Below are 72,089 nucleotides of genomic sequence, written 5' to 3'. Positions count from 1 at the left end.
AACTTTGTATTTGTTATCCACCGACTGGGCAAACGCTTTTGACGGTACTATGTAAGCCACATTGAGCCTGCAAATAGGTGGGAAAATGTGGGGTACAAATGCAATAAATAAATAAATAAACAAACCATAAAGTGATATAGAAAAATAAGATTTTATTTTTTGCTTTTCATTAAAAAAAAAAAATCTAACATTGGGATCAAAGAAAAGGTGAATCAGCTCTTTCTCGAATGACGCAGAGGAAACATCTTTTCAACTACTCTTTGCTGTTCAGCTCTCAGCAAATAGGAAACGCAGAAATGGAGAAAGGAAGGAGAATTTTCACTGCTTCGGTCTTCAGCACTTCTCTATAAACAGCCAACACAGGCAACCTGAGCACAGATCTCACATAGATCTGGGTAGCTGACAGCCATAACTGAGCAAGAGAGGGGAGAAGGAGTGGGTGAAGATACTCAGGTCACTTGGAAATGTTTGTAATAACGCTGTTAACTGCACATAAATGGAGGGAAAACGATACTGTCACTGCTGTGAGGTCTCACCCCATATGCTGCAATGGAGTCTCACTCATTCCTCCCATCGCTGACCCCACACACTGCAATGGAGTCCCACGTATTCCTTCCATCACTGATCTCACACCCCACGATGGCGTCCCACTCATTCTTTCCATCACTGACCACACACAGAGCAATACATTCTCACTCATTCCTCCCATCAATGACCCCACATATTGCGATCAAAGTTGCCAGGGCTGCGGGTTTCTCGCCCAATTGGGCTCCTTTCCGCGACCTGCTGTGGCTTTTTCACGCCACGTGTGGGTTGCAGGATTTTGGGCGGCTTTTTTTTGCCCCGCTGCGATTTTTTCACCGGCTGTGGTTTTTTCGCACGGTCGCGGGTTGGCTGGTTTTCCTGCGGCCAATAGAAGCCCCACGGAGGCGGGCTTAATGACATCATTTGTATGCAAATGACCTCATTAATATTTATTAATGATGTCTTTCATATGCAAATTGGCATCATTAATATTTATTAATGATGTCATTCATATGCAAATGACTTTGTGCGGTTTTTGGGCTGCTTCATGGGCAAATTTGAAGGTGTAACTGGACAAACAATCCACCTAGGCAGTTGCCTAAAGTGCTTATAGGGATGCACTTATTGGATTATCCAGCCCCTGACATAAAACAAAGTTTTTTTAAGTTTACATCAGGGGCGCTGTTCCCCCTAAGCTGAGTGGGAATCCTCCACTTACAGTCCTGTCCGTCGGTCGTGGCTGTTCCACTATCACGTTCTCAATAGGGAGGGACAGGCAAGCTCTGCAGGACTCCAGGGAACCTGTCTGTCCCTAGTTGACTGAAAACACAATATTGAAGCACTGCCCCCTGCTGGTAGCAGTGCAGTTGGAGGTCTCCTGCTCAGCTCAGAGGGAACAGTGGTCAGAACCCTACACGGGCATCCCTTCGCTGGTCAGTAAGAGATTTCCCAGAACAAAATAAAGAACTGACCAGCACGACCTCACCTGCACATACACAGCCTGGGAAACAAGTGCCGAAAGCAGAAACACCAGGCACACTGCCAGAAGCATGGATTTCATGGTGCCGCCTCAAGCACAGCTCAGTCTCGTACTAAGTGGGGTGTATTTGTTTTCCTTCTCTTCAGACTCTCACTTTAACTTCTTCCGCTCTCCTGTATCCCTGCACTGCCCTTTCAACAAAGCCAAGGAAAGCTTATAAAGACTTGTCAGCCCTTATCTGGTCACCTATTTCTCACACCATTGGCTGTACAAACTTATTGCCATCCAATAAATCTGAATTGGATGAATGTTTAACTAAATGAGGGATGGGCAGTGGGGGAGAGAGAGAGAGGACCCCCATCCTCAAAGCTTGAAGCTGTGGGAACAGATCCCAGCAGTCTTTATGAATTCTGGCACAGGGCACGAGGAACCTGGAGGTAGAAACTAAGCAAACACGCCATAAAAGTTGGTAAACTCCAAGCACTGCTCTTTCCTTCCTTTGAAAGGCATCTTTGTGTAGGCGTTGCTGCAGGGCTTCTTTCGCCATTTGCTCTCTGTGCCGACTTGCACAACTCATGGCACAGTGCAGGGGCGTAGCCAGAGTTCTCCACGTTGGATATTCCCACTGTCTTTCATCCAGACTTGGCTCCAGGTTTCTAAATTTACCAGCCTAGTGTCAAAATGTCCAACTTTATCTTCCATATTAATTACTTTCTTTTCCAGAGCTGTTTTTGCAGTTGACATAATGGAACACTAGGAAGAAATTGTCTGAATCTGAGCACTCAATGAAGATTGGACAGTCGAAATGGCCTCCCAAATAGACTGCAAAGTGATGACACTCAGTCTCAACAGATGATGGGGGGGGGGGGGGGGTACCTCTAACTTAGATCCAGCAGACAAAATTTGAGTGTCAGCGAGTCATACCGCCAAAACCTGGTTCAGGGACGCCTCTTCGTGCCGACATTCTCCTCCTCTTGCCATTGACTTCAACTGATCTTCTAGCCCTGCTTGAGCCTCGGGTTCTTCTCTGTAGCAAGGCGACCTCATCATCATGGGGAAATTCATCCCAACATCCCAACGGGAAGCGGTTACACCGGCGGGCTCCTCGCATCTGAGAGCCTCAAAGGAAGGGGAAACAGGCACCTCTTCTGTACCTGCTCCTCTTCCAGCTGAGGATTCCACACCTGGTTTCGCACTTGGCCTCCTCTCCACAAACACATCCTTCGGGCCAGGTAATTGAGCCAGTCTGGGTTCCACAAGGAAAACCCGAGATTTTGATTTCCATTTCACCATAAAATTGACTTAGACATAACGGTGTCTAGCAGAGAGCCTCATCGAGTCGCCATCTTAGGTAGGCTCCTCCCCTACCCATAAAGCCGAGCCCTATAGGTTTTCTTGTTGTAGACTCCTGAAGCAGACAAACATTGCTAATAGTTCCTTCCTTTCACCAGATATGATTTGAAATAACTCATTTTTCTATCTTCAGTAATATAAGTCCATCATTTTGGAACACGTTACCATTACAGCTGCGTCCTATCTGAAATTTAAATCAGGCCTTAATACAGATTTAAAAAAAAAAAATCTGTATTGAGACTCTAGTTTATCACTAGTTACTACAGGAGAGGTGAGTAAGAGAGTGGACTTAGGATCTGGTTACATAACTGATGCCAAACCTAAATTTTTCTCTCTCTCTCTCTCTCTCTCTCTCTCTCTCTCTTTCGTAATCGTAACTTTATTTCTAAACATTCTTACTTTATAATTTTAGTATGCATTGTAAACCGCTTAGATACAACTTTTGATGGACTGTATATCAAATAAAGACCTTGAACTTTAACGAACCTTTTCCAACTTGCTTTTATTTATTTTCCTCACATAAAGGTCAGTAGCTCTTTTATAGCCCCACTGTTTTTTCACTTCTCTTGTTTCCTCCAACCTTGCCAGCTCCTCCTTAGGGTTCTTCTCCGTATTCCAAAGTCAGGGGTCCTTTTACAAAGGCATGCTAACAATTTAGCGTGCACTATTACTAAATCTGTTAGCACGCCTTGGTAAAAGGACTTTGAGTTTGGTGTGACTGGACTCCACTTCAGCTCTTATATCAAACCATACATACAGTGATCACTACCACCTTGGAATTAGATACACACACTCCATTTGGGAGTATTAAATCCCTTCCCTTGTGGGTTCCCTCACCATTTGTCCAAGCAAGATCTGCACGATTGTACACAAAATCATTCACGCAGACGCCCCAATCTACATGCTAAACCTCGTGGACCTACCTCCAAGAAACGCCACAAGATCATCTCGCAAATTTCTCAACCTACACTTCCCCAGCTGTAAAGGACTAAAATACAAGCTGATGCATGCCACTACCTTCTCTTACATAAGCACGCAATTATGGAATGCATTACCTACAGACCTGAAAACAATCGACGAAACAACTATCTTTCACAAATCTCTGAAGACATATCTCTTCAACAAGGCCTACAATGAGAACCTATAGCCACACTAATCCACCTCACCAACCCACTCAGTTAAGAAAGCCCACCTTCTATAATTACCCTAATCACTCCCTTCCTTCCTTCCTTCCTTCTTCTTTCTTCCCTTACTTGATCTCTGCACAATACTAAATGTATCTGTTATCCTGTAACGACAATGTTAACAAAACTATGTAAGCCACACTGAGCCTGCAAATAGGTGGGAAAATGTGGGATACAAATGCAATAAATAAAGGGCTTCTACTATCTTTCTATTTCCTTCAAGATTTGCAGATGGGATACTTCAATTCACATCTGGTAGATTAAAGTCAACCAAAATCATCGCCTCCCCTTCCATTCCCACCTTTGCAATATCATTGTCCAAGTCTCTGTTGAGTTCTTCAGTTTCGAGTCGAAGGTCTATGGACAACACCAGCGTGGATGTGCATGCCATCTCCTCTTTCCAACACGATCCACAGAGTTTTCTCTTTCGTCCACATTCCTCTGCATTTTAGTCACTTTAATAATGATGTTGACATAAGAGAGCTGCTCCTTGCCATCTCTATCCTTCCTGAATAGACCACAGCCAGATATGGTGCTATCCCGTTCATGAGACTCATTGAATCATGTCCACCAATGGCCACAGTGTCCAAAACCATTGCCACCGTTAGGATGTCCAGCTCAGGAATTCTATTGCCAAGACCGTGAGGTCGAACGTACTTCCAAGGTACTGGGTTTTATCTTGGATTCTACACTTTCTTTTGAACCACAGGTCGATTCTTTGTTCAAACAGTGCTTTTTAAACTTCGTCAATTACGTAATGTTCGTCATTATCGCAATAATCTAGATGTGATAAACCAAAATAGAAAACTGTTTTCCTTCAAAATAGTCTTTTCTCTTACAGTTAGGTTACGTGCTAAACTTCAGATTCGTTAGAACAGTGCTGCTAAACTTATATTTCATCTAAAGAGGTTTGATACATAGGAGTCAACGTTTCAGAATTATCGGGGGTGCTAAGCCCAGTGGAAATAACCCCTCCCTGGACACATACAAGGAATTTTCTCAATAATTGGGGGTGCTCAAGCACCCACAGAGTCGGCTTCTACGGATAGAGCTATGCCTGCACTGATTTCTGTTCAACTGGCTCCCTGTTCACGCTTTTATTCTTTTTAAATTAGTCTGTATAGTATTTAAGGTGTTTGATGGCGCCAGCAGCCTGGGAGCAGGAGAGGGTGAGAGACTCCGACACCAGGCCCTCCTCGGTGGCCCAGGCCCGGGGAATTTTTACCCCCCCCCCCCTCCCCTCTCGGCAGCCCTGAATGGAAGGACGTAGTTTTAGGCACTGGGATAACAACTAAGTGAATCATAAAGGAATCCTGTTCAGAAGGAAGGGATCCTCAGAAGCTTAGCGGAGATTGGGTGGCAGAGCCGGTGGTGGGAGGCGGGGCTGGTGGTTGGGAGGCGGGGCTAGTGCTGGGCAGACTTCTACGGTCTGTGCCGTGAAAATGGCAGATACTAATCAAGGTCAGGTATACACATAAAGTAGCACATATGAGTTTATCTTGTTGGGCAGACTGGATGGACCGTTACAGGTCTTTCTCTACCGTCATCTACTATGTTACTATCCTGCTTATTTTTGAAGCACCACTAATCGTAACACCTTGTGCAAATTTAATATATTATTATTTTTATTTATTATTACTATTCATATAATACTGCTTGAATAATTAACCATTAATATTTAGCCCTCTTATCTTAAGCCCTATTTCTTTTACTCATCACACTCATTCACTATACTACTCCATAAAATATCACTATTAAAGTGCATACTAACAGCTGCAAGTGCATACAGTATATCAAAATATTGTGCAATCACGCATTTGCTGTAAACATTTAAATCAGGTAAACATCAGCATTTTGCTACTACGTATAAAGCATTAAAGTGTCCAAGTGCATCGCTGGAAAACAATTGTCCAAATCAAAGCAATAATAATACTCCTTTATCTTTTCTCCGTCTGTTGACTCAATGTTCAAACTGCCATGAATTAATGTTCATAATGCTTTCCAGATTGTCCAGCTGGTGCTGTATAATTGCTGCAAAAAACGTTCTGTATTCTCCTCACAACGCTGCAGTGCACCTTATATGTTGTACAACTCTCTGTCAGGGTACATCTTCATTTTTGCCACTTTCAGTAACATCATTCTTTCACAGCGGATAGAAAGCCCCGCTCTAAGTGTTGTAAACCCGACGCTATTGAAGCGTTTCACCGCTAGGCATCATCAGGGGTTTAAACTGAAAGGACAAAAACAGGGGCGTAGCCAGACAACAGATTTTGGGTGGGCCTAAGCAAGAAGTGGGTGGGCACCAAGTGTTCTCCCCCTTCCCCCCTCCCACACCACCACCAAAAAAAAAAAAAAAATCTGGCAGGAAAACGCTTCTTTCCACCTTGGCAGTCTGCAGCAGGCATGCGCTGAAGACTGAGCATGCGCAGGTGCCAGTATCAAAGAGAGTAGCATTTTCATTACCATCAGGGGGAGGTCTTGAGCTGGCGGAGCTGGGGATCCCCACCAGCTACCACTAAACGTGTGCTACTGTTGGGTGGGCCTGAACCCTAAGGCCCACCTGTGGCTATGCCACTGGACAAAAAGATAAGCCCATGGGCATTTCCTAAATACACTGCCTCTCTAAATTATCACTCACATCTTTAAAAAAATTTTTAGCTTCTTAACTTATAAATATTTCTCCGGCTGCTACCACAAGTATGATTCCACTCCAGGATCACAGGAAAATGGCGCTACCGCTAGAAAACGCTAGCGCATGCGCTCTACTTATTGCCCCTACTCTTGCATATTCAATCCAACTCCGCCTTCCAGTACCCATCAATCTACTCTATATGGCCGGCCATCTTCCGACACAAATCGGGAGACGGCCAGCCATCTCCTAAACCCGGCCAAATCGGTATAATCGAAAGCCGATTTTGGCCGGCTCCAACTGCTTTCCGTCGCAGGGCCGGCCAAAGTTAAAGGGGGCGTTTCAGAAGGGTACGGAAGGCGGGACAGGGGTGTGGTTATGAGATGGCCGGCTTCGGCCGATAATGGAAAAAAGAAGGCCGGCTCTAACGAGCACTTGGCCGGCTTCACTTGGTCCAATTATTTTTAGGACCAAGCCTCAAAAGAGTGCCCCAATTGACTAGATGACCACCGGAGGGAATCGGGGATGACCTCCCCTTACTCCCCCAGTGGGCACCAAATCCCTCCCACCCAAAAAAAAAAAATTTTAACATTTTTTGCCAGCCTCTATTCCAGCCTCAAATGTCATACCCAGCTACCTGACAGCAGTATGCAGGTCCCTGGAGCAGTTTTGTGTGGGTGCAGTGCACTTCAGGCAGGTGGACCCAGGCCCATCCCCCCCTTATCTGTTACACTTGTGGTGGTAAATGGGAGCCCTCCAAACCCCCCCAAAAACCCACTGTACCCACATATAGGTGCCCCCCTTCACCCCTTAGGGCTATGGTAGTGGTGTAGAGTTGTGGAGAGTGAGTTTTGGGGGGTGGGGATTTGGGAGGCTCAGCACTCAAGGTAAGGGAGCTATGCACCTGGGAGCAATTTTTGAAGTCCATTGCAGTGCCCCCTAGGGTGCCCGGTTGGTGTCCTGGCATGCGAGAGGGACCAGTGCACTATAAATGCTGGCTCCTCCCATGACCAAATGCCTTGGATTTGGCCGGGTTTGAGATGGCCGGCATTAGTTTCCATTATCGCCGGAAACCAATGCCGGCCATCTCTAAAGCCGGCCCAAATGCTGAGATTTGGCCGGCTCCGACCGTATTATCGAAACGAAAGATAGCCGGCTATCTTATTTCGATAATACGGTTGGGGCGCCGCTTTACGGGGCTGGCCATATAGATGGCCGGCGCCGTTCGATTATGCCCCTGTATGTTACTATATACTGTGCATAAATCTAGGTGCTGCCAATACGTTTAGGCAGAAATGTTTTCCGTGCAAATTTTTTAGGTGTCTTATATAGAATCTGACCCTTAGCACAAAGTAAACTTTAGTAAAAGGGTTCCTATATATCTATATTCATTGTGGGTATCCTGAAAATCTGACTGGCTGAGGTGCCTCCGGGACCAGGTTTGCAGCCACATCTTAAAGCTGGTTGTATGATGCAGTCTCTCTTCTCCCTTACCATGAGCAGCTAGAACTTCTGAAAACACTATGGAATTGACTACGGGTTTAATTTATTTATTTGATTTGATTTTATAGCCCGTCCTATCGACTGTGCCCAGAATAGGTTACATGGTTTACATCCATAATAAAAGCAGAATACATAGAACTTATGATCAATTACACACATTAAACACAAACATAAAATCAATTAAACCAATCTGCCAGCTTAACAATTAAACATCAGAACTCATTAAAACAAGTGAGTTTTTACAGCCTTATGGAAACTTAAAAGATCATTCGTGGATCTCACCGTAGGAGGCAGCTTATTCCATGACCAAACCAATGTGACCAAACGAATGAATAAGAAAAAGTTGGTGAACGAGCATATTCCAGCTGGAAAAATCTTGCAGAAGGTAAAAGAAAACATCTTTCTTATCGAGAGCATAACAATCGGTTTGGTGTATATATTGGTAGCATTTTAGACACATAAATTGGAACCATATCATGAAAAACCTTAAAAGCTCATGTGGACACCCTAGTGGTGTGAAATGGTATTACAACATTTGAGTGGCTTTTTGTCACGGCCTTTGTGTTTCCCTTTAAATCAACACCACGTAGGGAATTCACAAGAAAAGACAACAATGCAGATGTTTCGTGTTTTATTGCATATGCACTTTTTTTTAGAACAACTAAAAATATAAATATAATTTCAAATATCACTTTAAAATCTAGGTTAAAAACTCACAGTTGCATTAAAACCGGAAAAAGTGCAAGTGGAGTTTGAAATGCACAACTGGGTGTAAAGCAGGGGCGTAGCTACGGGGGGCCACGGGGGCCTTGGCCCTCACAAATTTTGTCCGGGCCCCCGGTTTGGCTGGTGGGGGTCCCCAACCCCCGTCAGCCGAAGCCTTGTTCAGCGCCTGTCTCCGGCGCAGCCGCGTTCCTGCCCTGCTCTTCTTGCTCCTCCTGTGCTGTGCACACTGACGCTCCTTTACCTGAAACTGAGAAGGAGCGTCAGCGTGCACGGGACAGAAGGAGCAAGAAGAAAGAAGAGCAGGGCAGGAACGCGGCTGCGCTGGAGACCAGCGCTGAAGAAGGCTTAGGCTGGTGGGGGTTGGGGATCCCCGCCAGCAAAGGTATTTGTTTGCGAGGCAAGGGGGTGCGAGGAGGCGAGGGAGGTGCGCGGAGGCGCAAGGCAGTGGCAAGGGGGAGGTGAGGCAAAATGAAGCATGGCAGTGGGGAGGCAGCGGGGCACTCAAAATGTGCCCTAAACCTCGGGCTCTGCCCCCCCCCCCCCCACCGTAAGGTCTGGCTACGCCCCTGGTGTAAAGTAAAGTGCGTAAATTAGGACGAGTTACACAGCAGGCTCAATGTGGCTTACATAATACCGTCAAGGCAATCGCCAAGTCCAGTAGATATTAAACAAATACAGTTTAAAATAAGGGTCAGGTAAGGTTAGGGTATACAAGTACAACAAGGGTCAAGGAACTAAGGAATATACAATGTCCATTACGATGTGAGGTTTTGATGCATTACGGAGTTAAGCTAATGGGTGGGAAAATGTGGGATACAAATTTTGCAAATAAATAAATAAATAAAACATTGTTAACTCAAAATAGTTTTTCTTTCCAACTAAACTCATCAGTGGTTATTTGAAGTGTGTATATCCTGTTAAACTCTCACAACTTCAACATAGGCAGACATAACCAAGAACATTTATCAGATAAGTATTCCCTTTTTGAATTAACCCTTTAGCTTTCATCTTTTATTACCCAAATTTTCTTTAAAGAAAAACTCAGGCAGCAACAGACACTCAAACTTACAGACTAGTCTTTTAATTCTTTTTACTTCCACCCTTTTGTCACTCTCCAGAACTCACAAACCGCAGAGCTTCAAGCATGTGCTTCCACTCACGCTGGAGTCCAGGGCGCCTCCTGCGCAGCGCGGCAAACATTTAAAAGATGCCTGGAGCCCGCCTCCGTGGGGCTTCTATTGGTCCAATTGGAGCAATAGAAGTCACCGCAGAAAACCGCCCAACCCACGACCGCGGTGGCAAAAACTGCCCAGTCTCCCGCAACCTGCAACATTCGAAAAAACCATGGTGGGTCATGGGAAACCCACCCAATTCCGCGGGAAAACCGTGGAATTGGCAACTTTGTTGGGAACAACTTCAACTGCCGTTACCCAGGCGACGGGACCTTGGCTGGGGTCACCTGACCCTCTGGAGTCAATCAGGCGCAAGTGAGTGGAATGTTTACTATTTTTTCAGTCATAGAATCTTAACAAAATCCCCATCTTTAACCCCATTTTTTTCCCGTTGATTTTAACGGGAAAAATGCATTCCTTTGTAAAACACAGAACAAGTAAAATAAGATAAAAACAGAGGAAGTGTTTTATAAAAACACTTCCTTTTGTTTTTATCCTATTTTACTTTTTCTGCTTCTTTTCCCGCTTGCATCTGACCAGATCTAGTTGTGCCTCTTGTTTTTGTGTCTTAAAACACAGTCAACATCACACAAAATTTCAATAAAAATCACGTCAAGCCGAGTACTATCCAGCCCAAGTTTTCAAATTCAAAAGCCACTTTCTTTTACCATATTACACAATTTCTCTTAAATTACATTTTTCCAGACTTTCAACAAGGGTTAAATTAATTTTACGCTGTTTGAACTTTATAAGTACATAAGTAATGCCACACTAGGAAAAGACCAAGGGTCCATCGAGCCCAGCATCCTGTCCACGACAGTGGCCAATCCAGGCCAAGGGCACCTGGCGAGCTTCCCAAACGTACAAACATTCTATACATGTTATTCCCGGAATTGTGGATTTTTCCCAAGTCCATTTAGTAGTGGTTTATGGACTTGTCCTTTAGGAAACCGTCTAACCCCTTTTTAAACTCTGCCAAGCTAACCGCCTTCACCACGTTCTCCGGCAACGAATTCCAGAGTTTAATTATGCGTTGGGAATAAGCCTGCCTTATATACAAACACTTGCGTGCACAACCGTCAGATTTCAAAAATCCACACCAGAAGTGCCATTAAGGTGTTCTGTGCCCATAGTAATCCACTGCTTATAGCTGGGATACGCAGCATAAAATCTCTTGTCCTTTTTTGGGAACTTACCAGGTACTTGTGACCTGGATTGGCCACTGTTGGAAAGACTAACTCCTCTGCATCCCTACACTGACTTTCTCAAGCCACCCATCGTTTCATTTCACATTGTTCCTTAGTCCTATTCACCCTCTCATTCCTGCTCTGATCCCCTCTCAAGCTTCCCTCCTCTCTGATTTACTCTCACCCCTGAAGTCATCCCCTTGCATACTCTCCCATTTTTCACCCAATATACTGTATGATGCTCTATTAAACTCCCACCTCTATCACCCTTTTCTCTATCTCTTTTTCACTCTCTCTCAAGCGTGTCCTCCTTCCAGCTACTACCTCAGGTTCTATTTCACCCCACCATACATCAGAACATGTCTGATGGAATGGAAAACAAAAATGAGGACGTTATAATGCCTTTGTATCGCTCCATGGTGCAACCGCACCTCGAATATTGTGTTCAATTCTGGTCGCCACATCTCAAAAAAGATATAGTGGAATTAGAAAAGGTGCAGAGAAGGGCGACGAAAATGATAAAGGGGATGGGACGACTTCCCTATGAGGAAAGGCTAAAGCGGCTAGGGCGCTTCAGCTTGGAGAAAAGGCGGCTGAGGGGAGATATGATAGAGGTCTATAAAATAATGAGTGGAGTTGAATGGGTAGAAGTGAAGCGTCTCTTTACACTTTCCAAAAATACTAGGACTAAGGGGCATGCGATGAAGCTACAAAGTAGTAAATTTAAAACAAATCAGAGAAATTTTTCTTCACTCAACGTGTAATTAAACTCTGGAATTCGTTGCCAGAGAATGTGGTAAAGGCGGTTAGCTTAGCAGAGTTTTAAAAAGGTTTGGACTGCTTCCTAAAGGAAAAGTCCATAGACCATTATTACATTGGACTTGGGGAAAATCCACTATTTCTGGGATAAGCAGCATAAAATGTTGTGTACTTTTTGGGGGGATCTTGCCGGGTATTTGTGACCTGGATTGGCCACTGTTGGAAACAGGATGCTGGGCTTGGCGGACCTTTGGTCTGTCCAGGACGTCTTTGAGCCCCCAGTCTGAATATCTACACAGATAAGTGTTTAAATCATATACAAAAATAATATATATAGCCAATGAAGATTTGGGTGCTAAAGTAATTGCCACAGAAATTATGACTGGGCAATGAGTACCACTGAGGCAAATGGAAAATAACTGAAAAGAGCGTGAAGAGTATTGTGAATACTTCATGAAGCAGGTGGACGGATATAATATAAGGTCCTTAGTAAGATTAATAAAGAACTGCCTCATTTATTGGTATACTAGTTTAGTGGCGTGGCTGGCCCTACCCTCAGACTTACACAGAAAGTCAGTGACTGAAACACATGGAGGTAAAGCGACTCCTCAAGGGTCGCACAGAGAGAGAAATTGATTTCCTCCCCCACCCCCCCCAGAACAGGCAGAGAATCAGTGAGTCAGGCAGAGGGAGAAAATAGGGAGAGAGAAAGTGACTCCCCCAGGGTCACACAGTGACTCCCCCAGGGCCACACAGGGCACAGGGAGAGAAATTGATCCAGGCAGAGATTCAGTGAGTGAGGCACAGGGAGAAAATATGACAGCACCAGGGTCACACAGAGAGTCCATCACTGCTTCAGGCATTTTAAGCCCTTTGGCGTCTTACATAGTAACATAGTAGATGACGGCAGAAAAAGACCTGCATGGTCCATCCAGTCTGCCCAACAAGATAAACTCATATGTGTATACCTTACCTTGATTTGTACCTGCCTTTTTCAGGGCACAGACCCTACAAGTCTGCCCAGCAGTATTTCCCGCCTCCCAACCACCAGTCCCGCCTCCCATCACCAGCTCTGGCACAGACCGTATAAGTCTGCCCTCCCCTATCCTCGCCTCCCGACCACCAACCTCTCTTCCCCCACCTGCTCCGCCACCCAATTTTGGCTAAGCTTCTGAGGATCCATTCCTACTGCACAGGATTCCTGTATGTACATCCCACGCATGTTTGAATTCCGTTACCGTTTTCATCTCCACCACCTCCCGCGGGAGGGCATTCCAAGCATACACCACCCTCTCCGTGAAAAAATACTTCCTGACATCTTTTTTGAGTCTGCCCCCCCCCCCCCTTCAATCTCATTTCATGTCCTCTTGTTCCACCGTTGGGGCTTTAGTTCTATTTCACCTAAAGCCAGATCAGAGCTTCTTCCTTTAAGAAAACCAAGGCTGGGTTGGCTAGTCAAAGATGTCCTAACACACATCACAATCAGAGGCATTAAAAACAGACCTGGCTTTACTGGTTATTAAACAAACACTGGAAAATTACAGACTGGCCACTTAGCATGGGTGTGTTCATGGTGTGAATGCCACATTCAGAGAGCATTTACCAGACACAGACAGATAACCAGACAGCCAGATATGCAACTTTCTTTAAATCAGTCACCTTACTTTCTAACTCTTCTTACTCTCTTACCTATCTATATGCTCCATCTTTGCTTTACCCTTCACTATCAATTAAAATGTTCTATTATGTATTGTGTTGACAATGTACCAGTGGTATACCATGCCATATTTTGTATTGTTATTTAAATACTTTACTGCTGTAATTGTCTGATGCTCATGTTTGATTTTTCCTACTGTACACCGCCTTGAGTGAATTCCTTCATAAAAGGAGGTAAATAAATCCTAATAAATAAATAAATATGGTGACAGTAATAAATGCTTCATTATGAAACCAAATTTGTTACACTAATGCTATCCTGTGGCCTTTGCGGAGTAGAGGAGTAGCCTAGTGGTTAGTGCAGTGGACTTTGATCCTGGGGAACTGAGTTCAATTCCCACTGCTGCTCCTTGTGACTCTGGGCAAGTCACTTAACCCTCCATTGCCCCTGGTACAAAATAAGTACCTGAATATATGTAAACCCCTTTGAATGTAGTTGCAAAATACCACAGAAAGGCGGTATATCAAGTCCCATTTCCCTTTATAGAGGAAGGATAAAATCTCTCTGTTTTGTTGAACGTCACTGATTACCCATAGAGGCAAGGATTTTGCTTATAGTTTTTTTGTTTGCTGTATAAGATTTTAAATGGTAAAATATAAAAGATGTATCGTGCTTTCTTGTATTGAACATAAGATGTTAGATGACAACTTTTGATATGTACTTTCTTTGACAAGCATTTGTTATCTGTCAATTTATTAATAAAAACGATTTAAACATTAAATGGTGAATGTCCAATGTATATATTATATCATTTAGCAGAATTCGAAAAGGTTCCAAGAAGAGTGACCAAAACGATAAAGGGGGTGGAACTCCTTTATCCTTTCATTTTAGGCAGTCTTGGATGTACCTTTACTGGCCAGGGGAAGCCTTGCTTTGCCCCTTGTTAGGTATGTACCCTCTATAGTTTAAAATTTCACTCTGGCACTCATAGATTCACACCTTTTCTCTTCTGGTATGATTTCACTTTTAACTGCATTTATCTTTTATTTCACTATAGTCCATATGATTGATATGTTATTCCATTATGCTCTATGTTCCATTTTCATTGTATTGTGGACACTTTTTATTCATATGTCATATCATTTAAGATTTGTTGGTTTAAGTTCTGTTGTTGTATTGATAACTTATATGAAGTTTACCCTTTTATGATTTTCTGTTTTTTACGTATGTTTTATTTTGCATGTTACATAGTAACATAGTAACATAGTAGATGACGGCAGAAAAAGATCTGCACGGTCCATCCAGTCTGCCCAACAAGATAACTCATTTGTGCTACTTTTTGTGTATACCTGACCTTGATTTGTACCTGTGCTCTTCAGGGCACAGACTGTATAAGTCTGCCCAGCACTACCCCCGCCTCCCAACCACCGGCTCTGGCACAGACCATATAAATCTGCCCAGCACTATCCCTGCCTTCCACCACCGGCTCTGGCACAGACCGTATAAGTCTGCCCAGCACTATCCCCGCCTCCCAACCACCAGTCCCGTCTCCCACCACTGGCTCTGGCACAGACCGTATAAGTCTGCCCAGCACTATCCCCGCCTCCCAACCACCAGTCCCGTCTCCCACCACTGGCTCTGGCACAGACCGTATAAGTCTGCCCAGCACTATCCCCGCCTCCCAACCACCAGTCCCGTCTCCCACCACTGGCTCTGGCACAGACCGTATAAGTCTGCCCAGCACTATCCCCGCCTCCCAACCACCAGCCCCGCCTCCCACCACCGGCTCTGGCACAGACCGTATAAGTCTGCCCAGCACTATCCCCGCCTCCAAACCACCAGTCCCGTCTCCCACCACTGGCTCTGGCACAGACCGTATAAGTCTGCCCAGCACTATCCCCGCTTCCCAACCACCAGTCCCGTCTCCCACCACCGGCTCTGGCACAAACCGTATAAGTCTGCCCAGCACTATCCCCGCTTCCCAACCACCAGTCCCGTCTCCCACCACCGGCTCTGGCACAGACCGTATAAGTCTGCCCAGCACTATCCCCGCTTCCCAACCACCAGCCCCGCCTCCCACCACCGGCTCTGGCACAGACCGTATAAGTCTGCCCAGCACTATCCCTGCCTCCCAACCACCAGTCCTGCCTTGCACCATCGGCTCTGCCACCCGATCTCGACTAAGCTCCTGAGGATCCATTCCTTCTGCACCTGACCATTTAAAGCATGTTTCTCTTTGGAGTGGATGAGTAGCCTAATGGTTAGACTTTGATCCTGGTGACCTGGATTTGATTCCCACTGTAGCTCCTTATGACCTTGGGTAAATCACTTATTTTGCATGTTGATATATTTGCTCATTTTATATGTAACCTCTATTTTGTGTGTGTTTAATTCTCATTTATATATATGTGTGTGTGTGCGCGTGTGTGTGTGTGTGTGTATTTTAAATAGTGGTTTGTTAACCCCTGATGCAGCCTATTTGGCGAAACATGGCCACATCGGGTCTATTTCAATAAAGAATTTTTCGGACTCCAGGTCTACTTTGTTTTCTCTGCTTGTTGGTTGCAATGGACTTGAGAAGAGACTCTTCTCGGTTTGTGTATTTGGGTCTGATGACTGTTATGTAGACCTGGAAGTCTATGAGAGTAGCCTTACAGGCTGAAATTCCATTTTAGACAGAATGTAGAAATAGGAATTGGTGGCTTACAATAAACGCACACGATACTTATACAAACATCTTAAATTATCACACGCTTAAAACAATCATTAAAATAATAAATAAAAAATAATACAACAAAAAAAAATACTGCGAACACAAAAGTACCTGCCATTTCTATTAAGCAGGAAATGCTGCTTGAAACAGATGTGCTTTCAGATGTTTCCGGAAGGTCAGTAGGAAAGAACTGGAACAAATTGCAACTGATAATGCAGTGCAAAGAACTGGTCCAGGTCAGGACTTGTCAAGTTCACTAGTACTTCAGAAAAGGATCTGCCAAAATTGAGCCTTGTCTAAAACAGCTGCTGGAATGGATGTGTGTGTGTTTGCTACATGCAGCAGGCACATACGTTTTACAAGAGTCATCGAAAATATCAACGGGCCCGACACGGCAACACCGGTGGCGTAGCTACGGGTGGGCCTGGGTGGGCCACAGCCCACTCAATTTGGACTCAGGCCCACCCAACATTGTGGCACTTTTGCTGTAGCTGGTGGAAATCCCCAAACCCCACCAGCTAAAGATTTCCCCTGGTACATAGGCATGACCCATGGCACAGCTGCAATGACAGCATGGAGCAGATCCCTTAAGGGTGCCACGTTACCATCTTTCAGTCTGCCACCTCCCTCCACTCTGTCACACAGAGAACACGCAGCCTTGATTTCTCTCTCCTGAACTTTTATTTTCTTTCAAGTATACTGAACATCATTTTAAAAACACAAATAAATAAGTGACATGTTACAAATAAAAAAATACCTAAAAAAAACACTATTAAATAGTTGTACATACACACTGGAGACAGACTCTAAAAACATTCGCACACCTTTTTCATCAAGACGACTCACTACTTCTACATTTAAAACTGACAGAGTGTAAAAATCAGTGCAACAGAAACATCTACAGTACTGTTATACTATACAAAAACACAAATTACTCTACACTGTGGACACAGTTCGGAATATTATAGTCACCAGAGGAAAGGATCTCTCGCTTACATCACATACTATGATAGGAGAGTTCTATTTACCTGTCAAATCAATCTGCTATAACTTAAGGCCTACTATTTAAGTCAATGAGCAAAAATATATATACATATATATTTTAAATATCTTTTAAAAAGCAGGAAATGTATGTTTCCCATTAATGATGAATTTCAGTCAGTCGGAGCTTGGCAGGAAGCTGTGATCACTTGCAATCACGATGTGGGTTAGACCAGGCATCTCTACGGGCTTCTTCAACCACGGAATGCTCTGCTCACCATTGGTCAGGGCAGCGTCATGTGACCATGCATGGGTGGGGGGGGGGTCCTTTCCAAGAAGTCCCAAGCCATTAACCAATGGCTAGGCAACGTTGCTAATACCCTATGACATCACAATAGGCTGTTTACGGGCATTCCTGTTTAAAAGGCAGTGTGTCCCTCTCCACAGTTCTGTGATAATTTACCAGCAGGACTCCAGGAGGGGCAAGAAAGGATTTTTCTACCCTTTCCCTGTGGTGGAAAATCTCCACGACATCCAGGTTGAAATCTTGCAACAAGTACAAACTCTGTCACGCAGTATTGCTTACATGCATCATCGCTAACACTGCTAAGTAGTCAATGATGGCAGATAAAGATTCATGACCCATTTCCAGTCTGCCCAGTTATTCCCAGCCACGCTGCCAGCCAGAGATCTTGACTGCTTGCAATATAGTGGGATAAATCTATGCTGAAAACCCACCTTTTCACCGCTGCTTTTGGCTCCTAGCTACTACTCAATTACCTCCCCTTGTTCCTTCTCACCCAGTACTCCCTCGCCCTTAATTGTCTTGTCTGTCTGTATTATTTTTAGATTGGAAGCTCTATCGAGCAGGGACTGTCTCTCTATGTCAGGTGTTCAGCGCTGCGTGCGTCTGGTAGCGCTATACAAATGTTAATAATAATAATAATAATAATAAATTAAATGAACTGAAAGGGAATACGGACCTTCGGTGGCGCTCTAGGTAGCCCCTAATAGCCCCACGTCACTCCTGTAGCTGGAAGCCTCCGTTTATAAGCAACTTGCTTCCACGGTCCTCCAAAACCAAGAAAGGAGAAGTGATTGTTTATTATAAAAAGCCATCGCTTTCCATGGAAAATTGGGGCGGGTGAAAGCTTATGATTTCGTTGTTTAGAAATGCGCAAGTCAAATGCCCAACACAGTGCCAGGCATGGAGACTTACCCCAGTGAAAGTGACATGGGTTTAAATGAGTCCTGATGCTAAATTCAAGTCTCTCAAAGCCAGAAGGAGCTGTGAGTGAAACAGCCCCCATGGAAGTCAGCTGCATGCTTTTACAGACATGCTTAAAATCCCCCCCCCCCCCCCCCCCACCTAGGTTTTGTCCACACCTGTTCATGCCACAACAAGTAATCTGTCAGCAACTTTTAACATGGGCTTGGCAAGGCAGACATGGAGGGTTTTTTTCATTCTCAGTGACAGGCCTTCTGCAGACAGCCGTGCGTATTTCGGGATTTCATGTCACCACTCTGGAAATTTGGGGAAAGGGGGACCAATAAGAACACCCCAAAATTTTGTTTTCTTATGTTCCTAGAAAAAAAACATGGATCGTCACCTCTGCCCCCAACAAGGAATGTAATTTTAGAAAAATAGACTTAGAAAAAAAGGAAACAGAAAGGCTAAAGACGGCAAAATCCCCACTGTTCTCAAAGTCATGCGTCTGCGGCAGGGCCCTACCTTGCCTGCTCTGAGCTTTCCTTCAGTGACTTTACAGGTTTGTGAAGTGAATGTTTTGCACCAGGGCAGGATGCTGTTGCACTGCCTCAGGCCATGGGTGGCAAACCTCAGAGCCAGGGGCAGCCTGGGGCTTGAAGCTCTGGTCTCGGGCAAGATGCCACAGAATGACTGGGTTACTAAAGCGTAACTCAGTGGGAGTTATTTTTCCAAATTCTCTCCCTCTACCAGATGAACAGGTGTCATCTTAAATCAACAAAGCAGAGGTGGAAAAAAAAGGAGGTATGGCTGAGAAATTCTGGGTGGATTTCTTTTTTTTTTTTTCCTTTTCACGATGTTTAGTTAAAGTGCACAGCACAACAGGACTATGGAAACCAAAAGGAACAGCTTCCACTAACTGGAGAATACTTGGGCTGCAAGGCCTTTTGCATTCTCTATCTATACAGGAATTTTCAAGCTCAAGATTCACTGAGGCTTATTGTCTGGTCTGGTGAAGGATGGTGATCAGCCCACCTGCACAGTAAATGTTTGACCTAAGTGGGTCATGAGCTGGCTTCCAAGCAGAAGCTGATCCCCTGTTGTTCCTGGGAACAGCCATTTTGTGTACTAACGCCAGTACTGCAAGACAAAATGGTTTCCCTAGCAACCACCAGAAAGCTCTCTTCAAAGTAAAATGGCTGACAAAATAAACTTTGACAATTCAGCCGGGGGAGCGCCTTCACCTGCCAGTCAATTAAGCTGCCTTGACTTTTGAACATGAAATCTATCCTTCCATAATATACAAATGTTAAAAAAAACAATTTTAAAAACCTAAAACCTCCAGACCTTTAGACCTTTAGAAGGTTGGAATTCTTCCATAAATAAGGTTATACATAAAAATCGGAAAGGGGGGGGGGGTCTCCTCCCCATCTTTGTCGCTCAAAACCACAAGGTTACCCAATAACATTCTCTATTTCTGAAGCTACCGGCACTTTTTGAAATCCTGGACATCCTCTAGTTGAGGCCATCTGGCACTGCGACCGATACCGAGAATGTTCAGCGAGAAATAGCAGATGTAAAAAAGCAAACATAAGTAACAGGCTTAACCGCTGCAAGCTCTTCCCTCCTCTAAGTCATCAGTCCAATTCTGAAACAGTCTGAGTGAAGATTGAAAAAGGATGGAGCCCTCTCTCCCCTGCCCTGTGCCGCTACACTGGAGAGTCAGCGCCGGTTCCCAGGCTGACCACTTCGTCAAGGGCCATCTGTTTGTCCATCTGTCCGGCTCCACCCTGACGGAAGCCAGAGGCAATCTCATCAAAGGTGCGGCCTTTGGTCTCGGGGACCTTGAAGTAGGTAAATATGAAAAAGAAGATGAGCAGCACAAAGAAGATGATGAATACGTAAGGGCCGCAGAGTTTCTGAAAGACAAAACGGTGCAGACTGTCAGTGAAAGACACAATTTCCCCAGTCCGTTTCATTTTTATTCATTTATTATAATGCTATGTGCGGCCAGTTGAACAGTTCACAATATAAGCAATTCAATAACACATATCGCAGCAAATTAGATCAATACAATAAACCAAACCTAAAAGTAAAAATCAATAAAACCAATGAAAATAAACCAATAACCAAAATCTATGCCTTTAGAATTTCTAATTAACTCTTTTTTTTCAGAAATTATTTCTTAATTCTTAAGGCAAGGTGTTCCACAAAAGTGGACTAAAGCAATGAAAAGCCAAATTGACACATTAATGGACAGAGGCATCTCCACATCAGAGACATACAGCAGAGACATACAGAATCCACTAGAAAATAATTTCATGTCAGCCCCAAACTTCTGCAACTCTTTACCCATAGTTAGCAGGAAAAAGACACTCAGCCCAGAACAGCTGGCTAAAGTAGTGTTAGTCTAAAGACAATACAGAGAAATAAAACAAAAAAAAGGAAAAGATGATACCTTTTGTATTGGATTATCATTTTACTTCCCTTTTTTTATTCATTTTATTTCTATGTCCTGTCAGTGTACATTATCCTGTACAAGATAAAGCAAATCGCTGCAAGTCTCTGCTGCCAAGCTTTTTCACATGAAGGCTAAATGACTTGCTGAAATTCAGACTTAAGATGGTGGCAGAAGTGGGATTAAAACCAAGTCTCTAGCTTTCACAGCTCTGCAAGGTTGAGATGCTGTGCTAGCACTCTATGAATTACATTTAGACGATTATCAGTGTGATTAAGAATCCTTTCAATTACCAGAAATTGTAATTTAAAGAATCGAGATGTTTACTGGCCTATTAGCTCAGAGGCAAGGGCTGTGTGCTGCCAAGCAGAGGAAATGTGCTGGAATTCTGCTCCTCAGGCAAGCCGGGGTTGGGGTGCTGTGGAAGGGGAGGGATTCCTGGTTGGTACTTAAGGAGTGGCCTAGTGGTTAGAACACCGGTCTTGCAATCCAGAGGTGGCCGGTTCAAATCCCACTGCTGCTCCTTGTGATCTTGGGAAAGTCACTTAACCCTCCATTGCCTCAGGTACAAACTTAGATTGTGAGCCCTCCTGGGACAGAGAAATATCCAGAGTACCTGAATGTAACTCACCTTGAGCTACTGCTGAAAAAGGTGTGAGCAAAACCTAAATAAATAAAGATTCCATGCAGAATCTCAAACAATAGCAACATTCCATGTAGAACCCTAAAGAATAACAAGCGGAGGAGTGGCCTAGTGGTTAGTGCAGTGGAACATGGAATGTTGCTACTATTGGAGATTCTGGAATGTTGCTATTACTTGAGATTCTACACGGAATGTTGCCAGTGGAGGAGTGGCCTAGTGGTTAGAGCACCGGTCTTGCAATCCAGAGGTGGCCAGTTCAAATCCCACTGCTGCTCCTTGTGATCTTGGGAAAGTCACTTAACCCTCCATTGCCTCAGGTACAAACTTAGATTGTGAGCCCTCCTGGGACAGAGAAATATCCAGAGTACCTGAATGTAACTCACCCTGAGCTACTACTGAAAAAGGTGTGAGCAAAATGGAAATAAAATAAAAATAGCCCTGACAAAACATCCTGGTAACAAAATAACCCTTGACAAAATGGCCCCTCCCACAAAATAGCCCCCTAGAAAAAAATGCAGTGCCATATTCTGGGCAGCCTGATCAGGCCCTTTTGTTAGGGGGCTAATTTTTCAAGGGCTATATTGTGGGCAGTCCGTTTTGACAGGGGCTATTATGTCGGGAGCTTTTTTGTCGGAGCCATTTTGGCAGGGCTATTTTGACCGGGTGCCCTTAAGGGGTAATTCTGTAAGAGGCCCCCTAGATTTAGGCGGTAAGAATGCACCTGAATGCTGGCATTCCAGTCATTTCACTGGTTACACATTATTCCGTTGTGCCAATATTCAATGGCAGCACTTTGCCAGGGGGGCGCAGTTTGGGCTGGGCACACCTTTCCACACATAAATGCTAAAATTCTACCATCTGCATAAGAGTCTCTAGAGCAGTTCTAAGGCTGGTGGAACACCATGTGCCTAAAATTGAGGCAGGTGTTTGATCCAGGGGAGTAGCCAGACTTCGACGGGAGGGGGGTCCAGAGCCCGAGGTGAGGGGGCACATTTTAGCCCCCCCCCCCCCCCCGGCACTGGGGAGTGGGAACTATCTGGTGGTAGTTCCGGACTGGCGCGTGGTCACCCACCAACCCTTTACTAAAAGGACTCCTCAGAGTCCGTGTTAACCAGGTTCCAGATGTGGCACCGAGCTGGGGTTGAAGCTATGATAGCCGAACGGAGCTGGGAGAGAGATGGGGGGGGGAGGGGGGGGCTAAAAAATTCCATAGGTATTTGTGACTGAAGACCACGGAAACATTGCCCAATAGAAGATGGTTCTGACTGAGACAGAAACTACCAGATAAAAATAAAGCCAACCAAAATGCATAGTGGTCTTGTGGCCCTGTAGGATTCATGACCTTCACCTGATCCTCTATCGCCTCCACATTCTTTACCCTCTAATAAGTTTGGATATAGTTATCTTATACCAAGGGCGGATGTAACCATTTGGGCAACAGGGCAGTGCCCGAGGGCCCAGAGGCTCTGCCCGGATACCTGGCACGCCGCTGGTGATCTAGTGGCCTCGGCAGAGAGTGGGGAACCTATTTTTTCCTGACCGACCCGCAGGGTTGCCACTATTCCTCCCCACCCGGCACCGCCGCATTTTAAAAACGGCAACTGAGAATGTTGAGACCTGCCAGACTACTACGGGACGTCTCGGCCGCCATTTTGAAAACACGGCAGTGCTGGCAGGCGGGGGAATAGTGGCAGCACGGTGGGCGGGAAAGAACATGCCCCCCCCCCCCTCCCCACAGAGGCCACCAGACTACCAGGACCCCTCAGGTAGGACTGGAGTAGCGGGGGCATCAGATGCGGAGGCAAGGGGGGGCCGGGCAGCAGCCGGGCGGGGGGCCCACACCACCCTCAGTCCACACATTTTCATCATGTTGAGGACACAAAGCTTCCACACAAGTTAATGAAGGAAAATATTCCCAACTTCTCAGCCCCATGAGAAAGACCAAATAATGACATCCTTCAGGTGAGTTATAAATTCTCTGTTACCAGACTATACACTCACATAAAGTTATAAGCTACAGCCTCACTGCCCCTGCACTGGGTGACACCGAAATGTACTGTAGTAGGCCAAGCTATAATTTATGCTTTCTGCTATATCAAACTCTGCTTTTCTCCTTACCTCTACATATTGGAAGCACATTCCCACTATGAAGTTGGACGTCCAGTTCGAGAACCCAGCTACGGCAATGGCCGAGGGACGCGGACCCTGGCTGAAGAGCTCTGCCACGATGAACCACGGAATGGGGCCTGGTCCAATCTCAAAGAACGCCACAAAGCCAAAGATGGCGATGATGCTGATATACGACATCCAGTTCAGTTGTTCCTGTGCACGGGAGGGAAAAGAACGGGGGGGGGGGGGGGAGGGGGGGGTCATTCCAGTTCCTTAGCAGTAAAAAGTATTGAACCTCAGTGAATTCCACTGTTCCTGGTCCCTCTGCCGTCTCCAGTTTCTGCTTTTCTTTCTTGTGCTAATTCTTCCTCATGTTCTCCTATGCCTCTTCCTTCCCTGCAGTAGCGTAGCCAGAGTTTAATTTTTAGGTGGGCCTGGAGGTGGACTGGGTGGGCACAGGCCTTGCATTTCCTCTCCACCCGCTACCATCCCCCCCACCCACCGCCGCATTTCCTCTCCATCTGCCCGCCGCCGCCGCCGCATTTCCTCTCCACCCACTACCCCCCCCTCTCCCGCGACAGCCCCCTGCACATGGTCAGTTCTGGTCATTTTTACTGCCCTGACGCGCCGTTCTCCCTCCAGCACCGGCGATTCCCATAGCCAGCCTTCTGCCAGCGTGCGTCGTTGGAGCCTCTTCTCAGGAGCGTCCCGCCTATTCTGCAACTTCCTGTTTTCCGCAAAGGTGGGACGCAGGAAGTTGCAGAGTAGGCGGAACGTGCCTGAGAAGAGGCCCCGACGACGCGCGCTGGCAGAAGGCTGGCTATGGGAATCGCCGGTGCCGGAGGGAGAACGGCGCTTCAGGGCAATAAAAGTGAGCAGACCACGCGGACGGGGAGAGCGGGCAGAAGAGGCTGGGCGGGCCTGGAGCAAAAGTGGCTGGGCCTGGGCCCGTCCAGGCCCACCCGTGGCTACGCCCCTGCTTCCCCGTGTCACCTTCTTGTGCAGTTTTCCCTCCACTCCTCGACTCTGTGGCCAAAGTGTTGGTCTCCATTTCTCTCTTCTCTCACCCCCTTAAGTTTCTTTTGATCCTCTGCCTCACGGTACATTTCCTGACTCCTGTTCCCCCAATTCTGAAATGTCACATCTGTCCCTCTTATTCTTCTCTCCTTCTCGTGCTCCCAAATTCTGTGGGTGGTACGCTCAGAACTTTCTGCTGTGCCGCCCCCCACCCTCTCCAATCTCTAAGTCTATCACTTTCTCTTGCCCGTACTCTCTTCCCAAATCTGGTTCTCTGGTCACCCACTCCTCAGATTTCAGTTTGAGAAACCCCGGTGCATGCAAATCTCTCTCATGAATATTCATTGTGGGAAGCCCCAAAACCCGACTGGCTGGGGGGCCTTTAGGACCAGGTTTGGGAACCGCTGCCCCAGGGCATATTCTAACGTCTGTGAAAATCTCAGCCCTCATGTCCTACAATGCTGAAGAAGGGCCATGTTCTTCTTCCATAAGGGGAGAAACAGGGCAGGAAGGAGGGGAAGTCGGGGGAGGGGGGAGACATCAATGAGGGACTCACCAGCAGCACTAGGGCGATGGTCATAAAGACAGCGCAAAAGGCCATTCCTATGAGGCCAATGAGGTGCAGAGTCCTGCGGCCAGCACGCTCCACCACGAAAAGCTGTCAAACATAGAGATACGGTTATTACTAAAATCACTTGCTAGAATCCTCAAATAAAGAAATGCCATTTTAAGTGGCTACTTCAGGCGCGAAACAGCCGCTTGCCCCTTCGTTCTTAAAATCCTCTTAGAATTTTCTCCTCCAGCCACAGAGCTGAAGGAGACTCAGGTATCTGAAGGCTGTGCACACATAGGGTTACCATATTTTGTCCCCCAAAAAGGAGGACACATACCCCGCCGCCACTGCCACCCACCCGCCCTGCCCCTTCCACACCCTCGCTCCGCCCCCTGTCACATTTCCCTCCCCCCCTGTCACTCCCCCTCCCTGTCACCCCCTCCCCTTACCTTACTACTGCCCTAGTGACCCCTTCGGGGCAGGAAAGAGCCCCCTCTTTCCTGCCTGGAGTGCTGCCCAGCATGCATCCTTCCGGTTGATGATCTCGGCGCTGATTCAAAATGGCCGCCGAGAGTTGACGTCTCGCGAGGTCACTTCAACTCTCGGCGGCCATTTTGAATCGGCGCCGAGATCAGCAACAGGAAGGGTGCACGCAGGGCAGCGCTCCGGGCAGGAAAGAGGGGGCTCTTTCCTGCCCCGAAGGCGGAAGAGGTCACTAGACCACCAGGGCAGTAGTAAGTAAGGGGAGGGGAGGCTAGAAATCTGCCCGTTTGTCCAGAAATCCGGACAAACGGGCAGATTGGCAAAACCCACCCGGCTGCCTGAACATGCTCTCAAAAAGAGGATATGTCCGGGTAAATCTGGACATATGGTAACCCTGTGTACACATAATTGACAGGGTTAAAGCTGACTACTAGAAAGGCTGTATATACATCAGAATTAGAGCCGATGTTTACCCAGACACAGCCGTGAAGGCCATTTGTACACTGAAGGGAAAGAGGATGGGCAACTCCAGTAACTGGAAGACTTCTATGGTTGGTGCAAAATGGCAAGGTCAAATCAAGATCAAGTTTACATATGTAGTATCACATCACACCTTGTTGGGCGGACAGGATGGACCACAGAGGTCATTATCTGCCGTCATCTACTACGTTACTATCAGAAGCGTAGCCAAGTTGAGGCATCGGGGGGGGGGGGGAGCATGGAAAGCGGATTGCTGCCGGCGCCTATTTTTCACACGGCAGATCGCGTGAAAAATAGGCATAGTCGGAAGTCCGTTTGGGGGAGCACTTGCTCCCCACGGTGACCCACCTAGCTACGTCTCTGGTTACTATAAGTTATGTTACTGCTTTTCTATGGTTAAAATCAAAGCAGTTTACATATTATAGACAATGGAGGGTTAAGTGACTTGCCCAGAGTCACAAGGAGCTGCAGTGGAAATTGAACCCAGTTCCCCAGGATCAAAGTCCACTGCACTAACCACTAGGCTACTCCTCCACTCATTCCACCAATAAGAGCCAACCTCATCAGTGATGTCACAATGGCTTGATTGCCCGATAGTTGTGATCTCATAAGGGAAAGGGGGAAAGAGAACTGGGACTTGATATACCGCCTTTCTGAGATTTTTGCAACTACATTCAAAGCGGTTTACATATATTCAGGTACTTATTTTGTACCTGGGCAATGGAGGGTTAAATGACTTGCCCAGAGTCACAAGGAGCTGTAGTGGGAATCAAACCCAGATCCCCAGGATCTCAGGCCACTGGACTAATCATTAGGCTACTCCTCCACTAGATTTAGAGCCGTCAATTACCCAGACAGACTGTAAAGGTTGTCACTAAACAATGGATATGGCCTGGGACTGATTTAGAGCTGAGGATTACTCACCGACACAATTGTGAAGGCCGTGTTTACAACTCCAGCTCCGATGGTAGCATAAACCGGCTGTGCCACCCCTGCCTTCTCGAAAATCTGGGTGGAGTAGTAGAAAATCTGAAGAGAAGAAAGAAAAAAAAAACATATTGAGTAACAGTTTTTAAAAGATGCAGGTATCCCAGAATCCCTTACTACAGTAATCAAAGGGCAGATGGTCAGTGCTACAAGAGCAGTATATGGCCTGGTTCAAAGGACTCTTTAAGGAGGTTCTCATTTAATTCTCTCCATGAAGTTACATAAAGGCACGCTTAAAACAAATAGGGAAAAAAAGGAGAAATTAGATCTTGCCTCATAATTTTCTTCCCATTAGTCATTCCCACTATTTCGGAACCTGTGGGGATAGTTGTGTCCATGAACCAGCAGGTGGCGATAGAGAATTGAAAACTGAGCTGAGACATATCTCTCTTGGTATCTAGTCCATCCACCTGCTGGAGACAGAAAATACTGAGATGCTGGACTGGATGCCAAGAGAGCTATGTCTCAGCTCAGTTTTTAGTTCTCTATCCCCACCTGCTGGCTGATGGACACAACTATCCCACAGGTTCTTGAACAGTGGGAAGCTGTGCAGTGGAAATGTTTTTTCACTCAGCATATAGTTAGGCTCTGGAACTCTTTGCAGGAGCAAGTGGTAAAGGCAGTTAATGTAGCTGGGTTTAAAACAAGTTTGGACAAATTCCTGGAGGAAAAGTCCACAGACCATTATTAAAATGGGGAAACTCCACTGCTTATTTCTGGGATAAGAGCATTAAATGTACATAAGTACATAAGTACATAAGTAGTGCCATACTGGGAAAGACCAAAGGTCCATCTAGCCCAGCATCCTGTCACCGACAGTGGCCAATCCAGGTCAAGGGCACCTGGCACGCTCCCCAAACGTAAAAACATTCCAGACAAGTTATACCTAAAAATGCGGAATTTTTCCAAGTCCATTTAATAGCGGTCTATGGACTTGGCCTTTAGGAATCTATCTAACCCCTTTTTAAACTCCGTCAAGCTAACCGCCCGTACCACGTTCTCCGGCAATGAATTCCAGAGTCTAATTACACGTTGGGTGAAGAAAAATTTTCTCCGATTCGTTTTAAATTTACCACACTGTAGCTTCAACTCATGCCCTCTAGTCCTAGTATTTTTGGATAGCGTGAACAGTCGCTTCACATCCACCCGATCCATTCCACTCATTATTTTATACACTTCTATCATATCTCCCCTCAGCCGTCTCTTCTCCAAGCTGAAAAGCCCTAGCCTTCTCAGCCTCTCTTCATAGGAAAGTCGTCCCATCCCCACTATCATTTTCGTCGCCCTTCGCTGTACCTTTTCCAATTCTACTATATCTTTTTTGAGATACGGAGACCAGTACTGAACACAATACTCCAGGTGCGGTCGCACCATGGAGCGATACAACGGCATTATAACATCCGCACACCTGGACTCCATACCCTTCTTAATAACACCCAACATTCTATTCGCTTTCCTAGCCGCAGCAGCACACTGAGCAGAAGGTTTCAGCGTATCATCGACGACGACACCCAGATCCCTTTCTTGATCCGTAACTCCTAACGCGGAACCTTGCAAGACGTATTGAGCTTTCTTGGGATCTTGCCAGGTATTTGTGACCTGGATTGGCCACTGTTGGAAACAGGATGCTGGGCTTGACGGACCTTTGGTCTGTCCCAGTGTGGTAATACTTATGTACTTATGATCCAGTAGGGCAATCTTATGTTTTTATGCTCCCAGATACAATATGAATGGTTGTCTGCCTTTATAAGCATATACAATACAGAAGGGTTCAAACACCTTGCCCCAGGTATGAAAAATATTTTCCCCATAGACACAAGATGAGAAATCCTTCATCACAGACTGACTCCATGCTGAAGTCTTGTGGGGGAATTCCTGTTATAGAGGAAGTCCTGCTCTTGGGAACTTTGCTCATAGCCCCAGTTCTGACTGGTATATATGTCAGTACAGTAGAAATTGTCAGGGAACTGTGAGGGAATGTCCTTGTTACAGGGAAGGACCATGAGATGACTCACTGACTGCAAACATAGATCCATCCAGAGTTTGATCAGTGTACCAGGAAGCAGGAACTTATTCCTCTGGGTTTTTCCCATTTCTTCCTTTGGTACACACAGGCCACAGCATGGAGCTTCCTTAAAGCAGACGTATGGAAAGTGTAGGGTTGGGTTGGGTGGAGGACGATGAATATGGAATTTGAACTTCCAGATCATTCCAACTGGAACAATCTAAAGCATGAACTGTGATTTCCTCATGACGGACCACATAAGGATGTCCCAACCCAGAAATTCCTGGACTGGTTCACAGAGCATAGAATCATCTGGGCAAAGTGATCCGTCATTCCATGCACCTTGTAACTGGGCTTCCCTTCTCAAATTTCAAACACGGATTACAGAAGCAAATCACTCTCCTGCTCGTGAAGACATTTCCACAGAAAATCGACATTAACTGCATAGCTGCCGAGAGGGAGGGGCAGGGGGGGGGCAAAATTCCCCGGGCCTCCAAGGGGGGCCAGGCACCAGGGTCTCTCTCTCTCTCCTGCTCCTGATGGGACCCGAGTGATCGCGTCCCGACAGGAGCAGAAGAGAGAAAGCTCCGGCGACGGACCCCCCTTGAAGGCTGGGGAGGACCCGGAGAAGCAGACGCTGCAGGTCTTCCTCCAGTGCTGCTCTTCTGCCCAGCTGAGCGGCTGCTGCTTTTCCTCTCAGGCGCGCATATTCCGATCCCATTGGCAAAAAACGTAGTGAGATCAACACGACACTTCCAAGACACCGTGGAGGCAAGTAATAGTTGATAATACTTTATTTAAAAAACAATGTTAAAAAACTCGAAAGAGTCTTTTATCGCCTCCACGGTGTCTTGGAAGTGTCGTGTTAATCTCGCTACTTTTTTGTCTTTTTATCTTTATCCTCGTAGTGGATCAAGTTTCTCCACTTTTGTTGTTTTTTTGCCCGATCCCACAGGTGTCAATCCCACGACTACCCACCGGGAGCACTGCCAGCAGAACCCGCTCTCTTTCTCACTACTTACAGCGTTGATCCCTGAAAGCTGCTGGGACAGCTGGAGGATGATGGCGATGATGATGGGCTGGCGGTACAAAGGTGAGCGGAACAGTTCCAAGATGGTGACTTTCTTCTCCCTCATCATCTGTTGACTCTCCTCCTTCATCTCCTGCAGGTCGCTGCTCACGTCAGTTGTGCCTCTCAGCTTCCTCAGAACTGACAGGACCAAAAATACGAAAGGTTATGGAGCTGAAAGGGAAGGGCCTTCAGCTCTACAGCACAGATCTGAGCTACCAAACCCTTGGCTGTTTCTTGTCTGGGACCTCAGGGGGTGAATATTCAGATGCAGGAGGTAGCCGGGCTGCCTCCCACAATCAGGCTGAGTCCGGACATTCACTGCTGACTGTGAATATCTGGTTTATTTTTGGCCGGTTCCAACTTAACTGGCCAAGCTGATAATCAACGCTGGCCGTTTAAGCTGGAACCGGCCAAAGATATTACCTGCTATTCACACGGCCAAATGTGGCTGCCAAACTTAGCTGGTGATGCACCGAAAATCAGCGGATAGCCGGGTAGATCGCGTGATATAACTGGCTTATCTGCTACGTAGTAACCGGCAACGTCCAGCGGAAGACAGCCAGCTATCTCCCGCCGAATATCACCGGATTGCCAGCTAGGTACCTTTTAGCTGGCCAGGTGCCATTCCTGGCCGGTTAAATGGTTTTGAGTATCGAGGAGGTCAGTCTTCTTCTGAACACTACCACTAACTGGATGGGAACATCAGTACAGAAACGCCCGAGGCCAGACTCTTAACAACCTTCACACTTTTTCATTTCTATATAAAACCCTGCTACAATACAGTAACAAGCATCGAACTCAGATCCTGCAGCTGGTTAAATAACAACCCTATTAATACTTAGTATACGCTTTAGTACATCGGAGGCATGCGTGCGTGCGTGTGTGTGTCTGTACGTGCATCCGAGGGGACGGGTGTGTGTTGGAAAGGGGACTTACTGTTTTTGGCACGATTTTCTTCATTTCGATTAATAAGCAGGAACCTCGGGCTCTCGGGGCAGAAGGGTAGCGCCACCACCTGCAGCACTGCTGGGAAGACGATGAAGCTCAGCAGGTAGGGCCACATGCTGTCGTTGCCCATAATGGAGTCCAGTCCAAATACCTGAGAAGGAAAGAGGCGGATGGTGTCAGAGGAGCACCTTTTTCATCACACTGCTCACCAGGGACCCCAAGCGGAGAACCACAGGCTCTAGGCCGGTCTTTCCCAACCCAGTCCTCGGGGCACACCTAGTCCCATTGGGTTTTCAGGATATAACTTAAGAACATAAGAGTAGCCATACTGGGTCAGACCAATGGTCCACCTAGCCCAGTATCCTGTTTTCCAAACAGTGGCCAAGCCAGGTCACATGTACCTGACAGAAACCCAATTAGCAGCAACACTCCATACTACAAATCCCAGGGTAAGCAGTTGCTTCCCCTGTCTGTCTCAATAGCAGACTATGGACTTTTCCTCCAGGAATTTGTCCAAAGCTTTTTTTTAAACCCAAATACGCTAACTGCTGTTACCAGCTCCTCCAGCAAAGAGTTCCAGAGCTTAATTAGTCGTTGAGTGAGTGCAAAAATATTTCCTCCTATTTGAGGAAGTGCATGCAAATCTACCTCATGCATATTCATTGTGGGTATCTTGAAAACCCAATGGGATTTGGTGTGCCCCTAGGACTGCGTTGGGAATGGCTGCTCTAGGCACTAGTCCATTGGCCTCAGCCTGCTCACCTGCCACACGTGACAATGTACAACCTGCCTGCCTTAAAGCACCAAATCACATCTACCCCCAGTTCGATATAGTGCACCAAAGTTATGTGGCAACCTTTGACGGTTAAGCAGAAGTTAAGAGCCAAAACAGGAGTGAAACTTCAATTAGGTGTCTAAGTATTCTAGCACATAACCACAAGGGGGAGCGTTCACATCAGGGACGTAGGCGGCACTGTTCCCTCTAAGCTGAGCGGGAGTCCTCCACCTACAGTCCTGCCAGTGGGTGGCGCTGTTTCACTATCACATTTTCAATAGCGAGGGACAGACAAGCTCTGCAAGACTCCAGAGAACCTGCCTGTCCCTAGGGATTGAAAGCACAATATCGAAGCACCGCCCCCCCCCCCACCCCCCCCCCCCCCCCCCCCCCCCCCTACTGGCCGCAATGCATTTTGGAGGACTCCTGCTCAGCTTATGGGGAAACGATGATGGGCAGGTCGGGGCATTCCACAAAGCATGTGCTTTATTGAATACTGTCAATTAGGCGCCCGTTCACACCTGTCATAGAGCAGACAAGTGGTGGAGCCTAAATTTTGACTTACGCTAGTGTTTCTAGAACGCATTCAGTGCACAAATTTACTGTTACAGAAGACTAAGTTTAGCACCTAGATGTGGGCCCTAACTTTTCGCGCTCTTCATAGGTTTGCCCGTAAAGTATTAACTAGTTCTTAATCTGCCTTCACGCAGGTATTAAACCCCACAGTACCTGCAGTCTGACCACAGAGAAGGGTCAGAGCTTCACCGTTATTATAGGATACCTATGTGAGAAACCCCCAAACTGGCCATTTTATCACCAAGAGAGGTGAAGAAAGCCGTGCCCAAATTTGCATCTACTCTTCAACTAGTCGTATAACTGCCATATTGGATAAAATGTTCATGGTAATCAAGGAGCAGGAAATAGACCAGGCTGACCACAGACAAACGAGGAGACTTCAGTCGATTGTGTAGATACTTTATTGGTGAAGACTCGACATACGTATAGTAACATAGTAGATGACGGCAGAAAAAGACCTGCACGGTCCATTCAGTCTGCCCAACAAGATAAATTCATATGTGCTACTTTTTATTTGTACCTGTCCTCTTCAGGGCACAGACTGTATAAGTCTGGCCAGCACTATCCCCGCCTCCCACCACCAGCTCTGGCACAGACCGTATAAGTCATAAGACATAGTACCGTGTTTCGGCTAGTAGGCCTGCATCGGGAGTCTTTAGGGTAAAATATGTGGATAACATCTAATGGTCGTGTCAGCCCATTTTAGGACCCACGTATTTTTCTAATCAAAGGTCTTTTTAAAGACCACATTGTTTCATCTACTTGGGTCTACGTTTATTGACCATTAGATGTTATTCACCTGTTTTACTCTAAAGACTCCTGATGCAGGCTACTAGCCGAAACCCAGTACCTTGTCGAGTCTTCACCAATAAAGTATCTACACAATCGACTGAAGTCTCCTCGTTTGTCTCTGGTCAGCCTGGTCTATTTCCCACTCCTTCTTTACTGTTGTTTTGTCGTGGGGTCTTGGCGTTCCACCGCCTCAGTGGACTCTCACCTATAAAATGTTCATGCACGTCACAACTCCACCTCCATTCTGCCCTAACAGTGCCCCAGGACACCTAGGCAGCTTGCATAAAGTAGGCACACATCTTCCATTTAGCTACCTTCACACACACGTGTGATCATGCAAATTTTATACAGGGAAAAACTCCCATGTCCCTGATTGTGAGGCACAATGACATGGCTGCATCACTTTCTCACACAGTCTCACCCTCCCACAAGCACAGGATCAGTCATCTCACATACAATGTCACACATATATACAATCAATCACCCCCCACACACACACCCCCCCCCAACTATCATGGAGAGTGCGTTACCTGCGCTATCAGGATCCCAATCACGATACCCAGCTGGTGCAGAGTCCCCAGAGCTCCACGCAGGGCTGTAGGTGCCACCTCGCCCACATACATGGGCACGAAGCCAGTTGTCAGGCCGCAATACAACCCGATGACGAACCGGCCAATGATCAGCATCTCAAAGGAGTAGGCTAACTTGGAGAACCCCATCAGTAAGGCTGCCAGGAAGGCCAAAATGTTGACCATCAACATTGAGTTCCGCCTGTAGGCAAAGGGACACAAGGAGAAGGTCAGGGGCATGGCTGTCCCTTCTGATAGGAAACCAACTCACCAGGGCTTAAGATCCTGTGGTATCACCATGGTCATCGCTACTGTACAGCTATGGAGTCCTGTGAGCCATATGGCCAATCAGAATACTGCCACATGTACAGGAAAACCAGGGCAGTGACCCACCTCAGGTAAGCACCAGAAATAGTTTGCCATCAATTCTTTTTCAATATCTAAAGCCAGTTAACTGGATAAGAAAGCTTCTTGCCTGGTTAACTGGCGCTGAATGGGCCCTGGGGGAATATTCAGCAGCACTTACAAGGATAGAGACATTGAATATCCCCTCTAACTACTGAAGCTGAAATCGGCTATTGTGTGGGCAGGTCAGAGAACAGAGTCGGCAGTTAGGTCAACCGGCAAAACAGGACCAGATAAACAGCAGTACTATCTCGGCTAGTTTAATTTAATTAAGGGGTGGATATTGGCACTTATCCAGTTCAGCGGTGTCTATCCGCACATACCAGGATATTTAATGTCGATAGCCGGACATGGCTAGGGTTACCATATGGCTCCAGAAAACGGAGGACTTCCATTGCTTTCAATGGAAGAAAAACCTGAACTGGATCAATGTGTCCTCCTTTTTCTGGAGCCATATGGTAACCCTAGACATGGCCCAGCACAAAATATCTGGACTTTATTTTAGCAACTGCTGTCAGTGATTTAAAAAATTTACACTCATATATTTTTTTAGAAAAGTAAACATTTATAGTGGACTTGCTAAAACTGATATTCCCAGGTGCTCCTTTCCGAGACTGATAACAGAGACAAGTTCTCAGAGAAAGAGCGATTAGCCCTCTGCCGATTCCAGCCACTGCCACTTGTATCCACCCAGTGACCTCCAGGGCCGTCTTGGCCAACAAGCCATGTCCAGGAGGCCTGGTACTCACCGGCCAAAACGATTCACAAACAGTCCGACAGAGAAAGATCCGATCATCCCCCCGACGGAGAAGATGGCGACAGACAGAGACCAGAGCGTCGTAAGAGTGCTGTCTGAGATAGACTCCTCATACCGGTAGATCCAAGTTTCGTTGTAAAATTTCTGTATTACCTACAGAGAGGAAAAAAAGAAAAAAAATATATATATTATCAGGGCAGCTGCTGACACCTGAAACTTCTCTGCCTGGACTTTTCCTGAATCAAAGTTCACTAACCACACCTTTTTGTTTTCCACAAGGAACAAGAAACAACAAAACTAGATAAATAAACTTTAAACCTTGGTAAGGAGAGAGATGCAGGTACAAGTTACATGTTTTTTAAAATGCATTTTGTTATTATTCTTGTTTTAGCTTTTATATGCTGTCGGTGCTGTCGTGGTCTGGGATCTGGGAGTCATCGTGGATAAGACGTCAAAAACTTCTGCTCAGTGTGCTGCGGCGGCTAAGAAAGCGCACAGAATGTTGGGTATTATTAGGAAAGGGATGGAAAACAAACAGGAGGATGTTATAATGCCGTTGTATCGCTCCATGGTGCGACTGCACCTCGAATATTGTGTCCAATTCTGGTCGCCGCATCTCAAAAAAGATATAAAGGAATTGGAGAAGGTGCAGAGAAGGGCGACAAAAATGATAAAAGGGATGGAACGACTTTCCTATGAGGAAAGGCTGAGAAGGTTAGGGCTCTTCAGCTTGGAGAAGAGGCGGCTGAGGGGTGATATGATAGAAGTCTACAAGATAATGAACGGATTAGAGCGGACAGATGTGAAGCGATTGTTTACGCTTTCAAACAACAACAAAACCAGGGGACACAAGATGAAGCTAGAATATGGTAGATTTAAAACAAATAGGAGAAAGTTTTTCTTTACTCAGCGTGTAGTTAGACTCTGGAACTCGTTGCCGGAGACTGTGGTGGCAGCGGCTGGCCTTACGGAGTTTAAGGGGGGTTTGGACAGATTCCTGAGGGAAAAGTCCATTGGTCATTATTAATTTTTTTTTGGGGGGGGGGGACGGGGGGTTGTCGGGTTCTTGAAGCCTGGATTGGCTGCTGTCGGAGACAGGATGCAGGGCTTGATGGACCATTGGTCTTTTCCCAGTATGGCAGTGCTTATGTTCTTACTAGCCGTTATGCCCGTTAAAACGGGCGAGATTTCCAGCTACCCTCCTCGCCAGGTCGCCGCTGTCCCTCCCCCTGAGGTCGCCGCTACTGTTCCCCCCCCCCCCCCCCCCGGAGTCACCAGCCCGGGCCCTCCCTTCGCGATTCAACTTACAGTGCCGAAACCACAACAGGCAGATCATCTGAGCTGCCATCGGCCTTCCTTCTCTGCCTGTGTCCCGCCCTCGTGTGATGTAACGTCGGCGAGGGCGGGACAGAGGCAGGGAAGGAAAGCCGACGGCAGCTCAGCTGATCTGCCTGTTGCGATTTTCGGCGCTGTAAGTTGAATTGCGAAGAGAGGGCCCGGGCCTTGTGGAGGGGGGGCGGCGGCGGTGACTCCGGTTGGGGGGGGAGCGGTAGCGACCTCGGCGGTTCCCTCCCTCCCTCCCCTTCGCGCAGTTTCCCTCTCTGTCCCGCCCCGTCATCACGTATTGACACGGGGGCGGGACAGAGAGGGAAAGTCTCTACTGCGCATTTGCGGGTGAGTACGGTCACTCGCAATTTATGTTTGATGTACCATGCAGTTCATGGAAGCCCCACTAGATGGTGCTGCAAACATCCTTATTTTTTCTTAACAGTTTTTTGTTTTTTTTTTTCCCTTCTGTGCCAGAGGCCACCGGATCTCCTGTCACAGAAGTTCCAAGATGAGGCAACTGCACTAGGAACTGATGCAACAAGAAGCAAAAGCATCCACTGGTGCCTTGGTTAAAAGTGACAGATCGCATGCTGAGACATTTGGGAGGATTCAGGGTCTCCGTCAGCAGTGACGAGGATGTTAAAAAAAATATATACTTTTCTTTTTTTTAAGCAGAAAAAAATTTCCAGCTCTGCCTTCCATGAAGACAGTGCGTATCGGCAACTGCTTGCATTAGATTAGAGCTATACTGATGCTTTGGGATCTCATTGGCAGAGCTGCTGTCTGACCCCAGCAGTGCAGGACTCCTGGATTCCCCGGGGCTGGATCAGGGACCACTTTCTGGAAAATGATGCTAATGGCTGGTCTCTGTGGTTTGCGAAAAACTCAGCACCTTAGTTTCCTGAGTGACTTATTACAGCTGCAGCAGCAGAAGCATGGGATAGCAGAGAAAGCCATTAGCATCTGGGACTAGCAACAGGATGAAGGACAGAGAAAGAGAGACGTCTGTTTCTCTGCATTTCCCAGTCTGAGACATCACTTCTGCTTTACCCACCTACATCAGCTACTTGTCAAATGAGTCAGGACGGGGTCCTCTGTCTTAAAGTACGTAGAAACCCACTGTCCCAGGAGAGGTGCAAAACAGGGGGAGCTACTCAGGCTCCTAACACTTTGGGGGGGGGGGGGGGGTTAGAGACACTCGAGGTCCAGTTTATAGAAAAAAAAAACTCCACCCTCCAGGACCCCCTCTGTGGAATCCTCCTGTGTGCCACTTTCAGCTATGCTGACAGGCTCTGGGATGTTGCTAGGTGCCCACTGTACGTAACTGAGGTCCTAAAGGTTTGCATTCAGGTCCATGTCACGTAGGAGTTTCTTTTGGCAGTAGACCAGAATGATTTGTTCACCACAGATTCTGCAGAAAGACTGGGAGGAAGTGGTTCTTCTGAGAAGCTCCCACAGAACATTTCACTTCACAGAGATGACTGCACCAAAGGAGGGGGTGGGGGGAGGAAAGCATGTGCAAGAGTGTGCCCGGAAAAATCAGTCTATGAAAATCCTTCTAGGTGTGGAACCTCCCTTTCGTCATGCTTAAGCCACTGGCTGCCAGGTCATTGGCTCTCTGAGGAGGTGTGAAGTGAGAGATGTGTCAGCTGTTACCCTCTCTCTCTCTCCTCCTTAGTAACACCGAGAGGAACAAAATGATTCTTGTAGCAATATTTGTCCACACACCCCTGTCCCAGCCACAGATCTCGTCCCATCCAGCGCACATACAAACTTAGGCAGCGAAAGGTTATGACACCAGCAACAAAAATAAAAAGTCCAGTAATTCAGGTGGCAAAGAATAATCGGGAAAGCAGAGTTTTATTAACCGAAAACAGCATTTGAGTTGTTAACGTTTTGAAATAGCCCTCCTACTTATCCACTATCACCATTATAGATCTTCAGAAAACTGTGGTTTATCATGGTTTAAAGCGCAGCTGGGCTGATTGTCATCTGAAACTGGTGCAGGCGTTGCAGAGACACATGTAAATCAGAGAGGAAGCATAAAGAGCAAAACAGATGGATCAGCTTGTTAAGGGAAAGAGGAGTGTCTAAGCCTTGGCCACAAGGGCTGCCCACTGGATCCATGTTATAACAGGTTGATCCAGTACAGGTTTTACCTCAAGTGCATGTACGGACGTGTAGACCTGACTTTAAGGTGGACTCAGGGAAGAACCTTACAAAGAAAGTGAGGGAGGGTTTGTGTCCTGCTCTGGGGTCATCCTACCCATCTCTTCATCCCCCTGAGCACTGGGGGTCTCCTGCCTGAGCCATAAAAACCGGATGAGCATAAAAAAGGTCAGGTTACACACAGCAAAGGTTTCCATCCTCACAGCACCTGGGCGGCTTCCGCCTTCACTCCCCTCCCCCTCCTGGCACTATTTCTCTGCCTCTTCCTGCTACGAACATAGGGAAATACAGGGTTGACATCTTAGAGCTGTAAGAACATCCCTCAAGGTTCTTTGCAGACATTGCTGCTTTTTGAAAGGCCAGGTTACAGCTTACTACTACTACTACTTAACATTTCTAGAGCGCTGCTGGGGTTACGCAGCGCTGTACAGTTTAACAAAGAAGGACGGACCCTGCTCAAAAGAGCTTACAATCTAAAGGACGAAATGTCAAGTTGGGGCAGTCTAGATTTCCTGCGTAGAGGTATAGTGGTTAGGTGCCGAAGGCAACATTGAAGAGGTGGGCTTTGAGTAAGAATTTGAAAAGGAAACAAGCTTCCTTTTATCCTGCCCCCCCCCCCCCCCCCGACTCCTTTTCCTCAGGTGGACATGGCCTCCTGCCCATCCACGGGTTTTCTTTATACCAGTTCTTTCTAGAAGGTAAGACGTTCCAAGTCCCTACTAGTTAGAATTTCATAGTCAGCTTGAAGGAACCTGCTAAGTTAGATCAGGCAGAAGCAGGTGAAGGCAGTGGCAAAGCCACAGGTGGGCCTGGGTGGGCCAGGGCCCACCCACTTAGGGTTCAGGCCCACCCAACAGTAGCATACGTTTAGTGGTAGCTGGTGGAGATCCCAAGCTCTATGAGCTGAAGACTTCCCTTTGATGGTAAGCCAAGATGGAAAGAAGAGTTTTCTCACCAACTGAGATATTTTTTTGGTGGTGGTGGTGGTGGTGGTGGTGGTGAAGAACACTTGGTGCCCACCCACTTCTTGTCTAGGCCCACCCAGAATCTGTTGTCTGGCTACGCCCCTGGGTGAAGGTATTCCCAAAGAGAATAACTGGCCACGAAGAACCTCGTGGAGCACTGAGCATGATCCATTCTTACTGCCTCTGTGCTCCGTTCTGGGATATGATGTCCTGGTTTATTCTCACAGCTCCATCCCGGAGATGCCAATCACTAGAGTTTAAAACACACCCCCCTCAATTCCATCCTGCCCTGTGATCAGGGCACTGTCAGGGAGGTGACATCTCGTAACCCACATGTACGTCTCCCGCAACCCATGAGTCCCAGCAGATGGGGGCGAAGAACCCCTGGAGAGAGGCTGTGATCCAGAGCCCACCATTTGCAGCTGCTGAATTATGAGAATCCTCACTGTGGGTCAACCCATGGAACATTTTCTCAGAGCCCTGGAGCAAGCTGAAAATTCAAAGGAAACGTTGACTCTCCCGAGAATATATAAATCCAAATAACCCCTTAGAGTCTAAGCAGAAGAGCAGAATGTGCTCATTTAGAAAGAGGTTTTTCCGTGTGAGCATGCTTGTAGCATGTTAGGAATGTAAATTTGTAGAACTAGGCGTCTAATTTTAAAGTCCGAATATTAAATAGCCTCTCCTCTACCTAATCCAACATCTATGCTTTCATTCTCCGGGGAATATAATGTGGAATGCACGGGCTAGAAGCAGGCAACATGCCTGCCACACGCCTTGTGCACACGCTATCACTGCCTTAGCTGAGTCTGATCATAAAGGCAGTTAACAAATCCCAATAAATAGAGAACTAAAAACTGGGGCTCTGGGTTTGTCCAAATTTAGAAGCCTTTTAAGTTTCCTTTGGAAGCCAAAACACCAGGAAAATGGATCTCACTTATTTTCAGGATATACATTTCAAAACACCGGCTGATTTTATAATAAAAGTAAGCTGCACACTGTTTGCACTTAGGTAGAATTCCATGAGAACACATGACCTTTGAGGACTGGTTGAGGACTTTGAACTCCGTTCGCTGGGTAAAGGTCTCCTGCCGTCCCCCTTCTCCCCCACTGCTAACTCCCGGCTCCGTTCCTTCTATCTCGCTGCTCCCTATGCCTGGAATAGACTCCCTGAGCCAGTACCTCAGGCTCAGTCTCTGACTGTCTTCAAGTCTAGGCTTAAAGCCCACCTCTTTGCTACTGCTTTCGACTCCTAACCATGACTCTCTTACTCAACACCCTCACTTATCACCCCTACCACTGCAATTTCCCCACCCCTAGCTGTCTGTTCGTCTGTCCAATTTAGATTGTAAGCTCTGTTGAGCAGGGACTGTCTTTTTCATGTTGGTTTGTACAGCGCTGCGTAAGTCTAGTAGCGCTATAGAAATGTTTAATAGTAGTAGTAGTGACTGGTTGTTTTTAATTCTCGTTTTTGTTACCTGTGATGTCATACATGATATCAGACATGTGTGTGCCTTGCAGGAACCAATTCAGTTGGGTTCCAGGTGAGGATCTCTGACCCTTACCAACACGGTGGCCCCGGGGATTGTAAAGAATTAGACATTTTAATTGGTTACGATTATTAAAAGAAAAAGAACAAGGTCTTTATTGGACATCAGATGAAAGGTTTTAGTACGGATTATAAATGTGCATTTATTTGTTTGAAATGACGATATTTCCCATTTGAACCCAAAATTACAGGTGTTATCCTGTGTTGTCAATAACAGGCGCTATTTGAGCGATTAGGAAAACTATTGAAGACGCAGCCCTAGAAATTAAAAAATAAATAAATAAAAATCAAAGAACATCCCCCCTCCCCCCCCAAAAAAGAGTAACCCCCAGGTCCTATATATGGCATCCAATAAAATTGGTTAACAAGCTAATTAGTGTCAATTACTGGGTGCTAATTGCCACTAATTGGCACAATCTGAATTTGCGCGCACATCTTGCTACTCGCTATTCTATAACAATGTGCGTCAAAATCCCACAGCACGCAACCCAAAAGGGGTGTGGCCATGTGAGGTACTGGCATTCCTCGCATTTGCACGCAGTGTTCTAGAACACCGGGGATGTGCGCACAAAATGGGATCCGGGAATTACACCTGGCTTCAGCAGGTGCAAGTCCTTGGCACCCAAATTAGGGTGCCGAAATCAGCCCTCAATGCATTCATCTTTGAGGAAAGGAACTTTTTCGATCACTGGACCGTCGGAGTGAAACAAGTTGTCATGTGGACTAAAAAATGAACGTCATTTGTTAACATTTAAACGTCATTTGAAAGCACATTTATTGTGTCTGGCATATCATGTTCCTGCTGCTCTTTGATTTATTGACTGACTATCTAAGAAGCTTGGACTTTATTTTTGCCTTTTAGTTTTAGTGTAATTATGTTATGTTGATGAATTTATTGTATTTGTTTTTATGTGATTTTATGTTTTTGTTTGCCACCCTGAAAAGGGCAGGTTATAAATCCAATCCAGTCCAATTATAGGATAGCGTTGCATGGCAAAGCTAAGTCAGGTGAAATCTCTTGGTGGGCCAGCACGTCACTCCCTTTCTACTAGTCAACAGCTGGCCATGTGAGCACTAGAAATATTGTACAACACGGCCTGGATATAGTGCTTCCTTTGACACATCTTAAGCCAATTAAAACAACCCTGGAGGTGGCGTGAAGTGCCAGCTCCCAGCTCTGCAAGTCCTTACCTTCTGAGGAGCATTTATAACGCCAGTGTTGTATCCAAACTGCAATGAACCGATCACTGCAACTCCTACTGCCAGAATCAGCTGAAACGTGACCTACAAGAGAGGAGAGAGAAAGGGGATGAGTGAGGTACAGCCGGAAGAAGTTACACTCACTGCTTGCACACGTATTCACAGCACAGGCCACGGAATAGCCACCAGAGATACCCAGGACTCTTCGCCCCTGGCTTCTCCAGCGTTTTCAGTGCCACACCCCAGAATGATGCCACAGGCACCCCTCCTGCTCTTACTCATCTCCACAGCCCGTGGTTGCCCTCTTCACCCCTTCATTTCCTCCAGGGACTCTAGCACTCTTCCTTTCAAGAGCATCTGAATTCTCTGTTCTGTCTGCTGGAAGATGCAAATCCATTGCCCAGTCTGTATTAGGAAGCTGGCAGGTATTACAGAGATCAAAGTACCCAGAATGCACCATCCGGAGAGGCAAATTAGAAAGCTTCCCTCCCAAATGAATTCTGCTTTCAGATCAAAGGTTGTATTGTCCACTGTTGAAGAGACAGGGGGGGGGGGGGTCAAATTACTCTGTCCAGAAGGAATTAAGAGAAGGGAGGGAGAAACCTGACAAGCTACTACTGAAGGGTTTATTCTATCAGGACAAATTAACACATAGGGGAGGAGAGTCTGTTGTCCCTTGACCTTGTTTGGAGGACAATCCTGCAGGCTCGGCCCTCTCCCCCTCCCCCAAACACAGCCCAGTGCCACTGACTGACCCACAATGCGCCAGAGTTCCACGTGGGTCAGAGACAAGCAACTGCGCTGCAATTCCTTCATAAAGGCAATTAAATCCCAATACGTATATAAAATAAAATTGTGGAGCCAGGCGTCACCAGTGCAAAAGGTTTTTTAAAAACAGCAGCGCCAGTGTTTCCAGATCAGCCTGGGTTAATAAAGCCCTGTGTCTGCTCTTTGCCAAACACAACCCCACCGATTATGGAAGTAATTGGCGTTTCCGCATCTCCCCTCCCCACTCAGCTACAGTGTACAAGCCAGTGTTTGTCCTATCAAGGTCAGGGCTGGCCTATAGTCATACACCTTCCTGAATGCTCTCATTATGTACCTCCCTACAGGTCCAACCCCCGCTCAGCAGATCAAAATCCCATCACAGGTTGAGCTAATGGGCTTTTGATCTCCAAGTTCAGTCCAAGGCTCCTTCATCCTACTTGAGGAATGTAAGTGGGTCTCCAGTGCTGTTTAGGGGAAATGCACTGTTATCTCACCAAATGCTTCTTAAATGGAACTAATCTACATAATTTACACTCCTGATGTCCCCTGGAAATTTCCAGTTCACTCTGACTCCATGTTATACTATATACGGTTATCAACAAGCTGCCCATCACAGGGCTGCTGAGAGGGGGGGGGCAAAATTCTCCGGGCCGGCGCCGGGGTCAGGCCGCCGGCGCTGCAGTCCACGGCCTCACCTGCCTGCCTCCTCGGCTCCGGGCCCCCTGCATTCAAAGCGGCAGTCGCAGATCGCCTTTCTTCTGGCCTTCCTTCCCTGTGTCCCGCCCTCGCGGAAACCGGAAGTTACATCAGACAAGGGCGGGACACAGGGAGGGAAGGCCAGAAGAGAGGCGATCTGCGACTGCCGCTTTGAATGCAGGGGGCCCAGAACTGTGGAGGCAGGCAGGTGAGACAGCGGACTGCAGCAGCGGAAGGAGCGATGGGGGGGGGGGGTGGAGGCAGAGCGGCCTTGCCCCGGGCCTGGCCTAGTCTCTGGGCAGCCCTGGCCCATCATAGAGTACAGATCAATCCAGGCCAGGTTCTAGCTCCAGTAAATCTCTGGGCTTTCTCTAAGAAGAACAGAGGCGTACCAGAAATGAAATCTAGGAGTGGCTGAGTCTATCCCTGTGACCTGGAGCTTGTTGGCAGCCTTTCTTCTCATTACGAGGACAATCATTACTAGGATCTTACATCAACTTAATCCCAAATGCCTCTCACATGACAGGGCTGTCCCTTTCAAAAAGGTACGTCCGTCATTAGAATCATAAGGATGATTAAGAATTAATGAGCCTTTGGCATCTGTTTTAGTACCAGGTTCTAACCCGGTCAATTGCTCTGCAAAATGTTTCTGCTGGAAATGGATTAAGGTCCAATAAAACAAACCGGCAGACGATCCAGAACAACAGAAATAGAGCAGGACCGGCGCAGAATGTCTGTATTCAAATTCCTTCATCACAAGCATTCCTCTTTGCCGGAGGAGGTGGTAACCGCGGTTAGCTTATCTGGGTTTTAAAAAAAGTTTAGACAGGTTCCTGGAGGAAAAGTCCATAGTCTGCTATTGAGACAGACATGGGAAGCAACTGCTTGCCCTGGGATTTGTAGTATGGAATGTTGCTACTCTGAGATTCTGCATGGAATCTTGTCACTCTTTAGGATTCCAGAATCTTGCTGTTCTTTGGGGTTCTACACAGAATGTTGCTACTCTGAGATTCTGCATGGAATCTTGTCGCTCTTAGGATTCCAGAGCCTTGCTATTCTTTGGGGTTCTACGTGGAATGTTACCACGGTTTGGGTTTCTGCCAGGTACATGTGACCTGGCTTGGCCACTGTTTGGAAAACAGGATACTGGGCTAGATGGACCATTGGTTCTGACCCAGTATGGCTACTCTGATGTTCTTATGTCATCTTTAAAAGAATAAAAACTCTCAAAAAGCCCAACACAGCCATGTTTCATTCTCCTAAGGGCTGCGTCAGAGGCAGATTAAGAACTATTAAATAAATACGTAAAGGGATATTAGTATAAATCATAAAAACATACAACCAAATCACTACCTGCCATACTAAATCATAAAAAATGACATAAAACAGGCTTATACAGACATTCTACGCTGGAGATGGATTAAGGTCAGGACTCAGGCTGCAATATATCACTCCTGTTTATGTACCCGGCATCTGTGCAAGAGCAGGGCCAAGCTGCAACTTTTTCTGGTCGCAGGGATGGGTCAACTCTCAAATTTTTTTTTTTTTGTTACATTTGTACCCTGCGCTTTCCCACTCATGGCAGGCTCAATGCGGCTTACATGGGGCAATGGAGGGTTACGTGACTTGCCCAGAGTCACAAGGAGCTGCCTGTGCCTGAAGTGGGAATCAAACTCAGTTCCTCAGTTCCCCAGGACCAAAGTCCACCACCCTAACCACTAGGCCACTCCTCCACTTACATAACGATGGTCTTTATGAATGTGAGACATGCAGAAGGAGGGTCTTGAAAGTTCATAGATCATTCTAAGGTCAGTCGAAATCCAGTGAAATCACAGCCTGTCACGCAGATAATTTTCAATTTGAACTTGTCTAATTAAAAAAAACTCAATAAAAGACAAGGATTATAGATTAAAGAGCACAGATCCAATCAAACCGGCATCTCTATAAACCGATTTGATGTTTGCTTATAATCCGAAAAGCAAACTGGAAGATACAAAGCAAGAAGGTGTGCTCGAACACTTCCTTCTGTGTAGCAAGAAATTCGCCACCTCACCAGCTCAGCAAAAAAAAAACTGAGGAAGCAAGGTAGGTGCTGGAAGACGCCTGGTTTACAAGTCAACGACTCCCACATAAGAGGAATAGAGCCTCGTTGTATTAGAGAAATTCAGAGGGGGAGGGGGATTTAATTAATGGTATCGGTGGAACTTGCAGTGGGTTTCTTAATTCCAGGTGCAACAACCAGGCAAGAAGAAGAAATCCTCCAAAATCAGAAAAAGGGATTCTTTACTTGAGAGGTGAAAGAAATTTTGCAGTCTTTTTACCTGTGGCTCATGGCCAGTTGGCTACAGCAGGTAAACATTAAGGTGCTGATTTGATAAAGTATGTCCTGCCTGCAAATCCGGTTTTAGAGGGTTACACAGGGGTTATACACAGGTATCAGTAGGTGTGGTTATAAGATCAGGTCTAGGCATTCCCAGGGTCCTAGTAGATGGAGGGGAGGAGGGGCAAAGTTTTGATGTAGATACATACCTGCACTTAGAAAGTTCCTGACTCAGAACAGGGGCAAATTTGTGGACGATCCCTGTTCCTCCCAGACGACTCAAAACATTTCTGAACACACATACCGGGGGGGGGGGGGGGGGGGGGGGCAATTCTATAAACCGGACCTTGAGTTACACACTGCTTATATAAAACAAAGGTGCCATCAAGTGACAGGCGCCATGTACACTAGGTCATAGGAGTGGAGGAGTGGCCTAGTGGTTAGGGTGGTGGACTTTGGTCCTGGGGAACTGAGGAACTGAGTTTGATTCCCACTTCAGGCACAGGCAGCTCCTTGTGACTCTGGGCAAGTCACTTAACCCTCCATTGCCCCATGTAAGCCGCATTGAGCCTGCCATGAGTGGGAAAGCGCAGGGTACAAATGTAACAAAAATAAAATAGATACTATTGGAGATTCTACATGGAATGTTGCTACTATTGGAGATTCTACATGGAATGTTGCTATTCCACTAGCAACATTCCATGTAGAAGGCTGCGCAGGTTTCTGTTTCTGTGAGTCTGACATCCTGCACGTACAGGACGTCAGACTCATAGAAGCAGAAGCCTGCGCGGCCACATTGGTGATCTGCAAGGGCCAACTTCTACATGGAATGTTGCTACTATTGGAGATTCTATATGGAATGCTGCTATTCCACTAGCAACATTCCATGTAGAAGGCCGCGCAGGCTTCTGTTTCTGTGAGTCTGATGGTCAGACTCGCAGAAGCAGAAGCCTGCGCGGCCACATTGATGATCTGCAAGGGCCGACTTCTACATGGAATGTTGCTAGTGGAATAGCAACATTCCATGTAGAATCTCAAATAGTAGCAACAGTGGAGGAGTGGCCTAGTGGTTAGGGTGGTGGACTTTGGTCCTGAGGAACTGGGTTCGATTCCCACTTCAGGCACAGGCAGCTCCTTGTGACTCTTGGCAAGTCACTTAACCCTCCATTGCCCCATGTAAGCCGCATTGAGCCTGCCATGAGTGGGAAAGCGCGGGGTACAAATATAACAAAAATATATTTAAGGTAGCACTTAAGTGCCTAGCTGCAAGGGGGGGGGCATATACATGGGTGTGTCTCCCAGTTCATACAGAATACTACAAGTGACACATCTCTCGGCACTCCTAGGGCGCCAACACATCAACCTTACACTAGTACTCTCAGCAGTGGCCCTACTATCAGGTCACCTGAGGCGGGTGCCTCGGACAGCACTCCTCAGGGAGCAGCATCTCCCCCTTTCCTTCTCCAGTCCCCTTCCCCGAGCCTACCTTTGTTTATTAAAAGATGGCAGTGGCAGCGATTCCCATTGGCTGCCCTGCTGCCAGCACTGGCCTCTCTACTGCCAGTGGCAGCGATTCCCATTGGCTGCCCTGCTGCCAGCACTGGCCTCTCTACTGCGGCCCGCCTCTGACATAACTTCCTGTTTCCTCAGAGGAAGCAGTCAGTTCCGGCAGCAGGGTAGCCCATGGGAGTCGCTGCCACCATCTTTTGGAAAACAAAGGTAGTCTCGGGAAAGGGGTTGAAGAAGGAAAGGAGAAAATGCCAGATCATGGCCAGGGTGGGGGGGGGGGGCTATCTCAGTCCTCACCTCACGCAGCAGATAGTCTTGTGCCGCCCCTGAGTACTCTAAATGGCGTTGGGATGCCTACACTGAGTTGCCAGTTTAACGAATTAACCTGTATGTTTCACCAGCAAAACCACACCTCAGATGAACTATATTTTCAGAACACAGACGTGTCAGCTTCCAGTCAAATTATTTTAAGAATGACCAGCATGTCGGCAGCTCCGATTCCCTTCCTGGTTATACTTGTCTGGCAGGATGGTAACTGGGTGTGCTGGCAAAAGACTGAGTCAAGATGTGGAGAAAAGAACTGGGGAAATTTCCACCAAGCCACTGGTGTGCCACACCAGGCTTCGGTGGGGGGGGGGGTGGGGAGGTGAAGTTAAAACTATCTATAATATGCAGGTAGTGTGTCAGCAGGATTGTCACAAGACTAATTTATGGCAGGACTCAAAAGAACGGACCCTGAGGGGATGAATTACATCTTGGTGATACCAGGAAAGCTCTGCACTGCCCTCCAGATAATCCACTTCCTCCCCATCTATCCAAAACAAGGAACAAAGGGCAAAAGATTTGACTTTTGCCAGCACCATCTTTCAGGCAGGATCCCAAAGTGTTTCACTTTCTTAACAATCCAAAAGCTCACTTCTGGGGTGGATGAGGCAGACAGAGTGACACCCCCAGGGTTATACTACAAATCAGGGCCTGAGGCACAAGGAGAGAAAGTGACTCCCCCAGGGTCACAGAGAGTCAGTGACTGAGGCACAGGGAGAGAAAGTGACTCCCCCAGGGTCACACAGAGAGTCAGTGAATGAGGCACAAGGAGAGAAAGTGACTCCCCCAGGATCACACAGACAGTCAGTGACTGAGAAGCAAGGAGAGAAAGTGACTCCCCCAGGGTCACAGAGAGTTAGTTGACTGAGGCACAGGGAGAGAAAGTGACTCCCCCAGGGTCACAAAGACAAGTCAATGACTGAGGAACAAGGAGAGAAAGTGACTCCCTCAGGGTCACACAGAGAGTCAGTGACTGAGGCACAAGGAGAGAAAGTGACTCCCCCAGGGTCACAGAGAGTTAGTTGACTGAGGCACAGGGAGAGAAAGTGACTCCCCCAGGGTCACACAGAGAGTCAGTGATTGAGGAGCAAAGAGAGAAAGTGACTCCCCCAGGGTCACACAGAGAGTCAGTGACTGAGGCACAGGGAGAGAAAGTGACTCCCCCAGGGTCACACAGAGAGTCAGTGACTGAGATACAGGGAGAGAAAGTGACTCCCCAGGGTCACACAGGGAGTCAGTTGACTGAGGCACAGGGAGAGAAAGTGACTCCCTGGGATCACACAGAGTCAGTTGACTGAGGAACAAGGAGAGAAAGTGACTCCCCCAGGGTCACAGAGAGTCAGTGACTGAGGAACAAGGAGAGAAAGTGACTCCCCCAGGGTCACACAGGGAGGTAAAATGACAGAATACACATGAAGTTAATGGCAAAAAAGTCAGGGATCATTTTGTGACTAAGCAGTGAACCGTAGTCTCCAATGCAGACAAGTAGTTAACTGGTTAATCCCAGGAGGGGGAAGTCCTAATTTTGGACTATCACTAGTTCTTTGTGCAGTGCTGAATGAGCTGCATCTGTTTCTAGTGCCTAAATATATCCCCTCAAAATACTGTAATGGAAAAGTAGTTTTTTAGCTGTTATACAGACACTAAACTGGCAGTGCTGCTCTTTACACAGAGGTGGCCACAGGACTTGTTAAGAAACGTTAAATGTGCAGGAACACAGGGAGCGTGTTTCGCTGAAGGTGCTTTACCGATAATTTCAAAAGGCGAGTAGCAACCCATCCAAAGCAAAAAAAACCTCGTTTTTATTACTGAAAACGAACAACCAGTATCAGCTTCCCAAGTGCTTCTACAAAATGCAAGTTCTCACATCCATTAAGAACAAGGAGTAACTGAATGGCTCAGACATTCATTCCATAATCCGAGGAGCTTTTTGGCTGAGACGGAGTCGCAATATATTTACATATTATTCTTGTTCTAACACAGATTTCCTGGTTATAAAGTCCCTGACGTGCAGATTTTATAATCTGTTTGCAAAGAGGGAGGTTAAGTGACCCGATGAAGCTTACTTAGATATGGTGCATGATTGGTAAGAAGCCTGCATGGTTCTTCCAGGGCCACCGAACACAACCAGCCAATTGAGTTTGCAGGATATCCACCGTGAAAATGCATGAGCCAGATCCGCTTGCGCTACCTCCAGCGTGTGCAAATCAGTCTCAGACATCTTCACTGTAGGAAAATCGGAGAGGCCGGTGCAGTGTTGAGACTGACTGTTCTAACATTACTCTGTGCCCAGTGGATGCCATCAGGCAGCTGCATACCACTCTTTGAGTGCCAACGAATAACAATTGAACATGTATCTGGGTGTGTGTCTATTATCTGTACTGTGTGTGTGATGGAAAATTCCACGAGGCAGGGCTAAGCCCAATACTCTCTGGTACAGAGCAGAGCAGTCACGAGTTCTGGCAGGATAAAACAAAAGGCAAATGAGCAAAGACCGTGCCCAGGCATCAAACTCCCAGTTAAAAGGCGGGTGCCATCCCTTATCTGGACAGCAGGGCTTTTTTTTTTTTAATTCAAATTTTTTTTTATCGAATATTTATAAAAGACACACAAAATATAACAAAACAATAATAAATCAAGCAAAACAGGGGCCCTTTTACTAAGACACGCCGGAAAATGGCCTGCGGTAGTGTAGGCGCATGGTTTCGGATGCACACAGGTCCATTTTTCAGCGTTCCTGCAAAAAAAAGCCTTCTTTTGTGTCCGAAAATGGAGTAGGGCAAAATTAAAACCAGCGTGCGTCCATTTTCGGCAAAATCCCACTACGGCTCCTTGTGATCTTAGCCGAGTCCCTTAACCCTCCATTGTCTCAGATACAAACAGATCGTAAACCCTCTAGAGACAGGGAAATACCTACAGTATCTGAATGTAACTCACCCTTCAGCTACTACTGAAAAAGGTGTGAGCTACATCCAAAATCCCAAGGAACAGTGCTCATATTTCAATAAACACAAAACCAGTATAATTTACATAAAGCAGAGCTTTTTCTAATAGAGCAGAACATAAAACCAGACCTCACAGAACAGTTTTAATATATATTGACAACGAAACAACCCTATGAAGAGCATAAGTCAAACAAGAAGTAATCGATACGACCTAAGTAAAAGGCCAACTGGAATAAATACATTGGGAACGATAGTCAGGCAGAGGTCAGTGTTTCTTTAAATGTTGACCATCGCTGGTTAAATTAGACCTATCAGTGCTGCCTCTACCCAAGTCCTGACACTAAATATGCGGACCTTTGGCAGGGATCCAGGATGGGTACAGCCATATCCAGTGCCAAGCTCAGATACCTAACCGGGAATGGTTAAGACAGCGTATTGCAGGCACGGATCATTTTGAACTATACCCAACCCACCCCAGCACTAAGCGGACAGTGTCATATCTGCCCTGTTAAATTGTTTTATATATCAACCCCATTGTCATTAAATGTTTCTATTCAAACCAAATTTCTGAGTCATTATGTTTGTATGGAATGCACAAGTCATAAGTATATAAGTACATAAGTATTGCCATACTGGGAAAAACCAAAGGTCCATCGAGCCCAGCATCCTGTTTCCAACAGTGGCCAATCCAGGTCACAAATACCCGGCAAGATCCCAAAAATAGATGAAAAACAACAAAGCAGTGGAATCAAATGTATTTATTGGAACAATACCCGACGTGGCCACGTTTCGCCCTCAGGCTGCGTCAGGAGTATAAACTATCAAAAGTGTATGTAAATATATCATACACACTAGTAGTTCCAAAATCTAGTTCCACTTATCTGCTACTTCCAACTAAACTGATATTAGGCTAATGCATATCAGTTTAGTTGGAAGTAGCAGATAAGTGGAACTAGATTTTGGAACTACTAGTGTGTATGATATATTTACATACACTTTTGATAGTTTATACCCCTGACGCAGCCTGAGGGCGAAACGTGGCCACGTCGGGTATTGTTCCAATAAATACATTTGATTCCACTGCTTTGTTGTTTTTCATCTACTGTTTTGTAAGCAGTTGTGTGCCTTTTTGTTTTTTTTGTTAAGATCCCAAAAATATACACAACATTTTATACTGCTTTATCCCAGAAATAGTGGATTTTCCCCAAGTCCATTTAATAACGGTCTATGGACTTTTCCTTTAGGAAGCTGGCCAAACCTTTTTTAAACTCCGCTAAGCTAACCGCCTTTACCACATTCTCTGGCAACGAATTCCAGAGTTTAATTAGAAGTTGAGTGAAGAAAAATTTTCACCCAATTCGTTTTAAATTTACTACATTGTAGCTTCATCACATGCCCCCTAGTCCTAGTATTTTTGGAAATCGTGAACAGACGCTTCACATTTACCCATTCAACTCCACTCATTATTTTATAGACCTCTATCATATCTCCCCCCAGCCGCCTTTTCTCCAAGCTGAAGAGCCCTAGCCGCTTTAGCCTTTCCTCATAGAGAAGTCGTCTCATTCCCTTTATCATTTTCATCGCCCTTCTCTGCACCTTTTCTAATTCCACTACATCTTTTTTGAGATGCGGCGACCAGAATCGAACACAATATTTGAGGTGCGGTCGCACCATGGAGCGATACAAAGGCATTATAATGTCCTCATTTTTGTTTTCCATTCCTTTCCTAATAATACCTAACATTCTATTTGCTTTCTTAGCCGCCGTAGCACACTGAGCAGAAGGTTTCAACGTATCATCAACGATGACACCCAGATCCCTTTCTTGGTCCGTGATTCCTAACGTGGAACCTTGCATGACGTAGCTATAATTCGGGTTCCTCTTTCCCACATGCATCACTTTGTATTTGCTCACATTAAACGTCTTCTGTTGGGGTGGCCTAGGGTCCAGATAACTATTCATCTGACAGAATATCACAGAAGTAATCTGATATCAGTAATGCTGTTCTGGTTTTCAAGGAGTCCCCACCATCCCCCACCTCAAAATGTATATGGTACATAAGCTCTACTTTGACCAAGCTCTAAAAAACTAGTGGATTTAGCTTCCTTACTCATATTTTCCTAATCTGAGTTCAAGGTTCACCCAAAAGCAGGGTGAAAAGGGATATTTGAGAGGGTCAGAGCAATAGCTTCACAGATTAGACAGCTACAACATAGATACTGAGGCTCCAGTTATCAGTCCTTCATGACCCTGTGCTAAATTTAAAACAATAACAGTGGGAAGAGATCTTGCATAAGGCCAGAGCTTTCAGAGCTACCAAATGTATCCTTAGGAACAAGCATTACAAGTTCACCACATTCTCCCTTAATTTAGTCTGTCCTAGGTTAGTAGAGACTAAGGCGCTTCTCACTTTTCACCTCAGCATTAAAACAGGAACACTCTGTACCGGCTGAAAAATGACTTAGGAAGGTGCCTGTTCAGCTAACAAAAAAAAAATGAGGAACTGGAACATGCTGGCAGGGGTGGAGGTCAGTTTGGATTCTTGGAATTTTTGCAAATTCACGTATCCCCCCGGATATGTTGGTGTCAGTGAGGCGCCACATGGTTAAGGGGAAATCAAAGTTTTCCAAGTAGGGCGAAGGTTACTGGGTGGGGGTGGGGTGGGGGGGTCTGCAAAGCCCCGAGAGAAGCATCTTCTAAGCATAAGCCACACGGCTCTTATCTGCCCTCATTTCTCTGTTCCAGTGGCTGTTAAGGGAGGAAAAGGCTTTGGGTGACTGATAAACCCGTCTCCCGCCGAACTTCAGGGAGGCTCGTCTCCTGCCAGCCAATCAGGTTGGAGGCGCGGCGGGAGCCCCGCCCACAGAGTCTGCGATCGCTTTAGCCTTTGCCCTAGATACGAAAGGGCTCAGGAGCAGGAAGTCCAGATCCCCCCAACCCCACCCCTCCCCCGCCCTGCACAGCACATCCCAGACGCCACCCAGCCAAACTGCCCTGCCTCCCCCTCATCCTAATCCCTAAAGAGCATATCCCCCACTCCCCATAGGGCACATTTCCCCCTTTCCCTCCCTCTCTGTCACTATGTAGCACATTCCAACCCTGCTTCTAAATCCCGAGTCCTCAGCCCTACATCCCATTCCCAGCCTCTCTCTGATCCCCCCCCCCCCATGTTCCTGCCAAAGCCACAGCCTCTGAGCAGCTCGTCACAGGTCTCGCTACATCCCCGCCTATCCCCCCACCCCCCACTGACGCACTGGCCCCCTGCGACTACCAAGCATGAGTGTGCAATAGGGTCGATCATGACGCAATGCGAGTGGGGGGAGGGGAAGCTCCAGAAAGCTGCTGCATCATGGTGAGAGGCTGAAATCCGTCCCCGGCTTCTCTTATTTACACTGGCAAATTCCCCTTCCTGCAGCTCCCAGAACCGGTTTATTTGCATTTCACTCCATCTATTCTCAGACCCAGGCCTCTGGTGCAGTTCTTAAAATCAAACGTCTTATTTAATTGCTTCCCATCCAATTGCTCCTTATACTATTCTAATGCGGTGTTGTGGGAAGAATTACTGAAAATGCAGAACCTGAGGGTGGCAAAGCTTTCGTACAAAACTATACCCTGGGGGGGGGTCACGTCAGGGTACCAAAGTGTTGAGCAGTGTAACAAAAGCTTTCTGCCCTCCAGCACTAGTAATTAGGGAAAGGAGGGGTGCACTTGAAACCTGATCACTAGAAGCCTGGGTGGTGGGAAAAAAACCCCCAGAATGATTAGGGTTTCAGATCTGCAGTGGGTTTGAAACCTCTTTCCACCGCTTTGAATACAGGCAAAGAATGGGCCACTAATCCTCCCTGCAGGCCAGCCTCCCTCCCTGCAAATCCTGCCCTTAACAGGTGCCACCCAGCCTCCCTCCCTGCAACCTTTCCACCGTGCCAACAGCACATCTATAGGTAAGGGTGAGCCTCCTCCTCGTCCACAGATGACAACATTTCAGAATGATGGGTGCCCAGCACAAGACAAAAATTACCCCTCCTCGAAAAACACCCCGAGACTCGGATATTTCAGACGAGATTTGCAAATTAAAAACACAGGTTTTATTTATTGCATTTGTATCCCACATTTTCCCACCTCTTTGCAGGCTCAATGTGGCTTACAATACATCATGAATAGTGGAAATAAGAGGAATAGATATATTACAGATGGATTTTGGGTTACATGGTAATGGAATACATGATAGTAATATAATACTACTACTATTTAACATTTCTAAAGCGCTACTAGGGTTACGCAGCGCTGTACAATTTAACATAGAAGGGCAGTCCCTGCTCAAAGAGCTTACAATCTAATGAACAAATGTACAGTTAGTCAAGTAGGGGTCATCAAATTGGGGCAGTCTAGATTTCTTGAGAGGTATAAAGGTTAGGTGCCGAAAGCAACATTGAAGAGGTGGGCTTTGAGCAAGGATTTGGGTAGGGAGGGGGCTTGGCGTAGGGGCTCGGGAAGTTGATTCCACGCATAGGGTGAGGCGAAGGCATTATTAAACATTTCTGGATATGTGTGGGGAGTTTCACAGGGGCTACATTTATGCAGCCCACGGTTTTAGGAAGGGGGTTCCCCATTTGCAAGGGAAATCCCTAAAACTAGCAATGTTGAATCACTAGTTTAATTGGGAGTTGATGGGTATCAAGTAAAGGAAACATGCCAGAAAATTAACAAAACAGAATGTTCCTAAGGCAAGTCTGAGTTAAGTGATGTGCTTGAGTGCGCAGCAGTAAGGTTAAACAAATCTTTATCTTTCATCCCTTGCTGCCCAGTGGAAATGGTTTGCAACTAAGGTCAGGCTGCGATGGAGACAGGGTAAGGCAGACAGAAATCTGAAGGTCTTGTGTCAAAGAGATAATTGCATAAATAGAATTGCAACTGTTACCCTGTGGTCCAGGTTGGACCTGAGCCTTCTGAGAAGAGGAATTGGTATTGAACTGCCTGGTATCAGGAAATTTAAGAAAGTATGCCTTATACCCAAGGGAAAAATGCAAAACCCAGAGCTCAATAACCACAGATTCTCTGCCAGATGCTTGACTTACTGAATAGGGAGGGGTCCTGCCACTGAACTTTAAGAAACCCTCCCTGGGACTATCAGGGCTGTGAAGAGGGTGCAGGGGCAGCAACTGCTCAGGAAATAAAAGAGAATTTCGCTGCTTAGAATGTTAATACAAGAATTTCCTGTTTCCACCTCTCTTCAAACTAGGGGAAATGTGAAGGCGATGGGTTAAGATACACACACACAGACAAAAAAAAACAATGGTACAGTTATTTTAAAAGTGAAGAAGCCTAACTAAACTGGACCATTAGGAACCACCTACAGCTGCAATCAAAAAATATTGATTTTGCTCTAGAATTCGTATATTTCTTTGCCTGGAGCGTCTCCATTTGCTGCCTGCACAGCAGTTACCTATGCTGTAAAATTTCAGGCTCCAATCTGTCTGTCTGTCTGTCCTCTTTTGCCCCAGCTCCAAAATAAGTACCTAATGTGTAAGCCACTGTGATTGTAACCATAGAAAGTGGATATATTTCAAATCCTATCCCCTTTCCCTTCCTTTTCATGAAGACATAAAGAATGCAAGAGGAATCCAGGAAAACTGAAACATTCCTACATTTATACAAAACATCCCCTAGTCTTCCTGGTTATTGGGCAGGAAGCTAGGGTAACCTATTAAGGAAGAAGTATGGCCATGCAACTGGAAACATAATTTGCCTCTGTTCAATGAGTGGACAATGACGATTCAAAACCTGAATGCCATCTAAGCCCCCCTGCAGGTTGACAAGCACAGAACAAATGTGAGCTGGAGTGTGCTAAAAATCTGAAATAGATAAGTGCATAAGTGTTGCCACACTGGGACAGACCAAAGGTCCGCCAAGCCCAGCATCCTGTTTCCAACAGTGGCCAATCCAGGTCACAAATACCTGGCAAGATCCCAAAAACGTACAAAACATTTTATACTGCTTATCCCAGAAATAGTGGATTTTCCCCAAGTCCATTTAATAACGGTCTATGGACTTTTCCTTTAGGAAGCTATCTAGACCTTTTTTTAAAGCCTGCTAAGCTAACCACCTTTACCACATTCTCTGGCAACGAATTCCAGAGTTTAATTACACGTTGAGTGAAGAAAAAATTTCTCCAATTCGCATTAAATAGAGAAGATTATTAACTCTGTAAGTAAATAAAAATACTGAGCAGTGTCATTTCTGACAAAAAAAATTGGATTTTATAAGTATTACTCCTCTTGGAAAAGGTCCAGCTCAAGGCAGGTTACATTCATGTCCAAAAGATATTTCTCTGCCTGTATGGGCTTAACAAGCTAAGCTGCACCTGAGGCAATGGAAGGTGAAGGTGACTTGATCAAGGTCACCAAGTGGGAGAACCAGAATTTGAAACCTGGCTTCTCTTCCACTCCACATCTTAGCCACCCACTGAAAATTAGGATCCAACTTTTCAAAACAATTGAGTACACTAAGTACGTGTTACCCCTTAATGGGCACTATGAAGTATTTTGCTACCGGGGTGAGCAAGCAGTCACATCCCTGGCGCCCATATGCTAAAAAGAGTTCAAACTGTGGACCTGATTTACTAAAGGATTTTTGATATTCTGTGTCTAGGTTAGACACAGAATATCAAAAAGTGGAGGAGTGGCCTAGTGGTTAGGGTGGTGGACTTTGATACTGAGGAACTGAGTTCAATTCCCACTCCAGGCACAGGCAGCTCCTTGTGACTCTGGGCAAGTCACTTAACCCTCCATTGCCCCATGTAAGCCGCATTGAGCCTGCCATGAGTGGGAAAGCACAGGGTACAAATGTTACAAAAAAAAAAAAAGTTGGGGGGGAGGGGAATCAGGCACAAGTAAGTGTGTTTATTTTATACACACACAAGAAAAAAAAAAAGAACAGACAAAGGCCATATGGCTTATCAGTCAGCCCCTCCACTTCTACCATGTGAGGGGCTCTACAATCCCTCCTCCCCCCCCCCCCCCCTCTTTTTATCAGAAACCCTGATAGAACAGGGTCTCTCATATTGCAGGTACAGAATAGGAATAAACTAGAAGGGAAAAGAGAATACAATTCCTTGGATCACAAAGGCTTATTTTTGAACAAAGACATGTGTTACCATTAGGAAATGATACGGTTATCAGTGGAAAGAAGGCCACAGATCGGAGCTGTGGAAGTTAGCTTAAGTTTTTTTCTAGTGGGAGGGGGCAGCCTTACCAGAGCCGGAACAAGGTTATTAGGTGCTCTCTAGGCAACCATTCAGCCCCACACCCCAGTTCAATTCATTTTCAGGCCCCTACCCCCCACCACTACCATTTTGATATTAAACTTTCCTTAATATATTCACATAATGAGACTGATTTCCAAAAGCCATTTAACTGGATAAATGGGCTAGTTAAGCCAGCCCACCCTTCCTGCTGGTACAAGTAGGCACTGTTGGTTCTTTGTGCCACTGTCAAAACCTATTGTCTTACTTCCACAGCAGCTGCTTTCTGACACCCCAGGCAGCTGCCTGGTTTGCCTAATGGTTAAGCCGGCCCTGAGCCTGCTCCTTCAAGGTGGAGTTTCCTCTAAGCATCTGGGAAAGGGCAGCTCCGGAAAATGAGACACCAGAGACTGAAATGTCTCATTTACAGAAACAAGAAAAACTAGATCTTAAGCCAAAACAGAGGGAAACAGGGCCAGGCCAGTCCAAGGAGGAAATGTTTAGAAGCCGAGCAGGAGGCAGGAAGCCAGAGTATTCAATGCTAAGTCCATCTTTGACCGGCTCAGGCTGCAATCCAGCCCCCAGCTCCTCCCTAGGACAAGCCACAATACACACAAAGAAGCTGGCTGGAATTTGTAACCGGTATTAGCACCCAGTGAAAGCTTTAACCTCTGGCTACATACTAGCCTGTGACAACCTAGTACACTGTACACTGGTCTGAGGGATTGCCCAGTTTCTCTATCTTGTTCCTGTATCTCATGATGGAGAACTAACTGTTACAGGCAGCAGCACTGAGAATCCAGGAAGTCCGGATTTGCATCTTCCAAGGTGTTTTTGTGACCTTGAGTATGTCACTTTGATGCAGCCTCAGGTACAAACTTCGATACAAGGCAGAGAAATACCCCCACTGAAGCCTGACTTTGTAACTCAGCTTCAGCTGCAATTTGGAAAGGCCAGTTATGAAGAAGGGAATAGCTGGGGTTTAATATGTAGTATAAACACAATGGGAATCTCGGTACTCTGTTGGAAGCAGGATACTGGGCTAGATGAATGGTTATTATTCTTATGTTCTCACACAATGTGGCAGCAAAACCTACAGTAGCATATCGTCAGGGGTACAATATATAACATAAGTACATAAGTAGTGCCATACTGGGAAAGACCAAAGGTCCATCTAGCCCAGCATCCTGTCACCGACAGTGGCCAATCCAGGTCAAGGGCACCTGGCACGCTCCCCAAACGTAAAAACATTCCAGACAAGTTATACCTAAAAATGAGGAATTTTTCCAGTCCATTTAATAGCGGTCTATGGACTTGTCCTTTAGGAATCTATCTAACCCCTTTTTAAACTCCGTCAAGCTAACCGCCAGTACCACGTTCTCCGGCAACGAATTCCAGAGTCTAATTACACGTTGGGTGAAGAAAAATTTTCTCCGATTCGTTTTAAATTTACCACACTGTAGCTTCAACTCATGCCCTCTAGTCCTAGTATTTTTGGATAGCGTGAACACTCTAGTGTCCAGGAATCAGACACAATGTCCTTGGGTCCACCTGACCAATGATTTCTGATCCTGACCTAAGGAAGAGAGAAATCTCCAGCCGCTAGACCTGATCGAGGCAGAGGACCGTGACACCTCTGACAGCTTAACCTGAGGGGGCAAGAGCCGCATCCTTCCCTAGGACACAGAAGGGCATTCCTAGTTCTCAAAGCTTGCATTTTAGAAAAAAAATGCGGCCCTTGTTTCTAGCTGCTTTGCACTTTTTCTTTTAACTCGTTTGATTCTTGGCGGGATATTTACTTCCTGTCTGCTTTTTTGAACTACACACAGGGCCCGTTCAGATCTTTATCTGCCGTCATCTACTATGTTACTATGTAAGTTTATTACGTTCCCTCTTTCCCTGAAACACACACACACACTTTGCATGGATTTATTGAAACGAAATATAAATAAAGCACAATCTGCCGGAAGCCCGAAACTTTTGCAAATTTTTTTTTCTTTTTTTGCTTCCACGTATTTTCCCTCCCAGGTACCGAACCGCATTACCATCACGTGACGGCAACCGGATCATATTTCCTCTTTCCCGGTTACATTTCTGAGCTTCTAGTCAGCAAATCCATTGCAAACCAGCCGGCTACACAGCCGGGAGGTGCGTCACCCCCACCTAAAGAGACTGGGCAGTGGGCACCGGATCCCGGCACGGTGGGGGTGGGTGATCACTGCAGGTACAGTTTGCAGCAGCCCGCCAAGCCCCCTCTCCATTCTCACGGGGGCTAGAAGCAGACTTGGATTCGATCAGACCGGACAACCAGAACCCCACCCCCTCCCCATCACCTCACCTTGCTGCCGGACTCCATGCTCGGCGACGACCCCCTCCTCCTCTGGTTCTAGCTCAGCAACGGAGTCTGTCCCCAGGGACTCTGCGATGGACGTGTGTAGGCGCTGTGCAGGGGGTGGGGGGGCTCTCAAGAGCTTTAAAACTCGGATCCCAGCGGTGGGGGGCGGTGTCAGATCCTGAGTGCACGTGTCCGCGGTTACTCTTCTTGCATCGGCTGCTACGCGCGTAAAGCGGCTTCGCTTTCTACCGGCCGGGAGGGAGCCCCAGCTGCTTATAGCGCGCCAGCTGGTGTGTACGCCTCGGGCGCCCTCATTGGCTGCTGGAGGCAGCGAGGCGGGGCGGGGCGGGGGTGTGTTCGGAGGGGCGGGGCTAGAACTCGATTGCGTCATATGACGCGCTGGAGGAAACGAGCGGCTGCCGTATCATCATTTCCACGCTTTGCCCGGCTCGGCTGAGTCAGAGCTGGTTTTATTGAATCCGCTGTCTGGACGTCCAAGATTTCTGTAAACAGAGCAAGACTGGGGCGGGGTGAAAAGGGCAGGGCTGCATTTTACAGGCAGCCCTAGTTTTCCCCTCTTCCTTCTCGATTACAGGCAGAGCTGCTAAGTTACCCAGTTCCAAGAGGGAGATTTGAAAGCCTCCCTAACCTAACCTTCAAACAACAATAATTGTACCTGTTATCATGAAATGATTATTATGTCACTCTGTAAGCCTGCAAATAGGTGGGAAAATGTGGGATACAAATGCAATAAATAATAATAATAATAATTTTCTGACAACCTTATCACATGGGACCTGTGGCAAAGACTTCAATGGGTAAACTCACTCCAGGACTAAAATATATACGTTCAAAACCAGGACCTGGACATAAATCTCCCTCCTGAAACTGGGTCGATGCCTTTAGATATAAAAGAGATCTCGGGGGGGGGGGGGGGGGGGGGGAGGGGGGCAGCAGGAAGGAGCACCAAAGCTGCTCCAGCTCTCTCTAAGCTGGATCCCTCTGCCCTGGAGTCCTTTTCTGATATTGTGCTTCAGGGCCCTTGAGAGAGAAGACTGTGACAGGACAGTATGTTTCTGTTCCTCTCCAAAAAGTCACTCTGGCTCATCTTCCCCATTGGAATTTTGGATTTGATTAACACCCTGGAATGGGTAACTTGGTAGCTCTGTATCCTGCTCATGGCAAGTTATATTTGCGGTATACTAGGAAACTCTGCCCTAAATTTTGGGGCTTACAGTCTAAGTTAGTACATGAGGCAAACGAAGGTGAAGTGACTTGCTCAAGGGAGGGAAGGCCCGAAGGGAGGCAATCTGTGACTGCCGCTTCGAATGCAGGGGGCCCGGAGCCGAGGAGGCAGGCAGGTGAGACCGGGGGCTGCAGCGCCGGTGGCCTGACCCCAGCGCCAGGTCCCCCTTGGAGGCCCGGGGAATTTTGTCCCCCCCTGCCCCCCGCTCTCGGCGGCCCTGGTCCCAGTATGGCCCAGGGGCGTAGCTACGTGGGGCCACGGGCCCCCACAGATTACGCCCTGGCCCCCTCTCCATTTGACCCCCCCCCCCCCCCCCGCTGCCCACCCGCCCCCTGCCCCGCCGCCACATCAGGTACCTTGTTTGCTGGTGGGGGTCCCCAATCCCCGCCAGCCGAAGAGTCTTCTTCAGCGCCGGTCGACTCCGGCGCCTTTGTTTTGTGATCATCTGTTTCTGACACCTTATGTCCTGCACCGTGCATGTAGCCCCATGCAGGATGTAAGGCGTCAGAAACAGATGATCACAAAACAAAGGCGCTGGAGTCGACCGGCGCTGAAGAAGACTCTTCGGCTGGTGGGGATTGGGGGCCCCCACCAGCAAACAAGGTACCTGATGTGGTGGTGGGGCAGGGCGCAGGCGGGTGGCGGTGGCAGCGGGGAGGGTTGCGGTTGCGGTGGTAGGGGTGGTTTGTGGCGGCGGGGAAGTTGGCGGTGGGGGGAGGTGGCTAAACAGTGCCCCCCCCCACCTCAGGCTCTGGCCCCCCTCCCACCGAGGTCTGGCTATGCCCCTGGTATGGCCATACTTATGTACTTATGTATGTACTAATGTCATTAGCACATGGGCCATTTTTAAAAATCATAACTATTAAAGAAAAAAATAGGAAATCTGGGTTTTTATGGCCTTGGTAAAAATGGCCTTAGTGTGCAGGAATGACCCACAGCTTTGTTAAAAGGACCTCTTAATATCTCTATCCCTCTGCCAGTCTACCCTTTCACCTCCCCCTCCCCCCCTTCCAGAGGAACTTGGGGGCTGAAGGAAACCCTACTGCACTGCTTAGCAGACTTTCTTGTCTTTCTCTTTCCCCTATTTTCTCAGCTTTTTTTTGTTTTGCTTTTTGTCTCTTTTATTCTTCAATTGATTTTCTTTATTTTCTCATAAATTATTTTCATCTTTCTTTTCAGTGTTGCTACCTAACCCCCCCCCCCCCCCCCCCCCCCCCCGTTCACAAAGCCACGCTACCGTCTGTCGGTGCGGTAATGCCAACACGGCCCGTTCACTTGGAATGGGCTGTGTTGGCATTGTCGCATGGCTTTGTAAACAGGGGAGTAAGACTTTTAGTCAAGTTGGAAATTCATTTATTTATTTATTGCATTTGTATCCCACATTTTCCCACCTATTTGCAGGCTCAATGTGGCTTACAGAGTTTTGTTATGTCATAGTCATTCTAGGATACTAGATACAGTTGGTAATATACAAAGGTTAAGTCAGGAGAAAAGTTTTCTTCACCCAACGTGTAATTAGACTCTGGAATTCATTGCCGGAAAATGTGGTGAAGGCGGTTAGCTTAGCAGAGTTTAAAAAGGGGTTAGACGGTTTCCTAAAGGACAAGTCCATAAACCGCTACTAAACGGACTTGGAAAAATCCAAAATTCCAGGAATAACATGTATAGAATGTTTGTACGTTTGGGAAGCTCGCCAGGTGCCCTTGGCCTGGATTGGCCGCTGTCGTGGACAGGATGCTGGGCTCGATGGACCCTTGGTCTTTTCCCAGTATGGCATTACTTATGTACTTATGGGTTAAGTAAGAGAAAAGATAAGGTAGGTTTTAGGAAGGATAGTATAGAAGGTGGATTGTCTTTTAAGGTTTTTCCTTTAGGAAGGATTATTCATTGGTATTTTTTCTTTTCTCTGCTGAAACTTTCATTGTCTCTGAGAAGCTGCTCCCCCCCCCCCTTCCTTTAGCAAAGAATAAATCTTCTTGAGCCCAATGACGTCTCTCATTCCCCTGCGAGTTGTCAAGGTGATGTGGCCATTTCTTGGCCTTCATAAATACAAAAGAAAAAGAATTGTAAGGATAAATGCGATCCATTGCCACAGTACCAGACTCCTCCCGTGCCTTCCTCTGGAAAGTGGAGATCAGGGATACTATGCTTAACTGTCAGGCAAACTGGACAGTGGCCTAGGGCAGCAGTAGTTTCTGAGGGCAAAAAGCAGCTGCAGTCAAAGAACACAATAGAGGTTCACATCCAGAAAAACTCAAAGAATCGTTTATTTTCAACCGCAGGGAGAGGAGACAGTTTTCAAACTGCCCGTTTATCTGGGTAAAGAGCTTTTGGAAACTGCCTCCATAAAGTTTTAATATTTGAATGTATAATGTTCAATTATGCACGTTTTCAAGGTTGTTCTTGGAGGTGTGGGGTTGGGTGATCATGATTGTTCTAGGAGAGGGTGAAAATTAATTCCGGAGTGTGCAAGCCTGCCATGGACCTCTAACCCTCGCACAGACCCCTTATATAGAAATCTCAGCCAGGGCCTTGGTTCCCCCTCTAAATCATTGAAAACACAGCTGTCAAGGCCTCTTAAAGCCTAATATTTTTAAGGCTTTAATATCCAAGAAGTGTAACCTCGGCACATCAGCACGCCCAGAAGTCTCGTTTCTTTTTTCTGAAATTTACTTTCTTGAATAAGTGTAGATAGTTTATTCACAGTCATTAGATGTTCAGAAGTTCCTGCCCCAAGGCAAGAGGCTTCCCAGTTCTCAGAGCTGCAAGGGTGGATGGCCAGAGAAATCTGAAGAAGGAAGCTTGTTGCAGAGATGGGAGGGTGCAGTTCAGTTGCTGGCTTTGTGCAATATCTTGAAATTCACCTCCTTCATTCTTTCTGATGTGAAAAAGATGAGTTTTCTTCAGGGGAACAGAAAGACAAGGGCTGTTGTGGTGGCAAAGATGGAGAAAGTGCCTCGTGGAGACACGGAGGTCAGGAAAAGTCCCACATAAGCCTAAGGAAGGGGAGGTAAAGAGACTAATAAGGACAGAACCTACTATCAGGTATCAGAGGTGGTACCAGAGGGCAGTCCTCGATTGGAGAGAAAGGTCATACCCAGGCTGACCCATCAGGACAGAGATAATAAGAATAATCAAGAAATGATAGCAGGTAGACAAAGGGGCCAAGCTCGGCTGAGACAAGGAGGAGGTCTTTGCAAGAGAATAGACCACTAGTAACAGACTTTACAATTGCAGAGGACTTAAATACAAATCAATACATACATCTAGCTTTTCACACATCTGTACACAACGATGGCATGAATTTCCAACCACTATAAGAAAAACACGCGACTTGATGACCTTCCGGAAACTACCGAAGACTTACTTGTTCAAAAAAGCGTACAAAATGGATCCCTCATAACGATCTGACTCCTAAACTACACCAGACACAATTTTATATTGGAACTCTTTTATTTTGCCTTTTTTATTTACACCCTAATTACTGATAATCACACCCTGTCCTGATATCATTATGTTATGTTGTTATCCGCTTACCCACTTCTTAATCAACATAATTTTCGTATGAACCTTAATAGCAATAATTCTGAAATTCTTCTCCGTTAATATCATTGCCATAATATTCCTATGCACCTTATCTGTTATATATACTCTGATTCTCTAGTCCATCAATGTGATTGTAGTAGTTGTATTATATTGTAAGCCACATTGAGCCTGCAAATAGGTGAGAAAATGTGGGATATAAATGCAGCAAAATAAATAAATAAATAAATATACAAACAAGCAAGGGTGGCTGCGATACATGTGAGACTACGTTTCACACGATGCATTGCTCATATATCTTTGCAGTGAGGACTGCAGCAGTAAACATCCTTAGAAGTGTCTGTCTGTCCTAATTAGATTGCAAGCTCTGTCGAGCAGGGACTGTCTCTTACATGTTCAGTGTACAGAACTGCGTATGACTAGTAGTGCTATAGAAATGATAATAGTAGTAGTCTTTGGGATTCCGGAATCTTGCTACTCTTTGGGATTCTACATAGAATCTTGCTACTATGGGATTCTGGAATCTTGCTACTCTTTAGGATTATGCTCTGTCAAGCAGGGACTGTCTCTTCATGTTCCAGTGTACAGCGCTGCGTATGTCTAGTAGCACTATAGAAATGATAAGTAGTAGTAGTAGTCTTTGGGATTCCGGAATCTTGCTGCTCTTTGGGATTCCGCACAGAATGTTGCTACAGTGGGATTCCAGAATCTTGCTACTCTTTGTCCTTATCCCTTATTTGTCCTGTTTGTCTGTCCTAATTAGATTGTAAGCTCTGTCGAGCAGGGACTGTTCTTCATGTTCAACTGTACAGCACTGCGTACGTCTAGTAGCGCTATAGAAATGATGAGTAGTAGTAGTAGCCTTTGGGATTCCGGAATCTTGCTGCTCTTTGGGATTCCGCACAGAATGTTGCTACAGTGGGATTCCGGAATCTTGCTGCTCTTTGGGATTCCAGAACCTTGCTACTCTTTGTCCTTATCCCTTGTTTGTCCTGTTTGTCTGTCCTAATTAGATTGTAAGCTCTGTCGAGCAGGGACTTTCTCTTCATGTTCAAGTGTACAGCGCTGCGTACGTCTAGTAGCGCTATAGAAATGATGAGTAGTAGTAGTAGCCTTTGGGATTCCGGAATCTTGCTGCTCTTTGGGATTCCGCACAGAATGTTGCTACAGTGGGATTCCAGAATCTTGCTACTCTTTGGGATTCTGCACGGAATCTTGCTACTCTTTGTCCTTATCCCTTGTTTGTCCTGTTTGTCTGTCCTAATTAGATTGTAAGCTCTGTCGAGCAGGGACTTTCTCTTCATGTTCAAGTGTACAGCGCTGTGTACGTCTAGTAGCGCTATAGAAATGATGAGTAGTAGTAGTAGCCTTTGGGATTCCGGAATCTTGCTGCTCTTTGGGATTCCGCACAGAATGTTGCTACAGTGGGATTCCAGAATCTTGCTACTCTTTGGGATTCTGCACGGAATCTTGCTACTCTTTGTCCTTATCCCTTATTTGTCCTGTTTGTCTGTCCTAATTAGATTGTAAGCTCTGTCGAGCAGGGACTGTTCTTCATGTTCAACTGTACAGCACTGCGTACGTCTAGTAGCGCTATAGAAATGATGAGTAGTAGTAGTAGCCTTTGGGATTCCGGAATCTTGCTGCTCTTTGGGATTCCGCACAGAATGTTGCTACAGTGGGATTCCGGAATCTTGCTGCTCTTTGGGATTCTGCACGGAATCTTGCTACTCTTTGTCCTTATCCCTTGTTTGTCCTGTTTGTCTGTCCTAATTAGATTGTAAGCTCTGTCGAGCAGGGACTGTCTCTTCATGTTCAAGTGTACAGCGCTGCATACGTCTAGTAGCGCTATAGAAATGATAAGTAGTAATAGGAGTCTTTGGGATTCCGGAATGTTTCTACTCTTTGGGATTCCGGAACCTTGTTACTCTTTGGGATTCCGGAATCTTGAAACTCTTTGTCGTTATCCCTTATTTGTCGTGTTTGTCTGTCCTAATTAGATTGTAAGCTCTGTCGAGCAGGGACTGTCTCTTCATGTTCAAGTGTACAGCGCTGCGAACGTCTAGTAGCGCTTTAGAACTGATAAGTAGTAGTAGAAGTGAGAATAACAGTAAAGGCATTAAAAACATTTCAGGGCCACATTATAAACTAATGTAAGGCTGTCAGGGGACAGAACAACAGCAGCAGAAAGTCTAAATCAGTGGTCTTCATGAATTTTTAACCTGGGGCACTTTGGATTCTAATGAGCTGAAGGAGAGCCATCAAATATCTTCCCATGGGGACCATGACACTGTTAACTAGTGTGTATCAATGACGTCCATCCCCACCAGCCCACCTTCAAACTTGATTGGGGGGGGGTATCCTCAAGGTTGTGAGCATTTCTAAATACATTCTCTTTTGTCTATTGAGAAATGCCTTGTCCTTCATGCATGCATTTCTTCCCCCCTCCCCATCCACTTTTTCCTTTCTGTCCTGAACCTGTGTAAGCAGGAAAACAAAATCCAGAAAAACAATGGGGGGGGGGGGGGGGTATTGGAGGCTGCCGTTTGCCCCCGGGCTTTGCTCTAAACTGTGTAATAAAGCTTTAGAAATTCAGTAACTACCAGCGAAGAATAAAATCTAACATTGTATTGTGTCTCTGGTATCTGAATTCCAATGCTGTTAAATATGTATATTTTTGATACTGTTTCACGGTACTTCTATTATTAGGTTTGAATTTACTGTTTTATTTATTGTATTTATGTTTATTCTGGGTTATTTTACTATTGATCTGCTGTTAACAAAATTGTAAATTTTATGTTAAACTGTACCTACTGTACACCGCCTTGGGTGAATCTCTTCATAAAGGCGGTTAATAAATCTCAATAAATAAATAAATCTCTTTGAGTTCAGTGTGTTATTATTGCTACAGAGACCAGGAAGAATTTCTCTGCTGGAATACACTATATGCTGTAACTATTTGCTAACACCATATCAGATTACAGGAACATTCCAGCAGCTGTTCATGACACATTTTTAAATAGAGAGAAAAATATTTACATTACTTTCCCCCATCTCATCCGAGAAGGGGCTTCTGCCGGTATCGGGAGGGTGACAAAGGCTCCATGAGGCCCGATGGTGCAGGCCGCCGGTTCTGGGAGGCAGCCAAGAGGAGGAGAGAGAACAGCGGTCCCCTTGAACCCGGAAGTGCTTCAGGCCACGGGTTGCGGCTGCACTCTGGGCCACGAAACAGTCCCAAAACTGGAGGGTGACCCAGGCACTCACTGGCGCTGCAGGCAAAGCAGAAGGCAGGCCAGCAGGGACAACCATGGCACTTCTGGTGCCACGGGTGAGCCAGCAGCCATGCATGCATGAATAGCGTGCATACATGGGAGGGAGCCAATAGGGAAGGAGAGGAGGCGGGAGCCCCATATTGGCGTGAAAATAGTGCCAATCGCAGGGTAGAAGGGGAGGAGCAGCCCTGCAAGTGGGCAGGAGCTGGGGATAAGGCTGGGCAGTTCAGACAAGCCTGGGCAGAGAGAGGGTTGCAGGCAAGCCCCAAGGAGAAGGCTGATAGAAGAAGCCCTGGGCAAGAGCAGCAGAAGGCTGCTGGTAGACTTGCCCAGGGAAGGAAGCAGGTAAGCCTAGGAAGACAGCAGGCATCAGCAAGGGGAACTTCAAGCAAGCCTAGGGGCAGAAGAAAGAGAGAGCTGCAGACTGGTCCCCCTGGAGAAAGAGAGCTGCAGACAAGCCTGAGATAGGGACTGCAAGCAAGCCTGGAAAGCCAGTGAGTCCTGGGGCAGGGCTGGGAAGAGAAGAGAAAAGTGCTGGTGTGTGAGCCATGCTGGGCTGGGAAGTACTGAACAGGGCCTGGAGGGGAGATAGCAGGCAGTAGGTGCAGAGGGGCGGGTCAGGCACAGAGAAAGCCAGAGGGGAGCTGTGCAACTGAGGCCCCCAAATCTGTGGACGAATCCCAAACCCTGAGAGAGACGTCTGGTCATGAGTGCCTGTGCCCAAGAGCCTGACTCTGAGTGCTGGCTCTGAAGAGAGAGTCTGCATCTGAGCCCTTGCCCTGAGGAAGGGAGAGACCAACCAAGAGTGCTTGTCCTGAAGAGCCTGTCTTAAAAGAAGACCCAGTCTTGGTGCCTGCTTCTGAGAAGTCTGCCTTACGTACCTGACCCCTAAGAGCCCGACCTAAGTACTTGCCGGTTGGGGGTGGGGATAGATGGAGATTCTCTTATTTCCTTTTTTATCTTTTTATTTAAATCTAGTTAGCTATATACAGAGCTTTCCTCACCAGAAGAAGACACTGACTTAGACTACAATGCATACACGAGAAGAGGGAGCCAGGGTTTTCCTTTTATTTTTATTCTTTTTTATTTTAGTTTGTTGAGTTAGTGTAGACTGCCGCTTTTTAACATATTTATAGAATGATCCTGAGATGGGAATTAGGTCATTAAATTTGCTGATGACACAAAGCTATTCAAAGTTGTTAAATGCAAGAGGATTGTGAAAAATTGGAAGAGGACCTTGCGAGACTGGGAGACCTGGGAATCCAAATGGCAGATGATGTTTAATGTGAGCAAGTGCAAAGTGATGCATGTGGGAAAGAGGAAACCAAACTACAGTGTATGATGCAAGATTCCACATTAGGAATCACCAACCAGGAAAAGGATTTAGGTGTCAACATTGATGACACCTTGAAACCCTCTGCTCAGTGTGCAGCAGCAGGTAAGAAAGCAAATAGAATGTTAGGTATTATTAGGAAAGGAATGGAAAACAAAAGTGAGGACGTTATAATACCTTTGTATCGCTCCATGGTGTGACTACACCTTGAATACTTTGTGCAATGCTGGTCACCACATCTCAAAAAGATATAGTAGAATTCGAAAAGGTGCAGAGAAGGGCAACGAAAATGATAAAGGGGATGGGATGACTTCCCTATGAGGAAAGGCTAAAGCGGCTAGGGCTCTTCAGCTTGGAGAAGAGATGGCTGAGGGGAGATATGACAGAGGTCTGTAAGATAATGAGTGGAGTGGAACGGGTAGACGTGAATCGCTTGTTTACTCTTTCCAAAAAATACTAGGACTAGGGGACATGCAATGAAGCTACTAAGTAGTATATTTAAAACAAACCAACGAAAATATTTCTTTACTCAACATGTAATTAAGCTCTGGAATTCATTGCCAGAGAATGTGATAAAAGCAGTTAGTTTAACAGGGCTTAAAAAAGGTTTGGATAATTTCCTAAAAGTCCATAAGATGGACTTGGGAAAATCCACTGCTTATTTCTAGGTTAAGCAGCACGGAATCTGTTTTACTGTTCTGGGATCCTGCCAGGTACTTGTGACCTGGATTGGCCACTGTTGGAAACAGGATACTAGGCTTGATGGACCTTCGGTCTTTCCCAGTAAGGCAACGCTTATGTTCTTAGGTTCCTTGCCCAAAGAGCTGACCACCTTTGAAAAGAGATGAGACAGAGACCAACCACCAAAGGTAACCAATGCAAGAGAGCAGAAATCTAGCAGAGATAAGAACTACCTTTTCTACACCGTGCACACGCAGACTGAGTAACAATAATAAAGCACCTCATCTGTCATTGAAGTATAAGTTTGAGCTTTATTTATTTAGATTTTGCTCACACCTTTTTCAGTAGTAGCTCAAGGTGAGTTACATTCAGGTACTCTGGATATTTCTCTGTCCCTGGAGGGCTCACAATCTAAGTTTGTACCTGAGGCAATGGAGGGTTAAGTGACTTGCCCAAGATCACAAGGAGCAGCAGTGGGATTTGAACCGGCCACCTCTGGATGGTGCTCTAACCACTAGGCCACTCCTCCACTGGCAACATTCCATCTGGAATCTCAAATAGTAGCAACATTCCAGAATCTCAAAAAGTGGCAACATTCCATGTAGAATCTTCAATAGTAGCAACATTCCATATATTTAGATTTTGCTCACACCTTTTTCAGTAGTAGCTCAAGGTGAGTCACATTCAGGTACACTGGATATTTCTCTGTCCCAGGAGGGCTCACAATCTAAGTTTGTACCTGAGGCAATGGAGGGTTAAGTGACTTTGCCCAAGATCACAAGGAGCAGCAGTGGGATTGGAACTGGCCACCTCTGGATTGCAAGACCGGCGCTCTGACCACTAGGCCACTCCTTACACAAGCACAGTCTACTTAAGAGTAATAGTATGTGAACATTTACTTTGACTGTGAACATTGGGATTTGTTACTGTGATTGTTCCGCCCTCTCACAGGGTGCTTGGCATGCAGTTTAATCTGTAGAACATCACTATGAGAAGACTCCGAACTCTTGAACCAAAATCTTCAATAATCAAACAAGGAAAAATTACTTACAGTTCAGATGCGCTGGACAACAGTTTTGCCAGTTCACAGAGAAGATATGCTGCAGACTAACTCTTACATACCCAATGGAGAGAGAAAAGGGTGTTGGGGGGGCAACTAGCCCAGCATGCACAGAGAACAAGGCAAGCCAATAAAGAAAGAGTCCCAAAGACACAGGGAGCTAGACTTGTGATCTGGATGAACCTATTACAGAGAACTACTGGATTACAGGGATTTGTAGTTCAAGGGTACAACCTTATTTTCCTGCCTCCATGCAAATGGGGGCAGAACACTGATATCCTTGAGTCTACTCAAGCGTAAATATCTTTGAATACTAGCTGAGTTTTAACATCTACTATCCAGTTAGGACACATGTTATCAAACTTAATATCGCATAATAAATAACATTTTCTCTTTGGCTG

The 72,089-nt window shown here is 46.4% G+C and overlaps 1 protein-coding gene across 1 annotated transcript; it reads right to left on the bottom strand.

Moving 5' to 3' along the window:
- Positions 1-19,008: 19,008 nt before the first annotated feature.
- SLC2A1 (solute carrier family 2 member 1) lies at positions 19,009-60,783 on the bottom strand. The gene is made up of 10 exons (XM_030222417.1): positions 60,557-60,783; positions 42,408-42,500; positions 35,197-35,357; positions 34,004-34,244; positions 31,319-31,481; positions 30,333-30,520; positions 27,243-27,347; positions 25,359-25,460; positions 23,795-23,998; positions 19,009-20,494 (listed from the first exon to the last, which is right to left on the bottom strand). The coding sequence occupies exons 1-10, from the start codon at positions 60,572-60,574 to the stop codon at positions 20,285-20,287; spliced, it is 1,485 nt and encodes a 494-aa protein (XP_030078277.1). The 5' UTR covers positions 60,575-60,783; the 3' UTR covers positions 19,009-20,284.
- Between the last annotated feature and the right edge of the window lie 11,306 nt (positions 60,784-72,089).

The sequence above is a fragment of the Microcaecilia unicolor genome, chromosome 13 (assembly GCF_901765095.1).
Source record: "Microcaecilia unicolor chromosome 13, aMicUni1.1, whole genome shotgun sequence".
Taxonomy (NCBI): Eukaryota; Metazoa; Chordata; class Amphibia; order Gymnophiona; family Siphonopidae; genus Microcaecilia; species Microcaecilia unicolor.
This window is presented reverse-complemented; position numbering and strand designations above follow the sequence as displayed.

Coding starts and splice junctions, on each gene's coding strand:
- SLC2A1 (XM_030222417.1), bottom strand. Junction 25,461..27,242: donor CGGCCTTCACAATTGTGTCG/GTGAGTAATCCT, acceptor TATGTTTGACAG/CTTTTCGTGGTGGAGCGTGC. Junction 20,495..23,794: donor TGTGCTTCCAATATGTAGAG/GTAAGGAGAAAA, acceptor TTTGTCTTTCAG/AAACTCTGCGGCCCTTACGT.